General features: G+C 44.3%; 1 protein-coding gene across 2 annotated transcripts; it reads right to left on the minus strand.

Annotated features, from left to right (window-relative positions):
• Positions 1 to 10439: 10439 nt before the first annotated feature.
• Positions 10440 to 56019, minus strand: zgc:77486 (uncharacterized protein LOC405808 homolog). 2 transcript variants are annotated; one of them, XM_038776706.1, is made up of 6 exons: positions 55885 to 56019; positions 27760 to 27934; positions 23088 to 23196; positions 21026 to 21126; positions 19405 to 19521; positions 10440 to 17853 (listed from the first exon to the last, which is right to left on the minus strand). In XM_038776706.1, exons 2-6 carry the CDS (start codon positions 27908 to 27910, stop codon positions 17705 to 17707), a joined length of 627 nt encoding a protein of 208 aa, XP_038632634.1. In that variant the 5' UTR covers positions 27911 to 27934; positions 55885 to 56019; the 3' UTR covers positions 10440 to 17704. The 2 variants fall into 2 exon arrangements, with proteins under 2 accessions (XP_038632634.1, XP_038632635.1); XM_038776707.1 differs by lacking the exon at positions 55885 to 56019 and having other exon boundaries at positions 27684 to 27878.
• Positions 56020 to 72089: the final 16070 nt, after the last annotated feature.

Consider the following 72089-nt stretch of genomic DNA (forward strand, 5'->3'; position numbering starts at 1 on the left):
GCACTTAATGGCCCAAAATTCTTTGGACTCTGGAATGGTTCCTACAGATTGGAAGGTAGTTAATATAACCCCCACTATTCAAAAAGGGAGTTCAAGAGAAAACACGGAACTATAGACTAGGTGAGCCTAAAGTCGGTGTGGGAAGTTGCTCATCAGGAATTTCATATTTTATGGACACCTGGTCAGCTCTAAATAGTGGCTAAGAGATTGGACCAGGACCATAACTTTTTAAAGTTTTAAGACAGTGCGGAAAGATCGATTTGTTCCAGGAATGATAATACAAGAAATAGGGCTTGGTTATTTCCTAAACAAACTTTATTCAAACAAAAGAAAAGAATATTTAAAATTCAACCCTAACGATAGCAGATTACATGCTGTTTCTTAACTTTAACACACGGGTTCCCATTCAACAACACTTTAAAGAACATGCAGCTCTCACTCCAACAACACAAAGACAAAGGCAATACTGCATTTACAAAACCATTTTTCTTCTGTTGGGGACATTCATTCATAACACTTTTCCAAAGCCTGCCTTGGTGGCAACTTTCATGACCTCTCTCAGTTTATTTCCAAAGCCTTCTACTGTCCCTGTTCACAACAGGATTTTTTTTCTCTCTTTCTCTCTCTCTCAAGTTCCACACAGCCCCTCAAACAAAGGTTCTCTGGGCTTTCCAGACATTAACCTAACATTGTTATTTTCGCTGTTTGATGGCCTCCTCCTGTTTACACAGAAGAACAGAACCATGCTATTGGTATGCAACTAACTTCCCATTGACGGACAAAGAGGCCATCAGACTCTGTAATGGCTATTGGCTGGTCAGACAGGAGTGTCCCAAAGAACAATGGATCTGGGGGCATCCTGTGTTCCCACTGATGCATTTATGTCTGACTGGGACATTGTAACTTGGCCAGGTGTGGACATATCCTTCTGACTCTGCTTGCAGTATTTCCTCTGTCTGTTTAACCCCTAAATTGCCTGCTACATCTTCAGTATCATTTCTGGACTCAATTTCCCAATATCTCCCTCGCGTAATACATAGCACAGTATTTGGAAAGCAGTAGTATAATCAGACAAAGTCAGCGTAGATTTATAAAAGGGAAATCATGTTTGACAAATCTACAAGAATTCTTTGAAGATGGAACTAGTGGTGTTGACCAGGGAGGTGGATGTGGGTTACTTAGATTTTCAGAAGGCTTTCAACAAGGTCTCACGTAGCAAATGTTATGTGAGCGTCCCTTCACGAAATGTTTGGTCTTACCACATGACTTGTAGCACGGCTTCAGTGATGTAATTTATGGGTGGAGCTGGGCTGTGGCTGTCAGGTGAGAGGGGTTTGGAGTTTGGGTCTCAGTTTCGGTTTGTTGCTTTGGATTGCCGAAGGGAAGCAGCCTTTCCCTGTTTTCATTTTAAAAGCTGGTCCAGGGAATTGAAAGCACATTGGGTGTGACAAACTGCCAGGGATCCTGGCAAGAGACCCGCGTTGCCTCTGGCAAACTGCTAGGGGTCCTGGCTAGAGACCCCTGTTGCCTCTTTTAATAAAAACATGCCATTATTAAGTTCTACCTAGGCAGACTCCCCAGGGGCAATGTCCAGCCTTCCAAGACCTGTTGACCAGAGGCTGGTAGTTCCATTGAACAGTGGTGCCACTGGGGAAGCAGTGGCGGCTGTTGGTACTACACTCTTCCAAGGCCTCACATCATCTCTGGATCCCAGGACTTGGGTGAGTGATGGCGGGAGAGGGTGTCATGTGGTGGGGGCAGGGGTGACTCTTAGTTGGCCCTGCCATACCAATGTCAGGTTCCTCAAAAAATGGGCTTTTAAGTGACGTACTCTCCCCCCAGGAGCCTGCAAGCAACCCCAATTGGGTTGACCACGCTCTGGGTGACGAGCCCTGCAGCGCTGCTGTGGAAGTGGGACAGGGGGTGGGGGTCTCCTACTTGATTAAATGCTCCCAGTGCCAAATTTGCCGTGGGGAAGGCTATTAAATTCTGGTCATCATGTTACTGCTGCTACCACTGGCTCGGTGAAAAATCATCATTCTCTAGACATCCTCACTCCCTACACAAGCCCCAAATCCCATTCCCCACTCACTGGGGTAAAGTTTCTATTCCTGCCTGCTGTGGGTGGGATGGGTATCATGTTCGCTGCAGAATTCAGTTTGAAATAAGGCAACCGAAATTAATACAACCAGTATTTTACTTCAAAGTGGAATTAAACCACTTCAGCTAAAGGTCGTCCAGAAGTCACCATTTGAAGGGAGAAACTCCTAGCTGACTTTAAGGATCATTAGGATATTGCAAACAAATACAGGATAAGGAAATCCTTGCATTGACACACCGTAAGTTCTCTAGATCACTCCCCTACACCTATAATTATTCAAACCACAAGGACATTCTTCAGATAAACAATAAACAAATCTTTCCTTAACTATATAACTCTTGACACTTAGAATAACACCCTCAAAGAAGTGTCTGTTTGACAATCTATATATCTTTATGAAACATGGCAACACTGAAAAGAGACAGATCTCTATACGAGTCCCTCTTTGCCAATATATCTTAAGACACCTGACATTCACGCAGGGACTAAGATCATTAAAACATATATTAATGATAATACATCAGATTAGCCATTTGGCTATAGGCAATTAACCAACAATAAGTGATAAGATAACAGAAGGTGTCCTTGACCCAATAGAAGATTTTATGTATAAAAAGGAGGGGCATTTTGGCAGAGAGGTACCTTCTCACTCCCATGCAGGAGTGTGGGTCAAAGCTCTGTTCTTCAAGCTTGCCTCGTCAAACAAAGACCATCATGGTTTTGTAAGTAAGTTTCTGTGAAACTTCTTAGAACTGTTTTAGAAATTGATAGGAGATACCTTTGGATTTTCCATGTTTTAGATATCTCATTCTCGTAAGAGAAGTTAGTGTGTTAGCAGATAGCAAAGGACTGTTACCAGTTTTATATTATTAACAGATAACTAAAGACTGTTAATCAATTTATATTTTTAACTCTGCAATTCTGTATGTATCAATTGAGTATTTTACAGTAAAAATACTTTTATTAAAATTATACTGTGTAGACTTACTCAGTTTAAAATCCTAGACACTCATTTAGGAAGTCTTAAATGACTAGGACCCACAGATTTTTCCCCATAAAAAGTAACTGAGATCCTGTTTAGCTGTCTGAGACCCGGAAAAGCATCCTCCCTTCGTGAGATCGATCGAGTCTTAGCAGAGAAACGGATTTCCCTCTTTTGGTGGGTTAACCTGGAGCATAGGTTAGTAATAAAGTATCAGGCCCAGAATAACCCAAATCCTTCACATAGGATTGTCGCGGACGGGTTGAACGATCTGACGGACCATTTAAAGGTCCGTTGACCTCAGGTGGGAATTTCCAGTCTTGTGGTGGGCTTGAGTAGAGAATCACACCCGCTGACTACACTCCAACGTCAGAGTTCCTGGCAAACTTGCCAACCCCTCTCTGAATCCTCAACCATCACAACGCCAATTGTCTTCCATACGCGGAAGGACAAGGACAGCGACAAGCGTAGAGAAAGGTTTCTGCTGACGGCGAGTTCCAAACTCGGGGCCAGAAATGTGGGAGACGGGAATAAATTCAATGATCTTTTACCCAGGGTTAGAACGTAAAACTTGCTACCATCAAGTAGTGGGATAAATGGCATAAATGCCTTTTAAGGTCAAACTAGATAATACATGAAGGCGAAAGGAACAGACATACATCTAGATTGGTTGGGGATTGGTCTGTGTGCGTGACGTAGCTGACTGGTCCTTTTCTGTGCTGTAATATCAATGTTATTTATATGCAATATAACTGGATTACCTTCGACTGCACCAGACACAGTCACAGGACCTTGGCTTACACATTGTAATTGGATCATAAGTTACAGTTTTGTCACAAGTTAGCAGTTAGGCATATTTGCAGCTTTTAGCCTTCACAGAACATTATTGGCATGTTGGAAAAGTTAGATAACAGCACAGAAAGGAATCAGTTTATAGATAAATTGTGAATCCTTTGGAGATTGTTTCTGAAAGTAAAGATTTAGGATATTGTGCTGATGAAACATGCCAATATTGTTACAAAGCCTCAGATCACCAAGTAACTGTAAAAAAATGTAAATGAGGCAATCTTTAATTTATATATTTTAAGCATTTTGCTGATCTAAATGTGAGCTGTCGGTTTGAAGGAATGATACACATCCAACCCGTTGTCAGCATTCACAACACTCCCAGATTAGAAAGGGCACTGAAAAACTCATAAGGGTGCTGGAACAGAATCAATTATCTAAAAAGTAAATTGAATGGGCATTTGAGGGAAGTAAACTTGTAGAGCTAAGGAGATAAGAGCAGGGACGTCTGGATTGACTGAATTGCTCCACCAGGAGCTGGCATGGACTTGATAGCTAAACGTTCCCATGTGCCAAAAATACCTTTGTCTAATATATGAATCGTCCATGTGGAGTTGCACATTCCCTCCAACCCAAAGTGCAGGCTGTGTGGCGTGGCGATGCTAATTTGCCCCTTAATTGGGGAAAATAAATAATTGGGTACTCAAATTTATAGAGAAAAAACTCATTGGAACCATCCTGTGGTTGTTTTCAGCAAGATTAGCAATTTGTTGCAAGTTCTTGCTCTCACAAATATAATATTTATCGTCACAAGTAGGCTTGCATTAACACTGCAATGAGGGGCTGCACGTGACACAGTGGTTAGCTCTGCTGCCTATGGCACGGAGGTCCCCGGTTCAAATCCCGGCCCTGGGTCACTGTCCGAGGAGTTTGCACATTCTCCCCGTGTCTGCATGGGTTTCACCCCCACAACCTAAAGATGTGCAGGGTAGGTGGATTGGCCATGCTAAATTTCCCCTTAATTGGAAAAAAAAATTGGGTACTCTAAATTTATTTTTTAAAAAGAAAAACAACAATGCAATGAAGCTACTGTGAAAAGCCCCTTATATTCCGGCACCTGTTCGGGTACACAACAGCAAGTGTTTCGGTACTTGTGGGAGGAAAAAGTGAGAGGAAACTGGAGCACCCGGAGGAAACCCACGCAGACAGGGGAAGAACGTGTAGACTTCGCACAGACCGTGAGCCAAGTGGGAATCGAACCTGGGACCCTGGAGCTGTGAAGCAATTGTGCTACCACTATGCTACCATGCCACCCAAATGGGTCGTGATTGCACATATTACCTGTATGTAGAGCCCATACAGTTATAAAATGAAGAATGTGTTTGGCAGGATTCAAAGACAGGTCACAAAACAGAAAAGACAATATTCAAATCCATTTTTTGTTTGTGGTATATTCAAACTTTGCTATTTTGCTAATTTTGGAATTTGCTAACAACGCACAGGTTTGGCAAACAGTTTTGATACAGAGGAAGCTTTTGATCGGGTGGATAGGAATCACTTATTTTAAGGGGACTTAAGTTAATGCTAGTGATTTATAAAAGCCATGACACATTATGTTCTGGATCCAGCGTGAATATACTAGAGACTGTGCAGACTTAGGAAAAAAGACTTCACAAAGAATATTGAGGCGAATTAGGGCAGTATATGGCAAAATATGAAATGTAATAGATGAAAGGAGATTCAGTTTAAAATATTACACCATCTGTAGATCATGCCAGGCTTAACACACAGGTTTGACCCTACCATATCCTCACTGCACCAAAAGTGCAAAGTAGTCCAGGGAGATGACTGTTTGGTCCTCTATCAAAATTAAATTCTACTGGTCTGATGTGCTCAGAAGAGCTTGAGAAAATATTTGATAGGGCCTTAGAATTATATCCTTACTTCAATTCTGGGGCTCCCAGATAGAAAGATAAATGATGTTAATGAATAAGGTTGTATAATAGCCTAACATTTGCAGCATGGAAGAATATCCTCTGCTGCTAGATTAACAAAAATTCAATTCAGAATTGATATAAAATCATGGAATGTATCCCAATGGAATTCCCAGCCTGTATACGCTGATCCAAATCGGGTGCATTTTGGAGAGTATGTGGCCTCACTCCCTGTCCAATGTATAGGTTCTATAACGTTTGACTAGCTCCTACAAGGTTTTCTATGTAATGCTGCCATTAACATGCTGCACCATTTGGCCATGTTTTCATGCCATTAGTTCCCCACCCCCTTCCTCCTACTTGTCCCGTCAATGTTTCTTTTTGTATGAATGGAGGCACTCACTGGGCAGTTTATAAAAATGGAAAAACTCAAAAATATATTTAAAAGCATCATGTTCTTCTAATGCTGACAAACATTAAGACCTCTCGCATTCCTAATAATACCAACTCATCATAAGCAACCACACACGGGATGTAATTAAAAATGCTACATCAGCATGTGCAGCTGTCAGATTTCACACTTTTATTACAGATGCAGAACAATCTTAAAATGCTACGAGCTTCTGTCAGAGCCCAAGACTGATAAACATATTTGAATTTGCAAACTTAACATGAAACTGAAATTCCTTATTGAACAATTAGTCCTTTGTGGCCTTCATTTAAGGGGATACTGATCCGGCAATTAGCAGAGATACATGCTGCATTACGTGGCACAATGATTCTAGTCAGTGCAACTTACTAGGAATACCTCACTGGGAGATTAGCAAAACAGCTTGAAAATCCCTTATCTGAAATGCTTGGGAACGAGTGCATATCGGATTTGGGAATTTTTCAAATATACCGCACATGTGTAGCGTGCGATGGGAACTGCGCATGAGCGGTGCATGTTGGGAAATGGACAGTGCCCAGAGAGAACTGCGAATTTCCAAGGAGCTTCCTGGAATTTCCCACTGGCGACGTCACGTCAGCGCTCAAACAAAGTGCGGATTCCAGATAAGAGATGCTCAACCTGTGTAATAAAAATAAATTTACATTCCTGTTAGTTATGTAGGGCTGTCACAGCCAATTCTGGGGATATTTCTCAATGATCTTTTACAAAGAAAGAAATGTGGTCTTGTTGCCATTTGGCATGTTCTTCAGCTGAAAGCAATATTTATAAAATCATAAACCCATAAAACATGACCAAAGTTTATGCCACACAGCCATTTGGATGTTGCAAAACCTGGGGAACATTTTTTCAGAGGTTTACCCTTTTGAGACCAGCATGGGCGACATGGTGGCACAGTGGTTAGCAATGCTGCCTCACAGTACCAGGAGTCGGGTTAGATTCCGGCTTTGGGTGACTGTCATTGTGGAGTTTGCATGTTCTCCTGGTGTCTGAGTTTTGTCCATAAATAATGTCCAGATGATCAGTTAGTAAACCAAACACTTAAGAACTTGATTTTTTTTTAAACAAATCTTTGTGGTGTGAGATGGGTGTTATTCATTGATGGGGAACACACTATGGCACAAATGTATTATATTCACAGTTCTGCTATAACAGGGCATACTTCACCTTGGAAAGAACACTTGAACTGACTCACTACTACCCCCTTGGCTTTGACAGCAAAGCTATCTTTTGTTTCCCTCATCACTCTATCATCTTCCATCAATTCCACTTCCTTCTTCAAGATCCCCAAGTCAGTTACAGGCACTTTCAAACTTCCAACTATCTAGTATTCGGTGTGTTGTCCCCCTAATGCTTTTGGAGTTTTATTTATTCTTTCATGGGACATGGGCATTACAGGCTGGGCCAGAATTTTATTGCCTATCTTCAATTATCCTCAATGGGACAGTTAAGAGTCAACCACATTGCTGTGGATCTGGAGTCACAGCCAGAGCAGATAAGGATCACAGATTTCCTTCACATTACTGAGCCAGGTATCAACAATGGTTCCATTATCCTTTTAATTCCAGGTTTTTATTGAATTCAAATTTCACCGGCTGCCATGGTGGGATTTGACCCCAGGTACCCAGAGCATCACCCTGGGTCTCTGGATTATTGGACCAGTGACAATACCACAACCTCCCCAAATATGGCTCGAAACGTTCCCTCTTTTCTCTTCCTACAGATGCTGCCAGACCTGCTGAGATTTTCTAGCATTTTCTCTTCCCCAAATAGTTACCGATTTATCCATTTCCCACCTACATGATGTCCCACTGTGATATAATTGGAAAAAAAAACATCAGACTACACGTGCTGGTTTAGCTCACTGGGCTAAATCGCTGGCTTTTAAAGCAGGCCAGCAGCACGGTTCGATTCCCGTACCAGCCTCTGCGGACAGGTGCCGGAATGTGGCGACTAGGGCTTTTCACAGTAACTTCATTGAAGCCTACTCGTGACAATAAGCGATTTTCATTTTCATGTGCGCTAATGACGTCCATCTGTACCTCACATCACCCATCAAACCCTCCACTGCACCGGATCCATTCTGATGCTTGTCCAACCAGTTTTTGATGAGCAGGAATTTATCCCCAATATTTACTATGAAAGCTGGAGCCATCAACTTCACCCCCGCATCCCCCCCCCCCCCCCCCCCCCATCTATTTCCACCTTTAATGCCACCAGTATCTGCCCTACCACCTGAAAACATCATCCATACTTATTACCTCCAGACTCAACTATTCCAAACCACTCGTGGTCAGCCTCCCATTTTCCAAATTCTGCAAAGATGAGCTCTCCAAACCTCTGTTGCCCGTACCAAGATGCACTTTTGTTCACCTGTGCCCCTGCATTCATTGGCATAGTCGAAGAATCTTTGATTCTATCATCCTGGTATCCATATCCCTGTAACTTCCTGCAGCCCTACATCCTCAACAGAACAGGTGTTGCTCCAATTCAGGTCTCATGCATTCCCATTTTCCTTAGCTTCATCACTAGTGGCTGCACTTTGCAGATGTACAGCAATAAAGTCTGGAATTCTCACCCTAAACATCTCCTCCTTTAATCCTAACTGAGAAAACGTTTGCTCACCTTTTCCAATCTCTTTATATAGCACCATATCAAATTTTGTTTAATACTCCTGTGAAGTTTTACTTTTTATTGAATGTACCCAATTATTTTTGTTTTCCAATTAAGGGGCAATTTTGGTTGGCAATCCATCTACCCTTCACATCTTTGGGTTGTGGGGGTAAAACACAGTCACTGCGAGAATGTGCAAACTTCACACAGAGTGACGCAGGGCCGGGATCGAACCTGAACCTCAGCGCCATGAAGCAGCAGTGCTAACCACTGAGCTGCCCACAAGTTTTATTATGTTAAAGGCACATTACAAATACCAGTTGGTATGGAGAATTCACATTAACTCCCAGGTTTAATGCTAAACCATGCACGGATTTTGTGGGCTATTAACCAACAGGGAACCAGGTACAAAATGCTCATACACAATTTCTGTAGATCTCAGAAAGAGCATCTTTTAGCTAGACCTAGTCTTGAAAGAACTGGATGTGACATTACAGCAGGAATAATCAAGGATATTCAACAGCAAATAGGTGGCAAAGTCGTTTAGCACTGCTGCCTCTCACCGTCAGGGACCAGGGTTCAATTCCAACCTTGGGTGACTGTGTGGAGTTTGCATGGTCTCCCAGTGTCTGTGTAGGTTTCCCCCTATAGCCCAGATGTCTAGATTAGGTGGGGTTACAGAGATTGGGAGGGGGGCCGAGGTAGGGTGCTCTTTTAGAGGGTCAGTACAGACTCAATAGTCTCCTTCTGCCCTGTAGGGATTCTAATCTGTGAAGTAGATAGAATTCTGGAGCTCTGTTATGCATATTTTACATAAACGAAACATTAAAATTTTGAATTCAACCCAGTGTGCAAGGTTCTCTGATATTATGGACATTTGTTTGCTCTGGCTACTGCTGCACGTCAAGCTGCATTTACATGGGTGTCGAGCTGCATTTAACACGGGTGTCGAGCTGCATTTAACACGGGTATTCTGCCAACAGCCACAACCTATTCTGGGAATATACTGATCGGCTAAAATGATGGCCGTAGTTAAATCAAGTTTGCTTTCGGAGTCCTGAAGTTAAATTCATACGAATTTTGTAACTAAAAATCATGTGGGACCAAAACAACTATGATGTGTGCAAGTACTTGTATGGATCGATAACTGAATTAATATTTAAAATCACCAATTTGGTTTATAGTAGCACCCATCAAATAGTTCTGCCACCAAGTCACCTGGGTATTGCAATGTTTGTTGCACTGGTTTCCATTTATACTCAGTAAACAGTGTGTTACCAGGATCACAGGCTCCTATCCAATCACCATCTTTAGTTTCCGTTGCATTCACATGATTGTAAACGTTGTTCGTTTGGTATATAAATAATTAACAAACTGGAACAATTCACTCTCCTTCCCTTGGGAACTAAGGTTATTTTGGGAAGGAGTTGATAATTGCATATGGTAAATTGGATCCTTCGATCTGCATCATGCTACAGTCTATTTTAGGATTTCAAATATATTATTACCACAGTCAAGTGAGATCTAACCAATTACAACAGGTCTCAGAGATAAAAAAGGAACATTACATAGTGCTCACATCTGTACAACTGTTTATTTACACACATTTTCCAAACACAAGCTAAAACATCTGTAATTATTGAATATAATAAATTGTGTTCTGTACAAATTCAAAATCTGAGTCTTAGTGACAATGTACAATAAACGCAATCAACATACTGTAAAATATAACTAAAGTAAATGAAGTGCATGCAGCTATTAAAACCAAAAGCCTGTATTGTGCTGGGTAACAAACTGCACGTTAAAAATAGTATTTTAATAAAGAGGGTACTCGTGAAACAAGTTGTTTTAAAATCAATCATTCAACTATCCATGTTGCTTAGTTTTGTGGCAGCAAACAAAATATGGAGTACAGTAAGAAGCCTTACAACACCAGGTTAAATTCCAACAGGAAGGAGCAGTGCTCCGAAAGCTCGTGTTTGAAACAAACCTGTTGGACTTTAACCTGGTGTTGTAAGACTTCTTACTGTGCTCACCCCAGTCCAACGCCAGCATCTCCACATCAAAATATGGAGTGATATTTCCCCACAAGCAGTGGCATCACCAGCCAGCTTTAGCAGAAGCAGTACCACATTTTCACCAATAAATACACAGATCCATTTCTATCTTAATGATGGCCAAGGAAGCTTTGTTCCATTTAAATCATTTATTCATAATGCATCCTGTGCGCACTTCTGGAATACATATAACTCATCACAAAAATACACCAATCATTCCACAAATTGCCTAGATATTTTTAATTAAGGATCTAATTAGCCATAATTCAGTTTTGTACAATTATAGTATTGTCAGCACCCTTTCTGTCAATTAGAGTGAAGAGCTCAACTCCGCATACTTTCCAGCCTCAAGCCCTTTTGAATATAGAGGGATGCAAGTCAGGCAAGTTCTTAAAAGCATTAAGTCGCCACAATTATTTCAGTGACTAAATTTACCACATTTTAATCACAATAAAAAGAGAAAGAAAGAAAGGAATGGGGTAGATTTAAAAAAAAAGCAGCTAGTGAACTTCAGTGCTGCCTCCAAGCGAAGCAAAATCAAAATGCTAGCGCATGTATAATCTTGACTTCACTATCGATCATCTTGAACTGGTCAATAACTATAGAAAGCAACATATCTGAAAAAAGGTTCTGGGACTATGCCTTAAACTTCAGCCTTTGAAGATGCTTGGGAACACAGCATCTCTTCTTGCACACCAGTTTATACCACTGATCCGGTTTTCGACTGTTCGGCTGCTAGAATTAAGTTTCACTCCAAAACTATGCCAAGAGGGGCTATGGATTCACCCTTTTTAGAAAGTAAGAAATACTAAGCGGTTGAAATAAAGATCTACGCAGGTGGGAGTTTATAAAATGCTGAATCTCCAAATATACATGAAAATTATCAATTTTAACACTTGCCTCAGATTATGTACTAAGCAATATGGATAGCACTTTTATAGGCAAAATTAGCCACACCATACATTAATGCAGCATATACATGAATCAGAGATTTCAGGAAAAACGTTTCAAGAAGTCATACAACCTCAATTTTATGAGTGTTTTGGTGGCTATGCCAAACACAATTTTCAACTTATACAAATTAAATTTAACACTCAATTCACTGGAGTCCAACAGACAAGTGTGTATTAATATACCCCTCACTCAAAACATTAAGGAGAATGTGTGAGCTTTAAAAAAAGAATTCAGACAAACTCAACCATGGTACAAGTTCAACGCGCATTGAATTTCTTTTTTAAAGCATCTTAGCTACTGCATCTCGAGTAAGCACTTGCACTTATACTTGGCAAAATCGCAACTCTCTGAATTTCAAAGTCGACAATCAGGTAACCAAATATTTCCAGTTTCAACTTCTAGCTATTATTATATTGCATGAATCGGCAGAATGGGAGCTTAGTAAACTGGGGTAAGATCTCACTATGATGCCATTGATTAATAAATCAGTCAATCAAATGGCAGATTACTTTACTGGAAATTGAAACTTAATCCAAGTTCAGCAACCGGATTATCTTTACATTGGTCAAACTCCATCTTTATTTGTGCCAAGCAGCAAAGACAGTTGGCCCATTATACTTTGCAGGGGCTGGTTTAGCACACTGGGCTAAATCACTGGCTTTTAAAGCAGACCAAGGCAGGCGAGCAGCACGGTTCAATTCCCGTACCAGCCTCCCCGAACAGGCGCTGGAATGTGGCGACTAGGGGCTTTTCACAGTAACTTCATTGAAGCCTACTCGTGACAATAAGCGATTTTCATTTTCATTTCATTTAAATGTAAAATACTAATCAAAGCCGCATACTTCACTTTTTCTAAACAACTTCAAAAAGAATTTCTACAATGTAGCTTAAAATACGTTGCCCAGAACTTCTAATTACATGCATAGAGACATGTCTCATCTTCAAATTAATATTCTGACTTTAATCAGCACCAGTAAACAAGTTGAACACAAATCTATGAAAAGTTGAGCAACTTCTGCAATTTCAAAAAAGATTAAGTTAAAAATGGGATTCTTTGCACAAAATAATTGCATTTTTCATATCACTAAGAATGCATTGCAGAGGGGTGGCACAGTGGGTAGCACTGCTGCATCACAGCGCTGAGGACCTGGGTTCAATCCTGCCCCGGGGCACTGTCTGTGTGGAGTTTACGCATTTTCCCCATGTCTGCATGGGTCTCACCCCCACAACCCAAAAGATGTGCAGACTAGGTGGATTGCCACGCTAAATTGCACCCTAATTCTAGAAGTCTGTTTGTGTACGGCAAGACAGATAGCCATAAAAAGAGGTTCTTTAAATTAAATATGCATCATTACATAATGAGGTCATAAAGTCCATTATTCTGAAGGGAAGAGAATCACTGGCTCCAAACAAACTGAAAGCCCGACCATTTTCATACACTTCACAGCAGCCAGCTGAACAGTGGCCCAGATTTTACTCTGAGAAAGTGTCCTGCCTGCAGGAGGTCCATAGCCAGAAAAAGGGCGTTGGTGGTGTGTGGAGAGGGCGCCTTAAAGACGAGAGAAACAAACAAAAACTGGAGGCCGACAAGAGAATAAACATGGTAAGTCACTTAACCACAAGGGGCTTGAGGGGTTTTCCAACAGCAGAGAGAAGAACAATGTCAACACCGAAGGGGACGTTTTTGTCCAGGCGAATGTGGATTGAGAGTGTAGGTGCCGATATGACAGCTTGAAAATAAGCATTAGGTCAAAAAAGTTGAACTATATAGCTTGTGACAAGAAAGAAACAATCAGGACCATATATTGGAAAACTTCTAATTCTCTGTATTTTGGAAGTACATGCCACAGATTATTGCAATTTAAAAAACATCCAACAGATGAAGGCTACACAGCACGGAGTTTTCAGCTGGACTAACTAGATGTGCATCAATTATGTTTTTGGGAGAGTGGAGACACGAACAAAAGACAAGGTTGATTATAAAACGTTTTAGCAATTTCATGATATAGTCTAGCTTGCTGAACTTCTATACATTATCATGTTATATTTAACTAGTGATAACGCTAACTTAACAAGAATAAAGTCAGGAAGATTGGCCAATTCAAACAAGAAATTTCTTGGAGGTGGTCAACAATTGAGATAACAGAAAAAAAAATAATTAGTTCCAAACCTATTGCAGGTCTTGATTTGGGCCAACACTCCAATGCAGTGAGGGAATGTTGCAATTCATGGAAAGGTTGTCTATTGAAGAGATTCTGAGCAGCAAACATGCCCGTTAGTCTCCAGTTCAGGTGGATGTTTAAGAATCCCACACATTTACTTGAAGACGATCAGAAAGCACCTGCCATGTCCTGCCCAAAAATTCTCAGTGACTCCACCCCTCCCTCGAAAAAAATGGTTATACACCCAGCCGCTGCATGTGGGCATCTTGTGTGAAAACTTGCTGGCATGCAGGACAATCGCCTCAAAATATTTTATTATACATAAAGCACCTTGGGGTGTTTGAGAGCCACAGGTTCCTATATCCTCGGACTCTTAATTCAACTTGTTAGTTCAAGCTGTAATTGCGCTAATCAAAAGCTTCTCTGTGGTTTCATTAAAATGCTTTGTTCCTGGAAAATTCCATTTTAAGTAGAAAAAACAGGAGCAGACTGGAATTGGAAATTTTTTATCAACAGTGCCCCAATTAAATTAGTAAGTGTTGTGAATTAACTGGTACTTTCAAGGGCAACATCTTCCCAGAGGACATAAAAGAGCCAAATTACTTAATAACAGCAAGGGCAATTAAGAATATTGGGAGTGGAAATGGGAATTCGGAAAAGAACATAGGGAAAAGTAGAATACTTCAGTGGATATTAATTACTTCCATCCACAATCACAATGCACACTGAAACACCCCAAAAAAGGCGGAGCTCGAATTTATGAAGTTATACAGTACAAAGTAAACTTGTTTAATCTGCTCTTTTAAAACTTGCATAAAGACTGCTTCAAGACAGATAACCGCTCTTATCATACAAAAAAAAAAATCACTGATTTTAAAGAACAAGGTTCTTATAATAAAACATGGTAGTTGGGTTGCATTCTTTAATTTTCTGTAGAGTTGGACTGGTTTGATATTCTGCCACCATCCCAAAAATTAATATTCTTTCAGCAATATTCCATCTTCATAATTCTTTTACAAACGTTGTCAGATGTAATTTTTTTCAAAACTTGAGATACAACATATTTTTACTTAATTTTCAACACAAATATAACTGGAACTCCATTGCAAGATGCACTATTAGGTAGTCGTCAACAGTGGTGTACTATGGTTGCAAACACACCTACCCTCACTAAAACATGCGCCATTAAACTCTGGACGCAAAGCTCCGGAGTAATTTGGGGTTAGTGGAGATGAAAGAAACTGGACCACAATAAAGGGTGACAAAAACTGCGTCCAAGGTGATCCCCCCCCAAGTTTGTACATCATAAAAAAACTAGGAGGAGGACGCAAGAGGTGACACTTCACAGCAATTCCATGGAGATGGAAAAGTTGCAGTTTGGATTGGAAGAGGTGAGGTGCAATACTGATCTGATTTAATGCAAACCTACAATACTGTAAATACATTTAACATTAACAAACTTTGTAAGAAGCTGCTTTTTATTGGTTGCATTTGGCAGTTTAAAATAAAAGTCATTTTGATTGGAGTACATATTTCAATTGCATAGGAGTTACTGTTTGTTTTCAAAAATTAAGTGTTTCACCTACTTAATATTGCTGGTGTCCATTAGAATACAGCAGATTTCGATTTGCATTCTTCTCAAGCAATGAGAATTCACCACAGCAAGGCCAACAAAATGGAAAGTCATTTTATGCATTTGATTCAATAAAATTCAAGTTAGTTAAGATTTGTGAAGGAGAGAATCTGACCAACCACAAAAGCCCGGAGGGAAGATTTAAAATAAAATTGCCGTAGCATGGACTTTGTGAAGCTTAAAGCGGAAGTATATTCTACTCAATTGCCTCATAATCCTAATTGGAGGAAGAATTATCTGCACACTTATCAATGTGTCCGTCTTCTTTTGCTGTGAGTTTCTGCCACCCAAATAAAATCTGGGTTCCTTCCCCTTTATGATGCACTGCTATCTATCATGATACACTGCACTATAGTAATGATTATGGCCATTTCATGAGAATGTACTTCCCCAATAAGCACACGTTGAATTTGACAAGCCATGTTCTCAAGGGTTTCTACAAGTCCAAACCTCGAAGCATCACGTTGGTGGTTGGGTCAGCATTCAATTCATTCCTCCATAATGTGTGGGGACCGAGAAGAGCGGGCAACAGCAGATAATGCTAACAGTCTCAGTTTGGTGCAATGCACAATGAAAGGCTACAGTTGGAGCATGTGCACAACATCTAATCAGAACTTCAGAAATCCAGAGCTAAACTAACATAACTAAAAACACACAATCCAAGCAAACTACAATATATTATCATTTTTATATCATACTTTCATTAAAGGAGAAAAATAATGAAGGGAAAGAAAAGCACACAACTAGCACCCAAAGCACTCAATCAATATATGTCTTCCACCCACATCCCTTACCAATTTACAATTTTAAACTGTACATTGTTACAAAGTGAATAACTATTAAAGCTGAAATAGCCATTATAAAGGAGAAAAGAAAACTGATAAAAGACTGCAACACTGCAATTTGTTTGCATGTAGCACAGCTTGAAGTGTGCAGTGAACCGGACCACACCCGAACCAGTGTCACATCTCATTAGAGACACAATCACTTTCTTGCTCTGATTTTGGCTCAATTTAAATTAAACCTGGCTCTGTTATTCATTCAAAATTCAATGAAGGCCATTTCAATAATACTGCACAAAAGTCATATGTCAGGCCTGGATTTTTTGTCTTTTAAAGCCATGGCGTGGAGATTTCCACAAATATGTTCACGTTAAAAAGGTAGGTTGTGTTGTGTTGATATAATCCATCACAGTAAATCCAGGACACAGAAAACTAACCAAAAAGAGATACTGTCCCTCTGACCTGTCTGGGTAATGACCCCTTTGGCTAACCTCCTGCTTGCCCTAAAGACCCATAAAAAAATACCTTTTTAGAAATTGTGTTATGAATAGCATATCTATACTTGCCTGTGTGAATGCACCTTTGTTTGAACTCAAAGCAGCCATGATACACAGGATAGTGTACTACAGTTGCCATTTTTAGCTTTGCAAATTAACATTCAGAGTTAAGGAGTCAGTTTAATAGATCAATTTCAACATCTTCTCTTCTCTTGTGTACCATGGTAGCTTCTAAGTCCATCATTCAGTCTCAAGAGTATTGCACAACTCCAAATGCCTGCAATACATCAGTAATTACCTGAGGGGAAAAGAGGCACATATCACCCAGATCAAACATACACAACAAGTTCACAGCTCATTAAAAAAGGAGCATGCCAACGAGGTCATTACTCAGCTTTCAGTAAAGGGGCTTAGGTACCTACAGGCACATAATGGGTACACTGGCCTGGTTCCCTGCAGACTTGATCTCAGTAGATTATTAAGACAGAAGGCACAGTCAAAAGGCCACTGCTGAAAAAGGACTGCTCGTGGTACAGTGCACCTTGTTCCTTAGCTGGTTAAGTGTCTATACTTTGATAATATAGTTTCTTCATTGTACCACAAGGCAAATTTCCATCAGCAGCAAGCCATTGACTAAACCATCTGCCAATCTCATGCCTATTTGTTTGCACAAAAACAGGTTTTGTCTTAAGCCGAGCTCTTCAAGATACCATGTTGGATTTTCCCACATGAAAGTCTTGCTACAATATAGCGGTTCATAATTTCTGAATTTTCTCAGCCACCACAATGGGATTCTCTTTCCTGATCTTCTCTGCTGCTTCAGCCTTGTAATCGTACGGACAGTTATGCTGATCAGAGTAGCGATGGAGTCCACAAAAAAGGTTTCCACAACGACAATCAAATCCTGTAGAGACAAAAGTAGAAGAAAAACATTAAGAAAAAGCAGCTTCGTCTTCAATTCAACACTGGAAAAAGTATGATTAGGAATATACTGGTGCTGGGATTCAACAATGGACTGATGGTCAAATTGAAGTTGGAAAGCAACTTACTGGATATCTAAACTGACAATTAGAGCGGCTGAGGTTACTGGTCAGGGAATGGTGGGGACAAATGGAAGGAGTGGAAGAAAAGCAAAAAGGGAAAGCGCAAAATCTCCTCAAAATTATAAATGTCTCGTGCAGACGCAGATCACTGGCACAAATAAAATGTTCTAACTTCAAAGCAGTGCAATCAATGCTTCGATGATTATCTTGTGATATTTTAGATGTCCCTAGACACTACGTTAGCCAATACATGAGAAAACTGTTATAACCATGATAAGTACACATTCAAGTCAAATATGAGCTCTCATTAATACAGGTCAAAGTCAACCATTTATCTATACAATTTTTAAAATATCCATATTTCCAGAGGATAGCACATTGTTCTTTGAAATTGCTTCAAAACAGTAAGTAGCTGGACAAAAGATTTTGGCAAAAAGGTAATCTTCCAAAGTGGCATTTGGCTTCATTTTAAAGTGGACCTGAACAGTCACTAACCCAAGTGTTATTTGCAGATTGTTTTCAATTTGCTTTAGAAGCTCAGTTTCAACAGAACGTATCTTGAGCTTGCAGGATCCATGAAAAAATCCACAGACAGGCACCAATTTCATGAATTTCAGCACATTCTTCATTATACTCAGATCAATAGTGATCATTGTGCTTCGTTAGTTGCCCATTCGAGTCAGACATGCTGGTGAAAACACCTCTGGCTGAAAAGGCTCAAAAAGGTACCTTAAAGTATTTGTATTCTGAATTAGTGTTTGTAATGGCCTCTGATGTGAATGTTACTGCGATGCAAAATGAGATATATAGAAATAGATATATGCAATTGCTTATTTTAGAATTGAACAATTAAACAACATTTCTGTGGTAGGAGAATGAGTAAAAGCCATTTACTCAGGGGAAAAAAAAAAGGTGTAAATGCTTCTCCTCTACTTGTGGGTTGGAATTTTCACTATAATGGAGGGATGATGAGTGGAAACCCCAGATTGTGCAGTACATTTGTTTGACTAGCTAGGTTGGTCCTGGGGCACCTCAGGCGCTCCTTGAAATTGTTAAAAGTGAGCGTAAAGATGTGTTTAAAAAGTACATAAACTCATTGGAATTGTCAGAATACCCATCACGGAATTCGGGCAGAAAGGGTTGGTGTGAAATTGTCACCACCAAACGGAGCTATCAAGCTCAAGAGGTGACATGCACGCATTCCAGAGAGCAGTCTCAACCCCAAATGCCAACTTCTAGGCTACATTTTCCTGGGTTGCACTCGCGGAGATGGGAAATGTCTCGACTAAAGTCCCAGCGCAGTAGCACAAATACAGGCCATTGTTCATCCTTATAACACCACCTCAAATTCAATCTACACTACCTTGTTACACCAAGATTCCATGGAATCTGCAAGGTTATAGTATCCTTACCAGTCAATCCAACCTTCTTTCTGCAGTTGAAGCATCTATTCTTTTTGGGTTTTGACTTTTCTGGAACCTTCTCCTCTCCTTCTGTGGAACCTTCTGCAGTTTCCACATTCACAGTTACTGGAAATATATCAAGAGCACAAGTTTGTTCTGATGACAAATGTTTGCAGCAGAATTACATAGAGATTCACAGGAAGAAGGTGGACAGATTTGACGACTAGAATTTTTATTTGAACCTGGCATAAAAATTTAACAAAAGTATACACCATGGGATTAAAAATTTTGAAATACTGGTTTGCCTGGATGCAGCAAGTTCAGATTACCTCCATAACCCTTCAGTGACCTTGTAAACAAAGGTCAAATGGTATAAAACACAAGCTCTCGGAATCGGATATACAAATAAAAGTTTCTTTCGCTGCTGAAAGATTAAATATAAGCTTACTAAAAGATCAGGTCTGAAAAGGGTTAAATTAGGAGGTCAAGTTGCATCGGCCAGACCTCAATTCCCTCGGATATAGAAGGTTACGATATGGTGACACTGAGGTGTTTAACATCATCAACTGAGTCTATTGCCTCTGATGGGGGATGCGTCCAAAACACTGGTGTGTGTGGGGGGGGGGGGGGGGGGGGGGGGGGGGGGAGAAGCGAGAGAAAAAGCAAGAGAGAGAGCGAGAGCGGGAGCGGGGGGAGAGGGAGAGGGAGAGAGGGAGAGGGGGAGAGGGAGCGAGAGAGAGAGAGAGCGCGAGAGAGAGAGAGAGCGCCTGAGAGAGAGAGAGAGCGCGCGGAGAGAGAGAGAGAGCGCGAGAGAGAGAGAGAGAGCGCGAGAGAGAGCGCGAGAGAGAGAGAGCGCGAGAGAGAGAGAGAGAGCGCAAGAGAGAGAGAGAGCGCAAGAGAGAGAGAGAGCGCGAGAGAGAGAGAGAGCGCGAGAGAGAGAGAGAGCGCGAGAGAGAGAGAGAGCGCGAGAGAGAGAGAGAGCGCGAGAGAGAGAGAGCGCGAGAGCGAGAGCTAACCTTAGAGCTGCGTCATTTTGCAATCCACACAAAGGGTAGCTAAAATCTGGAACATTCTCCTCTTAAAACCCAACTGAAAATTTCAAAACTGAAACAGGCAAGGTTTCTGATAGCCAAGACTAGCAAGTGTTATGGAATCAAGATGAGTAGATAAGAGTTAAAATATACATTAGCCAAGATAAAACAGAAATGCCTACTCCAGATCCTATGTACTGATTTCAGTACACAATAACACTAGACCAGTATTAAATTATGCTAGTTTGAACACCAACCAGGTTAAAACTTAATATTTCTTCAATAAACTTTCTTCACAATTACCAATTGACTTGAAAAAAAAAACATTCACCGATACTTATTTTCCTTTCTCAGTGAGTCTTTGTACTCAAAACACTGAACAATTTTACTTTGATGTGGAGATGCCGGCGTTGGACTGGGGTGAGCACAGTAAGAAGTCTTACAACACCAGGTTAAAGTCCAACAGGTTTGTTTCAAACAGTGGCTTTCGGAGCACTTCCCGAGGAAGGAGCTGCGCTCCGAAAGCTAGTGTTTGAAACAAACCTGTTGGACTATAACCCGGTGTTGTTAGAATTTTACTTCAGAAGACAAAGACCAACCTGATGCTGTGACAACTTCAACTTTTAGGACTCCCTCGGTGTCCGTGCTCGGTTCATCTTGAGAGATGCTCATTGCAGTCATCTGTTGCGTTACTGGAGTGCTAGAAACAGAATTTGAATTGTTAGCAAGTGCAGATTAATTATATGCCAAAATATCACAAGTAGTGGTTTGCTAGGTAGTTTCAAAGGGCTGTCACGAGTCATAGAATAATAGAATTTACAGTGCAGGAGGCCATTCGGCCCGTCGAGTCTGCACTGGCTCCTGGAAAGAGCACCCTACCCAAGGCCACACCTCCACCCTATCCCCTTAACCCAGTAACCCCACCCAACATTAAGGGCAATTTTGGACACTAAGGGCAATTTATCATGGCCAATCCACCTAACCTGCCCATCTTTGGACTGTGGGAGGAAACCGGAGCACCCGGAGGAAACCCACGCAGACATGGGGAGAACGTGCAAACTCCACACAGACAGTGACCCAAGCCGGGAATCGAACCTGGGACCCAGGAGCTGTAAGCAATTGTGCTATCCACAATGCTACCGTGCTGAGGATCTGGAGTAACATGCAGGCCAGACCAGGTCAGAATGGCCGATTTCCTGTCCCAAAGGAAATTAACAAACCAGATAGGATTTTAAGAAAATCAATGATGATAATAATAATGAGAACAATACTAATAATCGCTTATTATCACAAGTAGGCTTCAATGAAGTTACTGTGAAAAGACCCTCATCACCACATTCTGGCGCCTGATCGGGGAGTCCCGTACGGGAATTGAACCCGTGCTGCTAGCATTGTTCTGCATTACAAGCCAGCTGTTTAGCCCACTGGTCCCTATTGGTGTGGATAAGCTTTCAATTCCAGATTTTATTAATGAAATGAAAATTGCTTATTGTCACGAGTAGGCTTCAATGAAGTTACTGTGAAAAGCCCCTAGTCGCCACATTCCGGCACCTGTCCGGGGAGGCTGGTATGGGAATCGAACCGTGCTGCTGGCCTGCTTTAAAAGCCAGTGATTTAGCCCAGTGAGCTAAACCAGCCCCTTTTGCATTCCAGATGCAAAGGAAAGCTCCAAACTCAATCCACTCCTACGTCAACTCCATCAGTCTGAATTTGAACCAGCATGTAACTGAGCCACACAAACCAGAAGAGTGCTGTGTGGAGATAGTTGGCAGCAAAGTTCTAAAATAAGCTCCCATGTTTCATACTTGGGGACAAGAAATCCAGGCTACACACTATGTGCGAGACACTGCAGAGAGGCTGAGATTTATAATCCAGCAAGTCACAGGAAGGATGTAATTATTGTGGAGAGAGTGCAGAGATGATTTACTAGAATGTTACCAGGGCTGGAGAATTGTAGCTGTGTGGAGAGGTTGGGGTTGTTTGGTTTGGAGCAGAGAAGGCCGAGGGGTGACATGATTGAGGTGTACAAGATTGTGAGGGGTGGAGATAGAGTAGACAGGAGGAACCGGTTTCCCAGGCCAGAGTTCAAAAACTACACATCATGGATTCAAGCTAGTTATAGTCTGCTGTGCAATACAAAAGTGGCAGAAGGATTAGAGGGGACACGAGGAAAAACCTATTTACGCAGAGGGCGGTGCGTGTCTAGAATTCACTGCCTGAGTTGGTGCTGGAGGCAGAGCCCCAAAACTTTTAAAAAGTACCTGGATCTGCCCCTTAAGTGCTTTAAATTGTAGGGCTATGGGCAGTGTGCAGGAAAATGGGATTAGAAAGGGCATCTGGTTTGCGTGGGTTCCACCCCCACAACCCAAAGATGTACAGGGTAGGTGGACTGGCCACACTAAATTGTCCCTTAATTGGAAAAAATGAATTGGGTACTCTAAATTTGTTTTTAAAAAAGGGCACCTGGGGCGTCTTTGGGCCAACATGGACAAGACGGGATGAATGGCCCCTTCTGTGCTGTATCATTTCCATGGTTCAGTACTTTCAAATCGGGGATAGAGAGAAAACTGAAGGAGTGATTTTAAAAAAGCGACTCTTAAAATTGTTGCATTAATGTATCACAATCCTACTAGGTCAACTCAATTTCACAAATAGGCATACCTAGTTTTGACAGATGCGGCATCTGCAGACATTTCAGGGTTTCCTTCTGTGCACTGAACAGGGATGGACTCTGTGCTTGAACTGCTGTTACTACTGACCAAACTAGCTGCTGTTGGGCAAATAAAGTATTAATACCAACTCGTTGAACTTAACCACAACACAGAATATACATCAACTTTTAAAATAAACCCAGTCACTGCAGTGGATACAGGCTTTTTTTCCAATTTATCTTCTTCAATGCAACTTTAACAGAACGTGAACCAAAATGTACAAGAAACATGTCAAAATGGGCTAAAAGCATCACATATACATCTTACCCGTGCTCAGGCAGGGAGTATAAGCAACTCTACAAACTGAAGGAAAACAAATAAGTACTGAATTTCTACACTGCAACCAGTCAATTTGACCCCGCATAGACCCACCCCATCCCTCCCAAATAGTCAATTTGACAAGGGTAAAAATGACTACATATTTTTACATATCTGTTAATTGTTCATGTTAAATATTTAAAAGCTAGTGCAGCACAGTGGCGCAGTGATTAGCACTGCTGCCTCACGGCGCCGAGGTCCCAGGTTCGATCCCGGCTCTGGGTCACTGTCCGTGTGGAGTTTGCACATTCTCCCTGTGTCTGCGTGGGTCTCACCCCCACAACCCAAAGATGTGCAGGGTAGGTGGATTGGCCAGGCTAAATTGCCCTTTAATTGGAAGAAATTAATTGGCTACTCTAAATGTAAAAAAAAATGTAAAAGCTATATCCATTGATATACTTTCAATTAAATTCAGTGAAGGCGATGCAGACTCTAAGGGCCAAGTGGCCTACTTTTGCTCCCATATCTTATGGTCTAAATGAACTGAGTTGCTTAGCTGAACAGACAAGTGAGATCCCAGGTCTGACACATGATGCATGTTGAGTTAGCTGAAATAGCAGGAGTCCCATAATCATTAACCCTGGATTACAGGAGGAAAAATGAGCCAAGATTCCTGATCAATTAACACCAATCTCTGCTAAAAAGGCACACATCAATATTGGGGTGAAGACAGGGTTAGGCATGGTTGTGATACACCTACATCTTTCTTCCCCATTTATTTATTCAAATAGCCTGTTAAATGCACATAGTCTAATCTTACTCAGTCACTGCTTTCAGGAAGAAATTAGAAAATTAGCAGCTAGAAAAATTAATTGACAGAAACTAGTGTCTGGCTAAGTAGATTTCATCAATTAGTTCAGACCTTGAGAAAAAATGTAATACTGAAATCCACTATGACCAGGAAAGGGGAAAAAAACCAAAATGTAATTAACGGTGAGGGAAAGATATCAAGCTCTACAATAAGACTATTTGCTTTTCAGTCTGTAGATTAGGCAGATATCCAGGGTGCAGTTTATGGGCCTAATTTGACCCATAAATTATTTCATTTGCAGCCTGCGAAGCTGGTCTCAGTTCCTTTCTATTGTGTCTGCAAATGCACTGCAACTTCAGTTCTTTAACCTCAGCCTAGAGGACAGGGAAGGCTGCTCAGTTCTTGACTGAGGATAAGTTTTAAGAGGCAAAGCTTCCAGGTTTACAAGCTTTGGAGGTGTGGCAGGGATTGAAGCAGATCTCTGTGTAATCAGGTACAGTACAGACAAGAATTTAAACTTTCAAGAGAACCAGTGACATCCCATTTCAATTTCACACAGGAACAAAAAAAATCTTGTTGCAGTAATTCAATGCAAGGAACACATTATTTCATGAACCTTTACATCATAACTATTCAGCTCCAATAAATAGTATGCTTATATAACAAGCTTTGTTGACATGTTTTTTTTTGGGTTATGCTGGAAGATAAAAGCCTTTCAAAATAACATTCTCTATTTCTTAAAGAACTATTTTCAGGGATCAACATATAAATAATAAATATTTATGAATTTACTCCACTTCTCAGAAAAGCCCCAACCTTCAAAAATATTTCTGGATTTTGAACACAACTTTCTCTCTCCTCTGTCCCAAAACATGTTTCATGTGCTACAAAGCTCGGAAATTGTAAACTTGTCCACTCAGTGGAAAGGTATATTTCCCATTTTCAGTTTCATTCACTTTTCTATTAAATGCAAGACCGCTAATTGAATACTATTATGCACCACACTGGAAACGCTTTGGAAGGTTGACTCCAGCTCCGAGCCTTCCTGGTAGAGGAAGTTAAAGAGCTACAGCTGGATTCAACCACAGCTTCACAGTTATATGCTAAGTGTAGCCCAGTAACTTCATCCAGAACCGGGCAAGTAGGAGCCAAATAGAGCAGCTTCCAGCCACAACATCAAAAGTACAGTGCTGACATTTAAACCGTAGTTCTGGCACTTTAACAAAATAAAAACATAATTGAAAAGGGTGGAAAAAGTCTTGAGTGGATTTTTGTGATTGTATCTGTGCTTCACACAAAAACCATGGTAAATATTTCCCATATTATAAACAAGTATACAAAACAAAATATTTAAGGCCAAATTGGAGTATAGTCACTTTTCATGCTACAAAACAGGGCTCGTTATAGCTATTGTTTTAAACGGAATGTATTTATGCAAATCGCAACATTTTAATCTCTGGTTCAGATTGTGAAAATCAGTTTCAAACAAAACTGGTTCACTAGTTCATTTCTACAATGTCCCTTCAAAGAAGTCAGCAGAGTTAGATTTCGTCATGAAAGTGCAACGAGTCCATAGTTCACTGTGACAGGGCAACAAACTGCACTCACTGTTAGACTCACTTATTTCAGATTAGCTTTTCATAAGCAAGATGCTGAGAGCTAGATGACAATGTTGGCGATGTAAACAGGGTAAGTAATTGTCTACCTCCTTTATCAATCAGACCGAAAGATTGTGAAATTAACAGGACAATGACAGAACTGTTAAAATGGGTGAATTCAATGTGAAATCAGATAGAGAGATAAATAAAAAGTAAAATAAAGATTGGATTGAGAGGACAGACAAAGGAAAAAGAAACAAAAATGTAATTTCAAACTTCAGATTTTTCAAATCTCCAGTGGCTAGGATAATGGACAAAAACACCAATATTTAATTTTAATTTTGTAAGACTGCGAGGGAAGGATACCTCACTCTAGGACTGATTCACACAGAAATAGGATAGGGTATATTAGAACAAACATTATTACTAACAGTATTAAAATATCTTCATCAGACCTGAAAATAACTTACAATCACTCCTTAAATAATGCTACTTAATACAGTGAATACAATACCCTTAACTGCTATCTTTATTCCCACTTAAAGAATAAAAATTCATCTCCACTCTCAATCCACTATTAAGCCAATGGCACTCAGGAATACTTGCTTTACAAAGATGTTCTTTGAGAAAGAAAGATCTTTTGACACTGCTTTAAAGACAAGATCTGACTCATGTCAGAACCATGCATAACCTCTAGTTGTAGGTCTTGAAAAGCTGTTTTAACTCCACTTGTTCTCAGACAAGTCTGCGCTGCTTTAAAGACTGAATCTCTTTTAACTGAACTGCAACGAGGGCAAACTGCTTCACTACTGGACACAGCTTCATTCAGCTCACAATTGAACTGCCTCCTGCAAAATGCCTGAGCTCCACACAGCAACACATCATCTTTCCAAGTTGAAATTTAATTAACTCCACAGGGAATCCCCTTAATCCAAACAACATTCCATTAGCAAAAGCATTTTTAAAAAACAATGCTTTAATTGTACCCTTGGGCTCCCAAAATATACTTGCCTATCAAACTAGAATGTCTTTTAAAACATGATTGCAGCAGTCACAGACACATACTAACCCAGATTTTCAACCTTTACTGCACCAAATATTTCTAATCATAGATATCATAGAATTTACAGTGCAGAAGGAGGCCATTCGGCCCATCGAGTCTGCACCGGCTCTTGGAAAGAGCACCCTACCCAAGGTCAACACCTCCCCCTATCCCAATAACCCAGTAACTCCACCCAACACTAAGGGCAATTTTGGACACTAAGGGCAATTTATCATGGCCAATCCACCTAACCTGCACATCTTTGGACTGTGGGAAGAAACCGGAGCACCCGGAGGAAACCCACGCACACACGGGGAGGTTGTGCAGACTCCGCACAGACAGTGACCCAAGCCGGAATCGAACCTGGGACCCTGAAGCTGTGAAGCCATTGTGCTATCCACAATGCTACCATGCTGCCCTACATCTAATACAATACATCTACAATTCCTACATTCATCACACCAGCAGCAATTAAAACCTAAAGGAAGGCGGCTCTGCACATCTAAAAATTACTTTAAATTGCCAGCAATTAACACTCCTTACTCTGTTAAAAGGGTTCTTTGACTGACATGGGCAAGGTTTAACTTTATGTGGCGGATTTACTTTGTATCCATTGCGCAAATACAACAACTTTACACTGTGCTATTTCCACAGAGCTAATGGCACAGTGCCACATCTCGGAAAACAATTTTTGAGTTCTCACATTTAGCCTCCACTGCCCTTGTCAGAGTGTCTGTAGCCTTTGCAAGTGCTACAGCCTCACCAATATTTTGGCAGAAAATGATGCGACAATAATCTCTTTCCTTGGTTTACCACAAATGTGTAAAGGATAATTACCCGAAAAGCAGAATGTTTCCCCATCCCATTTGGAGAAGTTTCTCATGGTGTTCCATGCTGAAGCTTCCTGACTCACCTGGTGGGCTTATCCTGCCACTATTCTGCTGTCTCTGTAGATACTCTTTGTAGCAAACTGAACACATTCCATTGGTTCGTGGGTTGCCATAGAAGCCACAGCCCGTGGTACACAGCATGGGCACCTGAGTCTGATTTGTCTCCTGGGCCATCCTGTTTTACACCCACTGTACAATCTGCAATTAGACAAAACACAGATCAAACAGACTGCAACAACAGCAGAATTGAACCGCTTCATTATTACCACCTAATTTCAGACTCATTCGCAACTCAGTTGGGATAGGAGAAATCTAGAGAAATATTCTACTGAAGAAAGTTTGTGAAATCTTTTTCCACGAGTGGTTTCAATAATGTAGAAAAGAGAAATGGAAAATCTCAACTTTTCTCCTCTCAAACAGCTAAGTGCCAGTTGTGTAATTAGGAGAGTAGATTTAGGCTACTTGGCTCACAGTACAATGTTGAAATTTGTGAGGATGGGTTTAAGCGATCATGTCGTTTCTTTACCATTCAGGTGAACTTAAGGACACAACTCCAGGTTTCTCCTAATTAATATGTCCTCACTTCTTAAATATTTTCCAGTAACATAATACACAGGGAGGATTAATGAATAATTCCTTTTAAAAAGTTCCAGTTAAATATATTGCTAATCAAACCTGCTGAACAAAGCACCTTCAACAACAGATCAAGTCTCAATTTCTGAAAATCACTGCCTCAGTTCCATAATTCTTACAAGTTCCATTCAAAATCAAATTCAAATGTTTCACGTCCAAAGCTATAATTAGTACCCGAGGAAATCCACAATACAGTACAGGACTGAGCAATAGAGATGAAGAAATTTCCAGGTTTAAACGGCAGCCTGTACCGAATTAGCTGAGGTGACGAGTGTACAGTTTCGGCTCACATTTGCTGTGTGGTGGTTCCTTCGTAGAATATAAAAAGATGGTTCCCAGCCGAATAGTACCAATACAAATTAACACTGCTTGGCAAAGAGGTGCTGGCAGTCAGGAAATATTATCCAAAAATGAATTATCGTCTTTAATGGGGTGAACCCAGGAGAAAGTGCAAGAGGGATAAAGGACATGATAAAGTCTCTGAAAGGCCACGTGGGTAATAATGCTGTGCAAAAAAAAAAAAATTCATAAAAAGGCTTTAGAACTGAGCCATCTATCTGTACAGCAGCAAAGCAGAGCAATACGTGATCCACTCTCAATCACAATGCACAAAATATCTTCAGGTAATCACTGCCGACTGACTGACTACATGGTCCAGTCACACAGCACTCACTGCTAAACTCACCAATTCCAGTAAAACATCGGCCTTAATCGCTTTGTTGTGTGGGTGCGATCTAGACAGGGGTTTCGAGGATCACCTATTTTCCCCCAAGTATGCAGCCTGCATGTGTAGTTTTGCAAAACCTTACAAAAGGTGGGAGCTTCTCCTCCCTCTCTTTCTTAATTCATGTGATCCAATCTCATTGTTACAGTAGGCTTTTATGTTAAGCTTTTTACATTTGCCCCCAAGCCTTTACCCATCATATTTACTTCATCCCCCCACAAAGCGTCAGACTTCACAGGGCGAGTCTCTGAAGTGCTTAATTTGATCTCGTCTGATCTCCTTCGGAGATTGACTTCCTTGTCAGTGTGTGATGGGATATGATCTTCTCCTGGGTGGCTCTAGAGCCTGTAGTAAGTCTTTGTTCTTCTTTGTCAAGATCTGAGTATTAACCCCAGGTTTCTGTTTGTTTTCTCCCAAGGTGCTGTGGGCTCTCCTTATGCTACCTGGTATGTATCAACCCTATGCAATCTGGGCTGTGTCGATATTTTCCCAATTCTTTCAGTTTGTCTCAGACCTAGACTCCCCCTGGACTTCAGCACCAGTAAGTCACATACTCTATCCCTCTAGTTCCGAGCCTGGTTTCCTCGTGCTGCTTTACATTCATCCTCATGCGTGGCGATACTGGGTTCAGGTTTTTATGTGCGAGCATTCTCAATCTACTATCCATCAGTAACTAACTGCTGGTGAGAAACCATTTTGTAGTGATGAGGTTTGCTAACTCAGTGGAGCTACATTAAGGTCTTCACTTTTCTTCAATAAATCTTTAATGGACCACAGGCTTCTCTCAGCTTCTCCACTCACTTGAGGAATGAGAGGTGAACTTGTTGAACTGGTTACATGAATGAAGGCCTATTAATTTGTGGAATTGTGTACATGTTCATTGGCAAATTGTGGTCCATTGTTGGCACAACAATGTCCGGGATCACAGAAACTACAGAAGAGGCACTTCGGCCCATTGAGTCTGCACAGACAGGTGAAAAACACCTGCCTTGCCTAATCCCATTTGCCAGCACTAGGCCTTGAATATTATGACGCGCCAAGAGCTCATTCAGGTACTTTTTACCCTCATCTACCATCGTCTCAGACAGTGCATTCCAGACCGTCACCACCCTCTGGGTAAAAATGTTTTTCCCCACATCCCTCCTCAACCTCCTGCCCCTCACTTTGAGCTTATGTGCCCTCGCGACTGACCCTTCAACTAAGGGCAACAGCTGCTCTCTATCCTCCCAGTTCATGCCCCTCATAATCTTGCACACCTTGATCAGGTTGCCCCTCAAGTCTTCTCTGCTCCAGCAAAAACTCAAGCCTATCCAACCTCTCTTCTTAACCAAATCCTTTTATCCCAGGCAACATTCTGGTGAATTTCCTCTGCACCCTCTCCAGTGCAATCACATTCTTCCTGTAATGTGGCGACCAGAATTGCACACAGTACTGCAGCTGTGGTCTCACCAAAGTTTTATACAACTCTTAACATGACCTCCCTGCTTTTGCAATCTATGCCTCGATTGATAAAGGCGAGCGACCCATATGTCTTTTCTATCACCCTAATAACCTCCCACCTTCAGAATCTATGGACAAACACGCTAAGGTCCCTTTGTTCCTTGTAACTTCAGTGTCAGGATGTTCATTGAATTTCTCCTACCAAAGTGTATCATCTCACTTTTCAGGGTTAAGTTCCATCTGCCACTTATCTTCCCATTTGAGCTTCCCACCTATATCTTCCTGTAACCCAAGACACTCAACCTCACTGTTAACCACCAAACTAATCTTTGTCTCATCCCCAAACTTACTGATCCTACTCTCCACATAGTTATCTATGTAATTTATATAAATCACAAACAATAGAGGACCCAGCACAGATCCCTGTGGTACACCACTGGACACTGGCTTCCAGTCAGTAAAACAGCAATCTGTCATCACCCTATGTCTCCTACAATTAAGCCGATATTGAATCTTTAAATTACCCTGTATCCCATGTGCATTTGCCTTCTTTATAAGTCTCCCATGTAGGATCTTGTCAAAGGCTTTGCTGAAATCCATATAAATGACATCAACTGCACTACTCTCATCTACACACCTGGTCACCGCCTCAAAAAATTCAATCAAATTTGTTAGGCATGACCTCCCTCTGACAAAGCCATGCTGACGATTCCTGATCAGACCTTGCCTCTCCAAGTGGAGATAGATTCTCTCCTTCAGAATTTTCTCCAATAGTTTCCCTCCCACTGATGTGAGTTTCACTGGTCTGTGATTCCTGGACTTATCCCTACAACCTTTCTTAAATAGTGGGACCACATTAGCTTCCTCCAGTCCAGAGAGGAATTGAAAATTTGGGTCCATGCCCCTGAAAATCTCTTCTCTCGCCTCCCAGAGCAGTTTGGGACACAAGTCAGCCAGACCTGGAGATTTGTCCATTTTTTAAAAATAGATTGATTTTGTTCAAACAAGATTTTCATTATAACAAATAAAATACAGCAAATCCTAACATTGTTCTATACCAAAAATGCACCCACTCAATCCAACTGTCCCCTCATCCCCCATATAGAAAACAGAACCTCAATAAAAATAGGGACAAAGCAATCCCCCCCCCCCAAAAACACTGACAGTCATCAATTCCCAGAAATAGGAGATGAAAAGGTGCCACCTCGAGTAGAACCCTTCCACTGACCCCCTCACGGTGACTTGACCACCTTAAGGTGCAAATATTCCTTCAGGTCCCCCAACCAAGCCAAGGCCTGAGGCAGCACCCGGGTCCTCCACACAAGCAGAACTCGCCTCCGGGCTATTAGCGAGGCGAAGGCTGGGACATCTGTCTTCATCCCTATACGGAACACCGGTGAGTCTGAAACTCCAAAAATGGGCACGGCTCCAGCTGAATGCCCAAAATCCCTGACATTGGAAACAGAAGAAATCTCAGAAGCCAACAAGCTGAAGGCAAGACCAAAACATGTGTGTGATTCGCCGGTCCCCGAAAGCACCAATCACACCCACCCTTCACACCCAGGAAGAACCCACTCACAAGCCCCCTAGTCAGGTACGCCTTGTGCAACCACCTTGAATTGGACAGGGCTTACCTTGAACATGAGGAGGTGAAGTTGACCCTGGGAAGAGCCTCACTTCCCCCCCCCCCCCCTCAAAGACCAAGCACAGCTCACCCTCCCATTTCCTCTTGACTTCCTCCAACAATGCCTGCTCCGTCACCAACATCCGCCCATGGATCTCCAAAATCTTACCCTCCCCAAACTCAGCCAAGGAAAGGACCCTGTCCATAAGCAAAGATGTCAGTACCAGGGGAAATGAAGGAAGCTCCATGCGTTAAAAATTGTGCATCTGAAAGTAGCTGAACACATTCACTCTCGGGAGCTGGAACTTCTCTAGTAACTCGTCTAGATCGGCAAACTTATCCTCCAGAAACATCTCTCTAAACCTTTCCGACTCGTTCCTCTCCTCTGCCCTAAATGAGAAATCTAAGCCAGAAATTCCAAACTATGGTTCCTGCAAATCGAAGCCAGCAGTGACATGGAGCCCAGTTTAAAAAGAGTTGCCTAAATGGCGACCCCAGGCCATCATCGCCAAGCTGCACCAGTACCGAGACGGAGAAATTCTTGAGCGGGGCAAGGTACACACGGTCCTGTAAGTGGGAGGGACATGCGATCTGTTTGTACCAGGACACTGGGGCAGAACAGACCAAGTGCCAGACTGAATTCAACACAGGCAATGCAGCTCTATACAAGATGTACCCGGCCAAGTTCCGGCTAACCTTCCAGGGGAAGGAGCATTACTTCACCTCGCTGGCTGAAGCGGATGAATTCGTGCACAGGCACGGCCTGGAAGGCAGCAGCAACAGTACGGAATACAAACTTAAAAAAAAAAAGTCAATTGCACAGGATAGAACTGCCCAGGAAAGAGGGGGTGAAAGTGGCGTGTCGGGGGTGGACAACCTGTAAAAAGTGAAAGTTATCTTGGTGTAGACCCTGTGTACCTGGTAGAGGGCTGATGTTGCCTTCCTCCTAGCGAAATACCCGCGGGAGAAGGCCAGACTGCGGGTAAGGAGGAGTTGTTTGGGACACACTTACCAATCATGCTACGGGACAAGGGCTAGAGGAGGTGGTCATACTGCTCAACAAGAGGACAGCCTTCACATCGACAAAGGAGGTCATGATCCCAGGGGGACGGTATGGTCATGGTTAGCAGTGTCCCAGAAGTGGCACCGGTGGTCCTTGTTAACGTGTACACTACCAACTGGGATGATGTGGAATTTATAAAGAAAACAATGGCAGAAATCCCTGACATAGACTCGCACTGACTCATTACGAGGGGGCGAGGGGTCTTTAACTGCATACAGGACCTACCGATGGACAGATCCAGCCCCAAATCAGGGAAACATAGTGAGAAAGTGGAACAACTTAATGAAGCAGATGGGGGTTGTGGACCGCTGGACGTTCACACACAGGAAGGAGTCCTCCTTCTCCCAGGTCTACACCAAGATAACTTTCACTTTTTACAGGTTGTCCACTTTTCAGCAACAGTTTGAAGCGGCCTATTGCTCCACAATTGTGCAACTGTGCCCGTGCGACTGGATATTCTTCTCGCTTGTACAGTTTGTTCCCACCACACCAAGAAAAATTTCAAAATGGCAGTTGGCTTAGGCACACTGTCTCTATGGTTATGCTTAGGCACACTGTCTCTATGGTCTGTGGCTATGCTTAGGCACACTGCCTCTATGGTCTATGGTTATGCTTAGGCACACTGTCTCTATGGTCTGTGGCTATGCTTAGGCACACTGCCTCTATGGTCTATGGTTATGCTTAGGCACACTGTCTCTATGGTTATGCTTAGGCACACTGTCTCTATGGTTATGCTTAGGCACACTGTCTCTATGGTGTACAAACTAAATGGTCTTATTCTGTCTTCACCATAGGACCTTTCCTTCACTGCGAACAAATGGCAGATTCGGATTCTGTTTGCCCTGCAATCTGCACTCGTGTTAAATCCACACATCAGACGTCTGATAAGGTTGCATCACTAACCCAGTGTATGATTCTGTTACAAGCTCACCTTTTCCAATTCCATAATTGCAGTTCCTTGCTAGCCCAGAGATCAATGATGAACAAATCCAGGTTTTTGCCTGGTCTTCACTTTCCTTCATTACATTTAGCCCTCTTTATTATTAAATTCTGACAATCACAGAAATATAAGTTAAAGATTGCAGGACTTCTTCACAGTGATAAATTCTGGTCTTGTGTGTGTAATCCAAGTAGTTCTGTACCTTGTGAATCCTTTTCTCCAGTTTTCCCAATTCTGGGCATGCTGTGAACATTCTGTGCTCTGAAGTGGTGCTGGGAGTTGTAGCATGGATTCTATGTTGCTCCTGAGCCTGGACATTGTTCCTGCTTCAGGCCTGTGCACATTACATTCCAGTCTCTGGGTCTGTGTCTCAACTTGTATCTGCTGCTCTCACAATGTTTCAATGTCAAGGCGAGTCTTAATTTTCTTTCTCCTTTTGTCCATCCTTTACAGATCTCTTCCTGCCAGCCTTTACCTTCTTTCAAGTCTGCTGCATCTTTTACTTGCTGCCTCCACGTTTCATTGTGTGGTCAGGGTTTAGAACAGGGTGTTGGGAGAACCGCGGAGCAATCGGTCACGCTGTTCGTGATCATGGGAGAGGCTCCCAACAACTGCTACCGGCTTTTACAGAGAGAATGGGGCAACTGTCACCTTTTAAATATTAGCCTGCGTGGAGTCTTCTGACCAGAAGCGGCAGCGGGGAACAGGTCACATGCCCTGCATGCACACGACATCACGCACCCTCCAGGTCTGTGCTTTTGATGCCATATCAAAGCAGACTTGCTTCCATTTCCCAGCTGCTGGCAAGCGAATTATGATGATGAAAAGAGACAGCCAGAAACTCAAATAGTCAGTTTATCTATTGGACAGGATTTCACAACAGAATCTGGAGAGAGTTGATTGAGGTTAACAGCTTACAAAGAAGAAACTTAGGAACATAGCAATATGAAGATTATTTCTCAAGGTATGGTTTTGTCAATTGTGCCTGTGCAAGTAAGGATGCATAGCCCATGTGTATTATATGCAGGGAACTACTGACAAATTAGAGCAGAAGGTTCAGACTTTAAAAGAGTGGTGGGTGAAAAATTATTTTTGGAGTGGAGACCCTAGAGTAAGAAAGTAACTTAGAGCTGACTCCAGGACAGCACGTGGTGCAGTGGTTAGCACTGCTGCCTCACGACACCAAGGTTCCAGGTTCAATCCCGGCTCTGGGTCACCGTCCGTGTAGAGTTTGCACATTCTCCCCATGTTTGCGTGGGTTTCGCCTCCACAACCCAAAGATGTGCAGAGTAGGTGGATTGGCCATGCTAAATTGCCCCTTAATTGGACAAAGTTAATTGGGTACTCTAAATGTATTTATTTTTCAAAAATTAGAGCTGACTCCCAAGTTAAAAGACTCCACTGCTGTAGCTGTCCTGTGATACCACATTAAAAACATGGCAAAAGCCCATGAGGCTGCCAGCATTCTGGAGTAGCATCTCCCAGGAGTACTCAGTGTTGAGTAAAACGTGCATTTTGTTGTTACTGTCCTTCACGACGATGTACATGTGCGAGGTTGGATTTTCCCTTTTCATGAAGATGAAGATGGCACAAAGGAACTGGCTGAAGTCTGCACCGGATAGGGAGCATTCTCCCTCCGAGCCTGATTGGAGATATGTAGATATAGAACATACAGTGCAGAAGGAGGCCATTCGGCCCATCGAGTCTGCACCGACCCACTTAAGGCCACAATTCTACCCTATCCCCATAACTCAATAACCCCTCCTAACCTTTTTTGACACCAAGGGCAATTTAGCATGGCCAATCCACCTAACCTGCACATTTTGGACTGTGGGAGGAAACCGGAACACCCGGAGGAAACCCACACAGACACGGAGGGAACGTGTGACCCAGCGGGGAATCGAACCTGGGACCCTGGCGCTGTGAAGCCACAGTGCTGGCCACTTGTGCCACCCTGCTTCCCACAAATTTGCGGTATCCAAGCCCCGAAGCGAGAATCTTACCCGTCGACCAACGAGCCAAGCAGGCTCCCCTTCCCCATTAAAGGTAAGCAAATGTGGCGTGGGCTGTGATGGCCGGCCAGCTGGCAAAAGTGGATCACAGGAAAAAGTTTGAAAGACACTGGTGTGGAGGGAGATTTGGGGGATTCATTTCTCAAAGTCATTACTCTTTACTCACACCAAGTATTTACATATTTGGACCTCTGCATGAGATTGGAGTTTCTCCTCCTTCCAGATCTCCCTTACTTCAGTCATTGATCTGACCTCATTATTACACCAGCATACTTCTGATGTCAACCCTTTAGTCTACTTTCATAGATCAAGAGATTCCTCAAAAATATTCTCAAGAACTATTTTACTCTTGCTAAATTCCACAAATCTGGGAAGAACCATTCAAAATTGTTTTTTTTCTGTGTGACATTTTGCTTTGCACTGCGCACAAAGTGCTAAGTAGTTCTCTGGGTCACAGGGAAAAAAGTTGGAAAACAAACTTACTCTCCATAGTTACAGCAACTCTCCATAGTTACAGCATTTGCTAAAGGTTCAATATTTCCTCCTCTCTAAGCTACACACCTTTTCCTCAAATAGCCAAGTTGCTCTGTGTTTTGACAATTTAACTTCACGTCTCCAGGATACGCAGTAGGGAGTGCCGATGGTGTTCACCATTAACTTTCCTTTACAGAGGAAAGAATCTGGTCTGCAACCAATCAGCACCCGAAACTGACTCTTCATCCAGGAACCTGAAAACTCTCTGGCAAGGTAATCTAAATTAGTTTACGCGTCTGTTGCTAAACTTATTCTTATCCCCAGGACAGCATGGTGGCTCAGTGGTTAGTATTGCTGCCTCACGGAGCCGAGACCCCGGGTTCGATCCCAGCCCTGGGTCACTGTCTGTGTGGAGTTTGCACATTCTCCCTGTGTTTGCGTGGATCTCACTCCCACAACACAAAGATGTGCAGGGTAGGTGATTTGGCCACACTAAATTGCACCTCAATTTGGAAACAAAAGCCTCAATTTAAAAAAGAAATCATTTTTCTCCATGCTACTTGCAAAGTACGTGTGCACAAACTGTCAGAGATATTTGTTTTCATTACCTGTGACAATACTTTAAAAGGACTTCATTGGCTGTGATGTGCTTCATGTTGGAAACACGTGAAATGCAGCACCAGGAATTCTTTTCGCAATTAAAATATATTATTTATTAGGGCATATTGAAATCATGCAGAAACACCCTCCTGCGTTATTTCGTTAAAATTACTTAATTTGAGGCACTGTCTTTGTTCTGGGCAATGTCTTTGGCAATGTTTTGGACAATGTGTTTGTTTTGGGCAAAATTCTGTTTTGAATTAACAGTAGACTAATATGGTGTGTTGCACAGGCTCAAGAGTTTAAAAAACTGTTGTTTTTTAAAAAATAGCAACTAGAGATGGCCAGCAATGCCCAGATCCCCAAAATAAAGCAGTTCTAAACTAGTCAGCAACATCAATGGCAAAAGGAAAATAAAAGGAACCCAGCAGGGCAGCATTGTGACAGTGGTTAGCACTGATGCCTCACAGTGCTAGGGACCCAGGTTCAATTCCCACTTTGGGAATAACTGAGAAACAGCGCAAATAAGTGTAAGCCAGGTCATTATAATAAAGTAAACAAAGTGCAAGGGAAGTGAAGTTAGCAGAAGGGAGGCAAGTACATAGTATTCTTATTTTTCTCCTGCACCATGTGGCAATTCATGGAAGCTTCAGTTCTCTCTGGTGACCACTTGTGCAGGAACTGAGCCCAACTGCAGCTACTGGCGACTGAATGGCAACAGAGCATACTGAAGGGGAAGGGCAAATAGACAGATATCATGGTACAAATTGGTACCAACGTTTCAGAGGTGGAGCTCAGAGTGGATCCACTGGAGCATTCGTGATGCAACGTAGTTTGGGGATAACACGCTCAGTAAGGTGGTCACACCACAGGTGAGGATTCAACAGCCATAAAGGGCATGGGTGACCACCAGGCAGAGTAGATGAAGGCAGGTAGTGCAGAAGCCCCGTGACCATCCCCCTTTCTAACTGATAGACCATTTTGGCTACAGTTGGGGGAGATGACTGTGCCGGGGAAAGCAGTGGCAGCCAACTTCATGGCACCATGGGTGGGTTTGCTGCACAAGAGGAAGAAGAATATCAGGGGCCTAGTGATATGGTATTCAATTGCAATTGAAGACAGGCGTTTCGGTGGCCAGAAAAGAAATTTGGTGTGTTGCCTCCCTGGTGCCGGGGAGGTCACTGAATGGCGACAGAGCATACTGAAGGGCAAATAGACAGATATCATGGTACAAACTGGTACCAACGATATAGGCAGAAAAAGGGATGAGGTCCTGAAAGAATAAGTTAAGGAGCTCGAAAGTAGATTAAAAAACAGGACCCGGAAGGTAGTAATCTCTGGATTACTTCTGGTGCCATGTGTCTGTGAGTATAGAAATAGGAGGTTAGTCAAGGCGAATGCCTGGCTGGAGAAATGATGCAGGAGGGAGGGCTTTCGATTTCTGGGCATTGGGACCATTTTTGGGGACTTGTACAAGGAGGACGGTTTGTACCTGAACCAAAATGGAACCAGTGTCGTTGCAGGGAAGTTTCCTGTATTGTTGGGGGAGGGTTTAAACTAACTTGGCAGGGGGCTGGGATACTGAGAGAAGGTACAGGAGGAATAGATGCACAGCCAAAATGAGAGGAGACATCAAGTGAGTCAGGAAGGCATAGAATGTCTAGACCAGTTAAGTCACAAGAGAGTTTGGCAAGATTGGATGGTATTTCTTTTAATGCAAGGAGCCTGACGAACAAGGCAGATGAATTGGGGGCACAAATTAAAACCTGGAGTTATGATGTCATTGCTGTCACTGAGGCATGGTTGAGAGGGCAGGCGTGGCAGCTGAATATTCCAGGAATCAGGATCTTCAGGCACAATAGGGAAGTGTGTAAAGAGAGGAGGTCCTGTCGCAATTTTGGTCAGGGAATCAACTACAGCAGCAGGGAGGGATGACATCTTAGAAGGCTCTTCAACTGAATATGGGTAAAACTTCAAAACAAAAAAAGAACAATCACATAGCTGGGAGTGTTCCACAGGCCCCCTAATAGTCTGAGAAAAATAGGACAGCAGATATGTTGGCACATTTCAGAGCAGCATAAAAGTAATAGGGTAGTGATAGTGGAGGGTTTCAACTTCCCCAATATTAACTGGGGTAGCCATAATGTGAAAGAACAAAGAAAGGTACAGCACAGGAACAGGCCCTTCGGCCCTCCAGGCCTGCACCGACCATGCTGCCCGTCTAAACTAAAATCTTCTACACTTCCAGGGTCTGCATCCCCCTATTCCCATCCTATTCATGTATTTGTCAAGATGCCCCTTAAACGTCACTACCGTCCCTGCTTCCACCACCTCCTCCGTCAGCGAGTTCGAGGCACCCACTACCCTCTGTGTAAAAAAACACTTGCCTCGTACATCTCCTCTAAACCGTGCCCCTCCAAATTATTTATATATACTACGAACAGCAAAGGTCCCAGCACTGATCCCTGCAGAACACCACTAGTCACAGCCCTCCAATCAGAAAAGCACCCTTCCATTGCTACTCTCTGCCTTCTATGTCCTAGCCAGTTCTATATCCATCTTGCCACTCTGATCTCGTGTGACTTCACCTTTTGTACCAGTCTGCCATGAGGGACCTTGTCAAAGGCCTTACTGAAGTCCATATAGACAACATCCACTGCCCTACCTGCATCAATCATCTTTGTGACCTCCTCGAAAAACTCTATCAAGCTAGTGAGACATGACCTCCCCATCACAAACCGTGCTGCCTCTCGCTAATATGACCACTGGCTTCCAAATGGCAGTTGATCCTGTCTCGAAGAATTCTCTCCAGTAATTTCCCTACCACTGATGTAAGGTTCACCGGCCTGTAGTATCCTGGATTATCCTTGCTACCCTTCTTAAACAAAGGAACTTTGGCTATTCTCCAGTCCTCTGGGACATCACCTGAAGACAGTGAGGATCCAAAGATTTCTGTCAAGGCCTCAGCAATTTCCTCTCTTGCCTCCTTCAGTATTCTGAGGTAGATCCCATCAGGCCCTGGGGACTTATTCACCGTAATATTTTTCAAGACGTCCAACACCTCGTCTTTTTGGATCTCAACGTGACCCAGGCTGCTACACACCCTTCTCCAGATTCAACATCCACCAATTCCTTCTCTTCGGTGAATACTAATAATGCAAAGTATTCCTTTTATACCATGCCCATTTCCTCTGGCTCCACACATAGATTCTCTCCCCTGTCCTTCAGTGGTCAACCCTTTCCCTGGCCACCCTCTTGCTTTTTATGTACCTGCAAAAAGACTTGGGATTTTCCGTAACCCTATTTGCCAGTGATTTTTCGTGACCCCCTTTAACCCTCCTGACTCCTTGCTTAAGTTCCTCCCTACTTTCCTTATATTCCACATAGGCTTTGTCTGTTCCCAGCCTTCTAGCCCTGACAAATGCTTCCTTTTTCTTTTTGACGAGGCCTACAATATCTCTCGTTATCCAAGGTTCCCGAAATTTGCCATACTTATCCTTCTTCCTCACAGGAACATGCTGGTCCTGAATTCCTTTCAACTGACATTTGAAAGCCTCCTACATGTCAGATGTTGATTTACCCTCAAACATCCACCCCCAATCTAGGTTCTTCAGTTCATGCCCAATATTGTTATAATTAGCCTTCCCCCAATTAAGCACATTCACCCGAGGACCACTCTTATCCTTGTCCACAAGCACTTCAAAACTTACTGAATTGTGGTCACTGTTCCCGAAATGCTCGTCAATTAAACTTCTACCACCTGGCCGGGCTCATTCCCCAATACCAGGTCCAGTACAGCCCCTTCCCTCGTTGGACTATCTACATATTGTTTTAAGAAGCCTTCCTGGATGCTGCTTACAAACTCTGCCCCATCCAATCCCCTAGCACTAAGTGAGTCCCGGTCAACATTGGGGAAGTTAGAGTCTCCAGTCACAACAACCCTGTTACTTTTACTCCTTTCCAAAATCTGTCTCCCTAGCTGCTCCACTATCTTCTGCTGGCTGTTGGGAGGCCTGTAGTAAACCACCAACATTGTGACTGCACCTTTCTTATTCCTGATCTCTACCCAGAGAGCCTCGCTGCCCTCTGAGGAGTCCTCCTGCAATACAGCTGTGATATTCTCCCTAACAAGTAGCGCAACTCTTCCACCCCTTTTACATCCCCCTCTATCCCGCCTGAAACATCTAAATCCTGGAATGTTTAGCTGCCAATCCTGTCCTATTTAGAGGGAGCGGAATTCTTAAAATGCATCCAGAATTGTTTAAGGCAGTACGTAGAAGGACTCACAAGAGACCTGGACTTCAGTAAAGAAGCTGGGCAAGTGGTTGAAATATCAGTGGGGGAGCATTTTGCAGGCAGTGATCAAAACTACATTAGATTCTAGATTGTTATGGAAAAGGACAAGGATGAGCTCAGAGATCAAAGTTCAAAACTGGAGATGACCAGGTGCGTTGATTAGGGAAATACATTTGATGTAGTGTACTTGAGACTTCAGCACGGCTTTTGATAAGGTCTCACATGGGAAACTGATAATCACAAGACCATAAAACATTAGCAGCAGAATTAGGCCACTCGGCCCATCGAGTCTGCTCGACCGTTCAATCATGGCTGATTTGTTTCTCATCCCCATTCTCCTGCCTTCTCCCCATAACCCCTGATCCCCTTATTAAATCAAGAACCTATCTCTGTCTTAAAGACACAGTGATTTGGCCTCCACAGCCTTCTGCGGCAATGAGTTGCACAGATTCAGCACCTTCTGGCTGAAGAAATTCCTCCTCATCTCAAAAGATTGTCCCTTCAGTCCGAGGCTGTGCCTCTGGTTCTAGTTTTTCCTACGAGTGGAAACATCCTTTCCACGTCCATTCTATCCAGGCCTCTCGGTAGCCTGTAAGTTTCAATAAGATTTCCCCCTCATCCTTCAAACTCCAATGAGTACAGACCCAGAGTCCTCAACCGCTCCTCATAGACAAGTTCTTTATTCCCGGGATCATTCTAGTGAACCACCTCTGGACCCTTTCTGTGTGGAGTCTGTACGTTCTCCCAGTGTCTGCGTGGGTATCTTCCGGGTGTTCCGGTTTCCTCCCACAGTCCAAAGACGTGCAGGTTAGGTGTATTGTCCATTCTAAATTGCCCCTTAATGTCCAAAATGGCACGGTGGGGTTACTGGGTATGGGAATAGGGTGGAAGCGTAGGCTTAGGTAGCGTGCTCTTTCCAAGGGCCGGTACAGACACGATGTGCCGAATGGCCTCCTTCTGCACTGTAAGTTCCATGATTCTATGATTCTTCCTTCGATACGGGGCCCAAAACTGCTCTCACTACTCCAAATGGGGGCTAACCAGAGCCTTATACAGCCTCAGAAGTACATCCCTGTTCTTATATTCTAGCCCTCTCGATGTGAACATTAACATTGCTTTTGTTTTCCTCACTGCCGGCTGGGCCTGCACGTACTGTATCATCCGTGGCACAATAGCACAGTGGTTAGCCTTTGCTTCACAGCTCCGGGGTCCCGGGTTTGATTCCCGCTGATGATACTATAATCGGTGGAGTGGTAAATAGTGCGGAGGATAGCCTTCGTATACAAGAGGATATAGATGGGCTGGTCAGTGGCAAGTGGAATTCAATAAGGAGAAGTGTGAGATGATGCACTTGGGCAGGACAAAGAAGGCAAGGGAATACATGATAAATGGCAGGACCCCGGGAAGCACCGAGGATCAGAAGGAACTTGGTGTGCATGTACACCGGCCCCTATTGGTAGCAGAGTAGGTGGATACTGTGGTTAAGGCAGCATATGGTATACTTGCCTTTATTAGCCAAAGCAGAGAATTTAAATGCAGGGAGGTTATGCTGGAACTGTATAAAACGTTGGCCACAGCTAGTGTATTGTGTGCAGTTCTAGAATCAACATTATAGGTGGGATGTGATAGCACTGGAAAGGGTGCAGAGGAGATTCACCAGGAAGTTGTCTGGGCTGGAGAGTTTTGGTTATGAAGAGATATTGGATAGATGCGGATTGTGTTCCTTGGAGCAGAGGAGGGGGGATATAATTGAATGTATCAAATTATGAGGGGGATAGTTAGACAGGAAGAAATGATTCCCCTTGTTGGAGGGGCCAATGACCAGGGACATACATTTACGGTAAGGGGGTAGAAGGTTTAGGGGGCAGCACAGTGGTTAGCGCTGCTGCATCACAGCGCCAGGGACCCGTGTTCAATTTCGACCTAGGGTAACTGTCTGTGCAGTTTGCACTTTCTCCCTGTGTCTGCGTGGGGTTCCTCCAGGTTCCTTCCACAGTACAATGATGTACAGGTTAGGAGGATTGGTCATGCTAAATTGCCCCTTGGGGTGGGGTTGCAAGAATAGGGCAGGGAAATGAGCCTAGGTAGGGTGGTCTTTCGAAGGGTCGGTGCAGACTCGATAGGCCAAATGGTCTGCTTCTGCACTGTAGGGATTCTATGTGAGGAGAAGCATTTTGACAGGCTGGTGGGAGTCTGGAACTCACTGCCTGAAAGGGTGGCGGAGGCAGAAACTTTCATAACATTTAAGCAGTATTTAGAGGTGCAGTTGCCATCCCATGTCATACATAGCTACAAACAAAGTGCTGGAAAATGGGATTAGAATGGTTAGGTGGTTGTTTTTGACCAACGTAGATGTGATAGGCCTTTTCTGTGCTGCATGATTCTATGATTGTGTAGAGTTTTCACTTCCTCCACAAGTCTACTTGGGTTTCCTCCGGTTTCAACGCACAGTCTAAAGTTGTGCAGGTGACGTTGATTGGTCACGCTTAGTGTCCAAAGAATATGGGATAGTGCAAGTGGGGTGCTCCTTGGGAAGGTTGGTGCAGACTTGATGGGCTGAATGGTCTCCTTTCGCACCGCAAGGATTCTATACTCGGGTACAAACATCACAATTAACCTTGAGAATTAGCTCATCCAGAATTAAGTTCAACTCGTTAACCTACACATCCTGGAGAGCAGTGAAGTGATGGCTCTTGCCCTTGACCTCAAAGAGGACTATCTTTCTCAATGTCAGTTTGAATCTAGCACCAGGTTAAGGGGAGCCCCAAGCAACCAGCAAGGTTGTTATTAGGAAGGGTATGTAGTCAATTAGTGAACTATTCACACAGACAGTAACCAGGACATTGATTGTCCTTTATTTCTAGTTACATTTTAAATGTTTGACACACGTGAAGGCGCGGAAATACCAAACTTTAAAAAACGTGGAAACATAATGGAGAAATATATCATATATAAAATTAGTTTTCCAGTACTGGAAATGTTTTTCACCTGCAATTTTGCCATTAAAGACTCAGCTACTTCTCAGTCAATAAGAGATTTTTGTCAGGATTAATAAAGCAGAAGAACAAGTTCTCATTAATCAGTGATTTCTATTTGATTACAGTCGTTGGTTGGATGGGGGCAACTTCAACCATGAACTCAAGCATAGAACCACTGGCAGCAACTTCTGCATTTTCACATTTAAACCACCCATGCAAGGACTGCAGGCATCGTCAGTCTGAGGTGGTATGTATGACAAGCACCGGGTTTCCTCATTATCACTGCAAAATGTGGCTCAATATTTCAACAGAGGCAGAATTTTATTTTAACGTTCTAAAGTTACAACTAAGCAGCTTTTAAGGACCTTACTTGGCAGATTTAGTCACATTAACTTTTTTAAATATAAATTTAGAGTACCCAATTAACTTTTTCAAATTAAGGGGCAATTTAGCGTGTTCAATCCACCTACCTTGCACATCTTTGGGTTGTGGGGGCGAATCCCACGCAAACACAGGGAGAATGTACAAATTCCACATGGACAGTGACCCACAGCTGGGATCGAACCTGGGGCCTCAGCGCCGTGAGACTGCAATGCGACCACTGAGCCACCATGCTGTCCCTAGTCACATTAATTTACTGTACTATTAATCGATTGTAAGTGGCTAACAATTCCAGTCTAAAGGATATCAACTGCATGCAATCAAAGAATTTGCCCAGGGGTAAATATAAAACTTTGAGTTCAAGGTGTGAATTGGGCACTAAAGTCTAGAAAATAATATTTTGACATTTCTTGTGCAATTCACAGCTGTTCATAAATGGATTGTGAAGCACTATGACAATTGGTTGCCTTTCAAGGTTAGATTGTCGGAAGCAAAGCTTATAATGGGAGGAGCAAGTGGGAAAACATGTGCGTTCAAAAGACAATAGTTCGTGTCAAGCTTTACTACAAGTTGGAGCCTGCAAGAATTTCAGCAGTCAAAATGAAAGCTGAAAGAACAGTTTATGCTAACTTGGAATAATAGTGCCATGTGTACTGTCAGGTTGAAATCTCATCCTAGTTCCAGTTCTCTCCAGCGTCGATGAAGACTCAAAATGTCAGCTCCGTTCTCTCTGCACAGATGCGGCCAGACCTGCTGAGATTGTCCAGCAATTTCTGTTTTTGCACAATAGCACTTTACGGCCAACAAATATTTTTGAACTGTAGGCAAACATGGCAGCCAATTTGCACACAGTAACATTCTTCAAATAATCATAGAATCATAAAAATTACAGTGCAGGAGGCCATTCAGCCCATCGAGTCTGCACTGGCCCTTGGAAAGAGCACCCTACTCAAGCCCCACGCCTCCACCCTATCCCTTTTACCCCTAACCCAGTAACCCCACCTAACCATTTTGGACACTAAAGGGAATTTAGAATGGCCAACACCTCCTCCACAATAGTCCTCAATACCGGTGCCCCGCAAGGCTGCGTACTTAGCCCCTTACTCTACACCCTGTACACACACAACTGCGTGGCAAAACTTGGTTCCAACTCCATCTACAGGTTTGCTGACGATACAACCATAGTGGGCCGGATCTCGAATAACGACGAGGCAGAATACAGGGTGGAGTGGTGTAACGACAACAATCTCTCCCTCAATGCCAGCAAAACTAAAGAGCTGGTCATTGACTTCAGGAAGCAAAGTACTGTACACACCCCTGTCAGCATCAACAGGGCCAAGGAGGAGATGGTTAGCAGTTTCAAATTCCTAGGGGTGCACATCACCAAAAATCTGTCCTGGTCCACTCACTTCGACGCTATCACCAAGAAAGCACAACAGCGCCTATACTTTCTCAGGAAACTAAGGTAATTCGGCATGTCCACATTAACCCTTACCAACTTTTACAGAGGCACCCCAGAAAGCATCCTATCGGGCTGCATCACAGCCTGGTATGGCAACTGCTCGGCCCAGGACCTCAAGAAACTTCAGAGAGTCGTGAATATCGCCCAGTCCATCACACGAACCTGCCTCCCATCCACTGACACCATCTACACCTCCCTCTGCCGGGGGAAAGCGGGCAGCATAATCAAGGATCCCTCCCACCCGGCTTACTCACTTTTCCAACTTCTTCCATCGGGCAGGAGATACAGAAGTCTGAGAACACGCACGAACAGACTCAAAAACAGCTTCTTCCCCACTGTCACCAGACTCCTAAATGACCCTTTTATTGACTGACCTCACACTACACCCGTATGCTTCATCTGATGCCAATGCTTATCTAGTTACATTGTATATCTTGTGATGCCCTATTATGTATTTTCTTGAATTTTGTTTAATTCCCTTTTCTTCCCATGTACTGAATGATCTGTTGAGCTGCTCGCAGAAAAATACTTTTCACTGTACCTCGGTACATGTGACAATAAACAAATCCAATCCAATCATGCTGCAACCATCTGATATGGTTCTCTCTGTATCGGCAATCTTCCGTACCTTTCTCACCAGGCTGACAATCCAGATGCCCAACCTGATATTCTGGGAACGCGGCTTCAGATTCCACCACGGCAGACGGTGAAATTTTAATTTAATAAAAATCTGGAATTAAAAGTCTAATGGCCATGAAATCTTTGTCGATTTTTGTCAAAAAAGCATCTGGTTCGTTAATGTCCTTCAGGGAGGGAAATCGGCCATGCTTACCTGGTCTGGTTTACATGTGACTCCAGATCCACAGCAATGCGGTTGACTTGTAAATATCTTGAAGAATAGCCTAGCAAGCCAGTCAAGGGCAATCAGGGATGGGCAACAAATGTCAGCCCATCCAGCAATGCTCACTGAATGATGTGCTCAGGCTCCAATCTGGCAAGTGAATCCCTGTCAACCTCGGGGCAAAAGGTGTTATCGCTGAACGAAATTACTGAAACAGTAGAGTTTACACTTTTCCTACTAGTGCAACATCTGAACACAGCCCCCGTGTTCTGGCCAATTCTCATCATTAGCCCCCGGTGTTCTGGACAATTCCCATCATTGGACTGGGCCAAGAGTTAGTCTTTAAAAACAACCTCACCACAGGGAAAAGCATCTAATTGCTCATTTATTATCTCTTCAGAGAACATAATATTATAGAAGTCGAGAGAGTCAATATATTTAACCATAATGATAGTGAGTGAATGCTGTGACTGAGGGACCCAATACAATGTGCAAGTAATACAGTTAATTATTGTCTCTACTTAAGTTAAATATGGAGGCTACTTAGGCCAATCACAGATAATTTACTAAAAAAAAAACACTCAGTTAAAGTTGTTTTAAGATCATTATTTTCTGAAGCAAAAAGCCCTTCTGGCGATAGGTCTTCAACCTGAAATGTGAGAGGTCTTCCTCTAGAAGTAGAAGTAGAACAGTACAGCACAGAACAGGCCCTTCGGCCCTCAATGTTGTGCCGAACAATGATCACCCTACTCAAACCCACGTATCCACCCTATACCCGTAACCCAACAACCCCCCCCAACCTTTTACATTTTAGGACACTACGGGCAATTTAGCATAGCCAATCCACCTAACCCGCACATCTTTGGACTGTGGGAGGAAACCGGAGCACCCGGAGGAAACCCACGCACACACGGGGAGGACGTGCAGACTCCGCACAGACAGTGACCCAGCCGGGAATCGAACCTGGGACCCTGGAGCTGTGAAGCATTTATGCTAACCACCATGCTACCGTGTTGCCCCTCTCTTCCTCAGATGCTGCCTGACCTACTGAAAGTTTGCCCATCTTGCATTAGAAAGACAAATTAGATCAGAAAATAACAGTAAATTTGCTTTCTTTGCCCAGTTTGGTACTTGCTAAATGGGACAGATTAGATAATAATAGTATGATGGTAAGAATCACCTGACCTGACCCTCTTATTGACTAACCTCATTAACATTACACCCTGTATGCTTCATCCGATGCCAATGCTTATGTAGTTACATTGTATATCTTGTGTTGCCCTATTATGTATTCTCATGTAGTTTCTTGAATTTTTAAAAATTCCCTTTTCTTCCATGTACTGAATGATCTGTTGAGCTGCTTGCAGAAAAAAAACTTTTCACTGTACCTCGGTACACGTGACAATAAGCAAATCCAGTCCAATCCAATTTCATGTAAAGCTGATACATGACAATGATACCAGACAAATCTGGAACTTTTCAGGATGTGGAGATGCCGGCGGACTGGGGTGGGTACAGTAAGAGGTTAAAGTGCAATAGGTTTGTTTCAAATCATTAGCTTTCGGAGCGCAGCTCCTTCCTCAGGTGAATTCCCGAGAAAGGAGCCGCACTCCGAAAGCTAGTGTTGGACTTTAACCTGGTGTTAAGACTTCTGACTAACTTTTCAAGTAGCGAATTTAAATTCATTCATTCTAATTTAATAGCATTTTTCATCCACATAAAAAACAGCCCTATTATTTGCATTTTAATTACTCAGCTGCCATAAAACAAAATAAGCGTGCCATATATATCAGACACACAATAGATCCATTAAGGTTATATGTTAATTTAGACAAAATGCTGGTTTTAGGGTTGCAATTGGCACGGTGGTTAGCACTGCTGCCTCGCAACAGCAGTGACTAGAGTTTAATTCCGGCCTTGGGTGACTGCCTATATGGAGTTTTCATGTTCTCCCAGTGTCTCCATGGGTTTCCTCTGGGTACTCCAGTTTCCTCCTACAGTCCAAAGAGGTGCAGGTTAGGTTACTGGGCGAGGACGGGAAGTGGGCCTAGGTGGAGTGCTCTTTCGGAGGGTCGGTCAAGATTCAATGGGCCGAATGGCCTCTTTCAGCACTGTAAGGATTCAATGATATTTCATCAAGTTTATATTAAAACATTTACGAAATCTCATTATTGAGACTGAACAAGAATGTAAAACAGAGATTGCTCCTCTGCCAATAACGGAAATGTTTTATGAAAAGGACTTTGTGTTCCCAATTGTGGGAGCATTGTTTGGTACTGGAACAGGACTGTATGGTCCATGAGTATATCACACTCCTCCTAGTCCATTGATAATTGTTGGTTGGTGCTAGTCATCAGGCAATATCTGATAAAAAGGGAGTTTAACAAATAAAAACTTTGAACAAAAATCAGAACTAGAATTAAGTTCCCAGAATCAACTATCAGGTTTTGAAAATAATATTTAGAAGAAATAAAGCGAACAAGTTTTGGAGGGCAGAGGTAAACAATGCTGGATTGCAATACACTGAGTGGATCCTCTCACAATTAGTTCTAAAAGTGCTACAGGAAGTGAGTTTTGGAAGCTTTAAATTCTAGCTGACATAGGTGGGCATCACAAAACTTCACAATTCAGCAACTGCCTCAAAACCAATTTAAAAAGGAAATCGGCTGGTGGAAGTGCAAAATTAACTTGCAATAAAACATTTTTCTTCACAGGATATAAATAAAAGTCTTACTCTACAACAGTTGCAGCCCTCATTAAATTTGACTTGATCCATAAACCATCAAGATTTGCCCTGCTGACGTTAATAAAAATTGGGAGAGGAACTACCATTTAGTTATAGCATCAAAAGTGAAACACTGCCATTAGTTTATTCACTCATGAGTATTCCCCCACAGATTAACTAACTGGATGTTCTATTTTTCTTTCCCAGTGTTTCAATTTCTTTCAGTCCATTCCATTCCTATCAATAGATACACATTTTTGCCATGCGAGGACTGTGCTTAGACAGTTTCATTGTGAACTCGGTCATATCTGACATAATTCCCTACAGTCAAATCTGCTACATATGCAAGGGCTGAGGAATGCAATTGTTTCAATAAATTAGTTACAGTTAAATTGCAAGATTAAGATGAAAATATAGAAATTATACCATTTGTGTTAGTTGGGATGGAGTGCTGATGTCTATGATGTTCAATATCTCACTTATTTACAGGATTACCCAATGGCAAGATTTAATGGGGTGACCATGGAAAGTTGTCACATGTGGAAAACAAATTGCAGCAATGCACTGGTTGGATCCAATATCTTGAGCTTGCCTGCAGCAGGTTCATTGTACAATTCAACCACACAGGCAACCTCTGCTGTGGATAAGCACAATTGCTTTAAAAGTTATATTTATGCAGTTGCAGAGTTAAGTTGTGCCTAATCTATAAAATAAATAGGGCAGACTAAACAGGAGACTCAGCTTTTATAATAGAAGTTATGATTTAAGAAAATAAACAGAATAGAGGCTAAGACATGCACACATGAGGGCAAGGGCTCCCTTTTTGGTCTATATAAAACAGCAAGATGCATAATTATGTTCCATTTGCCTCTGACATGAATGACCCCAGCAGCAATTCTGAAATTGCTGTAGGGCAGCACGATAGCACTGTTGCTTCACAGCGCCAGGGTCCCAGGTTCCATTCCCGGCTTGGGTCACTGTCTGTGCGGAGTCTGCACGTTCTCCGTGTCTGAATGGGTTTCCTCTCAAAAGTCCTGAAAGACGTGCTGCTAGGTAATTTGGACATACTGAATTCTCCCTCGGTGTACCCGAAAAGGTGCCGGAATGTGGGGACTAGGGGATTTTCACAATAACTTCATTGCAGAATTAATGTAAGCCTACTCGTGACAATAAAGATTATAATAAAAGTAAATCAGGTACAAGGCCCAAAGGGAAGACATTCCCTTGCAGAAATGGCGTTAATCAATACACTTACTTGTGTCGTAATAGGCTTTCAACAGACTGAAAATGCCACCCTTACCCTCCAGATCATTGAACAATACAATCTCCCCAGCTTACTGGATGGCAACCAACTACCAAGGTTGAACAATTTTGCAAATGGGATCAACTTTATGATAAAGGAGAACAAATTTCACAACCCCAACAATAATGTAGAAGTAATATATAATTAAGGGAATAATGACAATTCAATGATTGGAGTAGCACTTCTGTTGAACCAGATGATCAGAGGTTGCTTTCCTCGAGCTGACTGGTGGTGATTTAACCCAAGGGTCACCACACCTCAGGCGAGGGGCAAGGTTGAGAAGGCAATGTAGAAATACTTCATGAATCATCTCAGCCGGAACGGGAATTGAACCCACGCTGCTGGCCTCGCTCTGCATCACAAACCAGCTGTCTAGCCAAGCAAGCTAAACTGGTCCCAGAGAAAACTTCATACTTGAATTGAGGGACAGCCAACAAGTGAAAAATACCCATCAAAATTTACCAAAAGTAAACAGTTTTTAAGAATAAAAGTGCAAAAGTAAAATTTCCAACAAGTTTCTGAATATAGAACACTCCCAGTTCGGAAAAATAAATTGGTCTAACTGGAAATTGTTCGAGTGGAAAATCCCTGATCCCCAGAAACCAACCAGTAATGATTCTAAAGAATATTTCTGACACCGAAATAAAAATATTACAGTGCTAGTAAATATTTAGTACCTGGACATTGAGGGTGCCTAAGTTTTCAATATTATCAATAACCAGAAACCGTTCTGAGCAACAGTCACCAGCAAGTAACTTTGTAATTTGGAGTTTCCCAGTCAGTAATTTGGAGTTTCCCAGTCAGAACGCTCTGCCTCGATGGATCAACATTGCATGATATTATCAATAGCGAGACCAAGTCCTTGGTTTGATTGTAGTCTATGCAAAGATATGACAAACCACTTCAATGTCTTTCAAAATAATCACCCAGGATTGATTTGGCTGCCAGTTAATCCTGTTGGAAAGCGTACATGCAGGCAATATTTGGCTTGGCCTCAGGTGTGGCTGCCATGGTACAAGAGTGCTGATAGCAACTACAGAACTGCACTCTATTTGATCAGATACCACAGTATGAGGAAAGGAGAAGAAAACAGGGCAACTTTCTTCAGGGGTCTCACTCCACCAAACGCAGCACAGAAACCATAAAGCAGAAGGGAAGTTGTATGCTGAACTTATATTTGAATTGAATTTGCTCAGCAAAGAAACCCATGTCTGAATATTGAGGGCTCACTGTCAATTACACATTTGCTCAGAATCAACGCTTTCTTCAAGAACAAGTTATAATTTTGAAATGGAAGTTTCTGGTGCAAATAGAAATTTAAATATTTTCAAACTGTGGCTGTCAAAAGCCTAATTAGGCTAAAATATATCAAAGCTACAGCTGCCAGTAACAAGAGCTTTGCCTATAGTTTGAATTAGTATTTCAATTAGATGTGTGCGCATGGTACCATATTAAATTGGATCTATTAGAAGTTGAATGTTTTACATTAGGTTCCAAGCCAAAGATGTATTTTCACTGTACAATCCTAGCACAAAGAAAATACTCCAATTTACGAATATGTTAAAGTATTATTTTAAGGGCAGCACGGTGGCCTAGTGGTTAGCACAACCGCCTCACGGCGCTGAGGTCCCAGGTTCGATCCCGGCTCTGGGTCACTGTCCGTGTGGAGTTTGCACGTTCTCCCCGTGTCTGCGTGGGTTTCGCCCCCACAACCCAAAAATGTGCAGAGTAGGTGGATTGGCCACGCTAAATTGCCCCTTAATTGGAAAAAATAATTGGCTAATCTAAATTTAAAAAAAAAGTATTATTTTAAAGTCACTATGCAGAAGGACCAAAATACACATTGCAAACAGCTTCTTCTGAAAATTAGCAATTATCTTGCTTGACTGTCATATTTATGTGGTTGTAAAACAAACTGATGAGGAATTTGCAAATAAAGCAGCAAGACATCATTTTCAGTTCCAATTTAAATGAATTTTTACAAATCAACTCCATGCCTAAAAAAACTAACATGAAAGCAATGCCATTATGCCTGTCACCAACTAGGCTAAGATTCCCCCAACATTTCAAAGGCAGCGTGAAAGGGGCTTTTCACAGTAACTTAATTGCAACAATAAAGATTATTATAGTATAATCATGAGAGCTTCAGCAAAGAACAATAGCTGGCATATAAAGTATTCATATAAACTGGAGTATAGGGTAAAAAGCTGTCATTGGTACTTTGTTACACAATATTGTCATCCTCATTTCCAAATTCCTCCATCTCCTTCATCCGGCTACACAGCTCTCAGGTATCTGTTCTCCAAACATCTGGTAGAGTCCCCCAGATTTTAACCACTCCACTTTCAGGGCTGTATCTTCAGCTGCCTCGGCTCTGTTTCAAACTCCCTTCCTAAACTTTGCTGCCTTCCCAACTCACTTTGCTAACTCAAGATGCTCCTTAAAATCTATCTCTTTTGCCAAGCTTTCAGCCATTTGCCCTAATAACTCATTATGCTGCCATATATCATATACTGTCAGCAACAGGACCTTGCGATGTTTTAAGTTAAAGATGCTACACAAATACAAGTTGTTGTTCTATCAAATTATGTTCATTCAACTGTGGATTGGCTCAGGGAGCACTTTCAGCTGAGGCACTGGTAGCAATTTAAAATGATGACTTCAAACTATCAAAAGTTTGATTGTTTACTGACTTAGATCAAACTTTTCAAAAGCATATATTGGTAGAAACCATAAATTTACCGCACAGGAGGCTTTTTCTTCTCCCCGTCTTATGTCAGGTGAACATTATCCAGCCTAGTCCCATTTTCCAGCTCTTGGTCCTAAGGCCGGCTGGTTACAGGATATCAAGTGCTAATCCAAGTATTTGTTTTTAAAAACGCAATGTTTTCTGCCATACAACCCATTCTGGGAATGAATAATCTTCTGGATTAAATAATTTCTCAATTTCCCTCTAATTATACAAATTACTTTAAATCTATGTTCCCTGGTTATTGAAGGAAATAGGTCCTTCTACTCAACACCCTTAATTTTATATACCTCAAGTATCTTCTGTGCCAAAGAAAACCATTCTAACCCATCCAACAGTGCAGTTTCATCTTTGCTAATAACTGAAACAATTTAAAAAATATATAAATATAGAGTACCCAATTATTTTTTCCAATTAAGGGGCAATTTAGTGTGACCAATCCACCTACCCTGCACATCTTTGGGTTGTGGGGGCGAAACTCACGCAAACATGGGTAGAATGTGCAAATTCCACACAAACAATGACCCAGGGCCAAGATCGAATCTGGGACCTCAGCACCGTGAGCCAGTAGTGCTAACCACTGCACTGCCCCAGCTGAAACAATTCTGATGATCGCAGCAGTATTGGGTCTTCCATGAACTCCAAACTGTGTACTTGAGTGTGGTCTCACCAATTTCTCAGTGTAATGACTAAATTATCTGTTACAGGACAAGAGAACCACCTGTTCTTTGGGAGGATTTGTAAAGGCTATGATAGTAATTATAGTCAGAAACTAATACTTTGCATACTAAATAATATATACATTCTGGTGCATATTAGAACAGGACTTTATATTCAAACAAGACATTCAGATTTATAAACTTATTCCAGAACTACTCAATGATGCAAATATCAGGACTGATATTTATGAGTACGGGAGCTGTATTTATTTTTCATGGGCAAGGAAAAAGGGCAACCAGATACTTAAGTATTTACAGTTTACATTGGCAATGTAAGAGAAAATAATTTCAAAACCTACCAAAATCCTCAATCTTAGATCTGGAAACCAGTAACTAACCACAGATAATTTAATGAAACCAATACTGGACAGCCACTTTCGGTGCAAAGGAAAGGCAGCTCAATTCAAATGCCATTCATAGCAATATACCATTATTTAGATAGGGCGGTCAGTAAGAAGCCACCAGTGATGTTTTAAACTCTTGTGTGCACCTCCAGCCAATGCAATTCTGCCACAAAGTAATGTGCAAAGTTTCTTTCATCCCTGCTCATAACCAATTGTCTTCACAATTAATACAAATGATGGAGGAAAAGGGCAACAGTAATGTGTGCAGCTGCTTTCCTGGACACTGAACAAAGCTGTGCACCCTGGGCATTGCCAGGCCGGGGGGAATGGGAAGAGGGTGAGTGCTGGCACAGTATCCGGCCGTGCCGCTGGGCCGGGCAGAGTGCAGCCGCCCAGCCGGGTGCAGAGCCAGGCCCGGGAACAAAGGCCAGGTAGCTCCGGCCGGAAGCGGCGGCGCTGACTGACAGCCCGCTCGGCCAATCTGACGCCACGCCGCCGCCGGTCACGTCACCCCTCCAGCCAATCAGCGGCCGACTGGGCGGGACTTCCGGTCCAGCCAGCGCCAACCGGCTGGTCCCCCGCGGCCCGCCTCGCCGCCTACTCCACCCCCAGGCTTCCAGGCCTAAGACCGGAGGGCAGGCGGACCGCGTCCCGGCTCCCTTCGCGGGTTTGGGGGTTCCCTCCCAGCCGGCTCCCGGACTGTGTGAGGAGGCGCCGAGCCGCCATGGCGACAGCCGGGCCCGGGGCTGCCCAGCCGCACCTTCCCCTCGGCGGACAGCACAGCTGACTCTCGCCTCAGCTTTCCGCGGAATAGGCTGGGGCGGGGAAGCTGCCGCTTACCGGACTCGGAGACCCGGGTGCGCCGCGCTCCCGCTCGTTCGCTCTGATTGTTCTGAGAGTCCGGCCTCCTTCCCTCCCCCACAAAGGACGCCGCCGCCACGGAGCGCGTCATCGCCGTGACGTCAGCCGCACGGCGCATTGGCCGTGACGTCAGCAGCACGCAACATGGCCGTGACGTCAGCAGCAATGCGTCATGGCCGTGAGGTCAGGCGCAGTGACGATGACATCATTATCTAAGTAAGAAGTCTTACAACACCAGGTTAAAGTCCAACAGGTTTGTTTCAAACACGAGCTTTCGGAGCACGGCTCCTTCTTCAGGTGAAGAAGGAGCAGTGCTCCGAAAGCTCGTGTTTGAAACAAACCTGTTGGACTTTAACCTGGTGTTGTAAGACTTCTTACTGTGCTCACCCCAGTCCAACGCCGGCATCTCCACATCATGGCTATCATTATCTAACACCTCCCCATAAATGCTCTGCGAACCCTGTTGGGCTTTAGCCTGGTGTTGCCAGACATCTTACTGTGCTCACCCCAGTCCAACGCCGGCATCTCCACATCACTTTAAGATAATGGTAGCTCAATGGTTAGCACAGTTGCATCACAACTCCAGGGTCCCAGGTTCAATTCCCGCTGGGTCGTTGTCTGTGCCGAGTCTGCACGTTCTCCCCGTGTCTGCGTGGGTTTCCTCCGGGTGCTCCGGTTTCCTCCCACAGTCCAAAGATGTGCGGGTTAGGTGGATTGGCCACTTTTTTAAGGTCCACCAATAAATGCAAGAAAGGAACTGAGGGACAAGACAAAAAAGGGCCGCTCCTATTAGAGGTGTGGTAGTATGCATCACTGTAAATACACAAGGGGTTAAAAAATGTAAATACACTATGAATAAGTAAACACTAGAGGGAGCACCAAAGACGTCATGACATGCAGACATACAGCTAATGAAGTACAGTAAGAAGTCTTACAACAACAGGTTAAAGTCCAACAGGTTTGTTTCAAACACTAGCTTTCGGAGTCCTGAGGAAGGAGCAGTGCTCCCCCGAAAGCTAGTGTTTGAAACAAACCTGTTGGACTTTAACCTGGTGCTGTCAGACTTCTTACTGTGCTCACCCCAGTCCAACGCCGGCATCTCCACATCACAGCTAATGAACACATAGAATAAGACATGACCAATGGGCAGTCAAGACACACCAAGTGGTAGACGTCACTCTACCACAAGGGGGCAATACACAATCCATATATCAGGACAGGAAACACGTATGAGGCGCGATTCTCCGCGAATGCGGAGAATCGGAAAGGCTGCCGTGGGACAGGCCGCGACCCACGGCCTTCACGGCCACTTCCGGGGCCAATTCTCCCCCCCGGGTGGGGCTAGGAGTGCGGCCCCATGCGTCACGGCGGCGCGGCCTTGACGACGGTCGTCAAGGCCGCACGTCAAGCATCATGGCAGCTGACGCGGCCGATGACGTCAGCCGCGCATGCGCAGGTTGAACAACGCCAACCCGCGAATGCGCAGTTGGCGTCTTTCTCCTCAACCACCCGGCAAGACGTGGCGGCTTGATCTTGCCGGGCGGCAGAGGGGAAAGAGTGCGTCTGTTTTGGATGCTGGCCCGACGATCGGTGGGCAGTGATCGCGGGCCTGTCCCCTCCCGAGCACAGTCGTGGTGCTCCCGTGCCAATTGGGCCTCTAGATGCCCCAAACGGGCATCTGGCGCCCGTTTCACGACGGCAGCGAGCCGGTGTGTTTGCTGCCGTGTTGAAATGGGTGTGAAGGCCCAGCCCATCGGCCTCGGAGAATCGCCGCTCGCTGTAAAAAACGGCGAGCGGCAATTCATGCCGTGGGTCGGGTGTGGGGGGGGGGGGGGGGAGAATAGCGGGAGGGCGTGAAAAATGTCGGGAGGCCCTCCCGCTATTCTCCCACCCGGCGTGTGGGGCGGAGAATTGCGCCCATGTTCTTTCTCATTCCACAGGCGACAGTTAGAGAGTAGGACAGGGGCAGATCAGAAGCATCACACCCATCACGTGGCTTAGAGCAGACTGGTTAGTTAGACTGAGTTACTATAGCAAGATTAGCAGGAGAGTCAAACTCATAGAGAACTGTGCTAATGGTTCAATAAATCACATTGAACTTACTTCAATGTTTGGAGTATATTTTGGTGTTGATATTGTCATTCCCTTGTGAATGCCATCAGTGTCCTGGTGTTTACGTAACCAAGAAGTCATCAGGAGGTGTTCAAATGGTCCACAGGTTGGTCAGAAAACTAAAAAGGGAGTACAGCCTTGGAAAATGCTTGATATTAAATTATATCCAATTCTCTATGATTCTTTTATCCTTGTCTTCGTAACAACCAATTATAGCCCTTACAAATTATAAACCAACAAAAAGTATTTTCAAACTATAATTGATGAAAGTTGGAAAGACTTACCAACCTTCCCCAGTACTTACCAATCAGCTTTATCCCCTTGTAGCCTCAGCTGAAGACTTAAAAGTTACAAAGCATGGGGAAAAAGCAAAAAGCCCCTCTTCCCGCTCTGCACCAAATTATCACTCTGTTTCAAATTCCCAATTTCAAATGCACTCTGGCTGTATCTCACTCCAGATTTGGGGCTGGATTCTCTGCACCCCAACGCCGAAATTGCGTCCAGTGCCAGGGCAGAGAATCCATTTCAACGCATGGAATTGGGACCGACGCTGGTTCCTTGATTCTCCGGCCCCCGAAGGGTGGCATACCCGGGAAGTACGCGTATCCCCCACCTGCGGCCTTGCTGAAGGCCACCCCACTATTCCCCACCCCCGACCGGCCGAAGTCCCGACAGCGTATTTCTAGCATGGTTCCAGCCATTTGGGAAACTCGCGAGGCAATTGCGGACTCAGTCCGCGGCTGCCATGGTTGGGGGCAGGCCGATCAGAGGTCAGGGGAGACTGTGCCTTCATTGTGCGGGTGGTCCTGGTCGGGTGCGCGGCCAATCGGGGGCACTATTTCCGCAGTCCACCTCCACGGCCTGAGTCCGCCATGGAGCACGGCGCAACCACCGGAGGTCGCTGCCGTGCGGATGCGCGGCCTCTGACCAGGACGTGCGGGAGGGCCGTATCTGCAGCTGGGAGCTTCACGCTGGCTGCCTGCTAGCCCCCTGAAGGGCTGTGAATTTGTGGCCTTTTGACACCAGTGTTTCTGGCGTAAAACGCCACAGTTTTCACAACAGCGTGGGGACATAGTCGCTGAAACGGAGAATCCAGTCTGTGGTCTCTCCCACTGCTTGAGCACAAAGCTGACCTGTTCACTAAGCTGGGTACATGTGCACGCTCGTAAATGGGGCTGGTTTAGCACAGGGCTAAATCATTGGCTTTGAAAGCAGGCCAGCAGCACGGTTCGGTTCCCATAGCAGCCTCCCCGAACAGGTGCCGGAATGTGGCGACTAGGGGCTTTTCACAGTAACTTCATTGAACCCTACTCGTGACAATAAGCGATTTTCATTTCATTTCATGTTCAGTAATCCCACCTTGTCCTCATTTGTCCTGTTGATTCTGTAATGTTGTGCAAAGGCTAATTAGATAACAATGCACTATTATCCATCAGGTGGAACAACTTAATCTATTTCATATATATTCCACTCAGAATAGCAACAATTTATATTTACATAGTGCTTTTAACGCAAAACAACATCCCAAGGTCTAGCAGACCTGCTTGCTTGCTGGTACTTTTCGTTCCAGGACCATTTTTCTGGAGGCAGGATTGGGGCTGGAAAGGATACATACCCACCTGCCAGGGCGTGGATTAACCAATTATTGGCATGGGCAGGATAATTAACAAAACCTGAAATAAAAGTGGAAACTTTAATCACGTGGCTTCCTTCAGGAGCCTGTGTGTTTGAGCCAGACTGCTGCTCCCAGTACTGTCTGGATGCAACCTCCTCATGGGGAAACTGGGGCTCCCTGCCTGATTATGGAGGCAGGCTGCCTCATGGAGGGGCTTCTCTCCAGAATGGTAAACCAACATCTGTGACCATTTTCAAATTGAAATGTGTTAAATTTGAAAAGAGGGCGGTCAAAATTGAGTGATCATGTACCTGAACTGCAGATTGGATTTTGGATTCGGATTTGATTTATTGTCACGTGTATCAGGGTACAGTGAAAAGTATTGTCTGTGTATAGTCCAGACAAATCGATCCATACATGAAAAAACTGGGACATACATGAATACACAATGTAAATACATAGACACAGGCATCGGGTGAAGCACACGGAGTGCAGTACTACTCAGTAGAGAAGATGTGTGGCAAGATCAGGTCAGTCCATAATAGGATCATTCAGGAGTCTGGTAACAACGGGGCAGCAGCTGCTTTTGAATCTGCTGGCGCGTGTTTTCAGAATTTTGTATCTTCTGCGCAATCAAAACGGTTGGAAGAGAGAATAACCCGGGTGGGAGGGGTCTTTGATTATGCTACCCGCTTTCCCAAGGCAGCGGGAGGTGTTGACCGAGTTAATGGATGGGGTGCGGGTTCGCATGATGGACTGGAATGTGTCCACGACTCTCTGAAGTTTCTTACGGTCTTGGGCCGAGCAGTTGCCATACCAGGATGTGATGCAGCCAGATAGGATGCTTTCTCTAGTACATCTGTAAAAATGGGTAAGAGAGTCAAAATGGACATGTTGAATTTCCTTTGTTTCCTGACGAAGTATAGGTGCTGTTGGGCTTTCTTGGTCGTAGTATCGATGCGGGTGGACCAGGAGAGATTGTTGGTGATGTGCACCCCAAAGAATTCAAAGGTGTCGACCATCTCCACCTCAGCACATTGATGCAGACAGGGGTGCGTACGATACTTTGTTTCCTGAAGCCAATGACCAGCTCCTTAGTTTTGCTGATGTTGAGGGAGTTTTGTTGTGCACCATGCAACTAGGTTCTCTATTTCCCTCCTGTACTCTGACTCATCGTTGTTCGAGATCCGACCCACTAGGGTCGTGTCATTAGCAAACTTGTAGCTGGAGTTGGAGCCAAATTTTACCACACTGCCGCGTGTGTACAGGGAGTATAGTAGGGGGCTAAGTACGCAAATTTGCGGGGTCCTGGTATTGAGGAGTATTGGGGTGGTGTTGTTGTTTATCCTTACTGATTGTGGTCTATGAGTCAGGAAGTCGAGGATCCTGCTCTTTACGAGCTGCGTGGCCTCGTATTGGTCTTCCAGCTTTGAGAGCCTGTCCACTGCCCTTCATTGGATGGTAAGCCCCCCATCTGACCAATAATGGGCCAATTTGAGAAAAAATCATTGCCGGTGACTGCAGCCCTCAGAGTGAGAGGTTAGGACCTCCATTTGTCCCCAATGATGTGGGCACGACCCAAAATGTCTGCCCTCGTTCTTTTGATGATGGTGGAGAGAAACACTGAATTACGAGGAAATATTGGACTTTAAATTAGACCTGTGGATATTTAAAAATGGACATAAAAACCAAAGATGCCTGAGGATGTAAATTCAGTCACTGACTGGATCGCTGCTGGTGGGTGATACTGAGAGAAACATAATAGAATCACACTCTGTCCCCAGACAAAGATACATCAAAAACACAACCAGAAACTAAGTATCATCTCCTATGGAGATAATGAAAGAAGAGTGTCATCTCAGCGGGAATGAGCACTGTATTACAGTCCCAGACCAGACCCCAACAGTGGCTAGGATACTGGACCGAAACTCCAATATTTTAGTTTATTTGTAACATTGTGCAGGAAGAATGATTCGCTCCAGGAGAGATTGCAAGAAGAAATAGGACCTTGGTGACAAAATTTTATTATGAATACAATATAGAACAAACAAAGAACAAAGAAAAGCACAGCACAGGAACAGGCCCTTTGGCCCTCCAAGCCCATGCCAACCCTGCTGCCCGACTAAACTACAATCTTCCACACTTCCTGGGTCCGTATCCCTCTATTCCCATCCTATTCATGTATTTGTCAAGATGCCCCTTAAATGTCACTATCGTCCCTGCTTCCACCACCTCCTCCGGCAGCGAGTTCCAGGCACCCACTACCCTCTGTGTAAAAAACTTACCTCGTACATCTCGTCTAAACCTTGCCCCTCGCACCTTAAACCTATGCCCCCTAGTAATTGACCCCTCGAGCCTGGGGAAAAGCCTCTGACTATCCACTCTGTCTACGCCCCTCATAATTTTGTAGACCTCTATCAGGTCGCCCCTCAAACCCCGTCATTCCAGTGAGAACAAACCGAGTTTATTCAACCGCTCCTCATAGCTTTAATATTAAACTCTTTGGGCTGGATTATCCGACCCCCCGCCGGGCCGGAGAATTGGCAGGATGCGGCGTGAATCCCGTCCTGTCGCCCCGTCGCCGGCTCCCGAATTCTCCGGCGCCGGTTTTTCGACGGGGACGGGAATCACGTCATGCCAGTCGGGGGCCGTTGGCAGTGGCCCCTTCCACGATCCTCCACTTCGCGATGGGCTGAGTGGCCGCCTGTTTTTGGCCAGTCCCCCCGGCATAAATCCAACAAGGTCCTTACCGGCAGGACCTGGCTCTGCGGGCAGCCTGCGGAGTCCTCGGGGGGGGGGGGGGGGGGGGGGGGATCTGGCCCCACGGGATGCCCCCACGGAGCTTGGCCTGCGATCAGGGACCACCGATCCGCGGGCAGGCCTGTGCCGTGGGGGCACTCTTTCCCTCCGCGCCGGCCGCTGTAAATGTCCGCCACAGCCGGCGAGGAGAAGAACCCCCCTGCGCATGAGCTGGGATCACGCCAGCACACGTAGTGCTCCCGCGCATGCGCCAAATTGTGCCGGCCGACGGAGGCCCTTCGGCGCCAGTTGACGTGGCGCTAAGCCCTTCGCCACTGGTTGGTGCAGTGCCGACCCCGCCTACCTAGCCCTTGAAGGTGTGGAGGATTTTGCACCTTTCGGGCGGCACGACGCGGCGGTGGTTCACACCACTCCTTGGCGCCAGTATGGCCCACCCCACCGGTTAGGGGAGAACCCCGGCCTCTATCTCCACACCCAAAAGAACAGCTTACAATGACCCCTTAAACACTACTATTCAATTTCCCGTCAAATAACAGGAAAAGAAACATACAGCTTTCAATCTATCTTAAAATCAGCTTGGCATATTATAATACTTGTTTTACAAAATAGATTTGGTTCCTGTTAAAACCCCTTCAGAATCTGGCTGAATATCTTCAAAAAGCTGGTTCATCTGCATGTTTCAGCTTCTTCCTTATCCCCAGCCAAGCCTGCTCTGCTTTAAATATTCTTTCTCTTTTATAACCAGCCTATTGTGAGAGAATTGTGGACTCAGTGTCAGACAGATTAGACTTCACCTCTTCCCTCTTCAAGGCCTTTTCCAAAACTAACTCTCTGCATTCATTGGCTCCACCCAGCAATGACACCATCTTCGCAAGCAGGAAAACAAGTTAACTTTGCAAGGTGAAAGCACATTAACTCCCCAGGGACTTCCCCAGTCAAAGCACAGTGCATTAGCTCAGACTGAAAACCACATTCCTCTGGTCAATTTCACCTTCTGACTCCTGGAAGCTCCTGGACCTTTAGTCACACACACTGTAACCCCAGGCTTTTAACCCTTCAATTGTCCCAATATTTAGAAGCTCTCTCTCTGACTGCTGAAGCAAGCTAAGTTAGCCAAGCCACAGCTGAACACTGAAACAGGGCAAATTCTCAGCCAAACTGCAGAACATTGGAATTGCAAACCGACTGTTCATTTGCTGAAGTCAGCACTGTTCGAATCACAAATGCAACGGCCATAAGGTTTCATCACCTACTCCTCACAGACAAGTCAAGGACTGTTGTGTTTCCATATTTTTTAACCTTCTCACTGTCACGACATCCTGGGCCTGCGGGCGGTCAATTACGGCCCCACTTGCCCAGGAGTCGCAGTACATGTGAAATAGGATTTTATTTAAAATCCCTGAGGTCCTTGGTTGAGTCCAATACACTATAGTCGTGAGGTTTAACTCATGTAACCTTTTATTATGTACAATATTATAATGAAATGGAGAGAAAATGTTCAGCAACTTTCCTCGCTCGGGATCAGAGTGGCCTGGCTCAGACAGCCATTGCTGCAGTTTGGCTATTTAACACTCACTCTGCTGATTGCTCAGTGTCCTGTAAATGATCATAGAGCCTCTGGTGAGGTGGTAGCCCAACCAGGCCCCTCTGGAAACCCTCATACCTGCTGTATCATCAAGGGCCAAACTCAATCACTGGCCCATTAGGTGCTGGCACGCCCCAGAAGCACAGCCCCACAGCAGAGGAAGCAGGGGAACAGCAGAACTCACCCTAACCAGAGGACCCCTGCACCGTAGCCTAGGGAACCCTCCCTGACACACTGCCCCTCTCAGGGCAGAGGCCTCACCAGTGACCCCCATCCCTCAGGATCAGCAGCTTCTCCTCCTGGTGTTGCTGGCAGTGCTGACTGCCTCTGCTACCTCCTCCCAGGCGCTGGTCAGGAGGGCAGGCTGGAGTATGCGGCCCTCCCTGGGGAAGAGGGTGTCCCTCCTCTCCTCATTGGCATCAAGCAGTGGGTCCACTTCAGACTCCCGCAATCTCAGGCAGATTTTCTCTGAGTCGTCTTTTTGGCTGGAGTGAGAGAGTGTGTGGTGAGTGGCGGAGCCCTTAGAACCACCCCCAGCTGTCAGGCTCCTGAGCGTGAATTCCGGCCCCAGCAGTTACTTCGCCCGCTGGGCCGGGAAATGCTGCCAATTCCTGTCAGTAAGGTCCTGGCCTGAATAACAGAACGAATAGCGGTCCCAATGGGAATGCAGATCGTACGTTATTCGGTCCCAGAGGGAACATTTAGTCTCGCACGGAGCCTGGGTTCTCCCTCTGCCAAACACAACTAGGAACACAGTCCCGGTAAGCAGTCTGTTCAACTTTGAGCCTTCTGCTTAAAGGCACATGCTGATTATGGGTCCACAGTCCAAAATAATAAAATAACAGGAAAGAAATGGGAACAAATGAAATAAACAGGAAGGACTCGAATCTGAATAATAATGATTATTATTATTCTGAATTTTTAAGCACGTGTTTTACTATTTTTTGCATTTATTAGTTAATAAACTCACTTTCAACTCAGGAATGCCTGGCTAAATTGGCTGCTTTTAAACCATAAACACTGGGCAGGAAAAGGGATCCGCAAAGGGGAAGGGATTTTTCAAACATAATCTTGTTGCCAGCAGGCGAGGGGATTGAATAAAGTCGGGGGAATCAGTTCATCCCTCCTCACCCGGGGCATCCCCCCCTTACCCGGGGCATCCCTCCCTTACCCAGGGACATCCCTCCTCACCCAGGGGCATCCCTCCCTCACCCAGGGGCATCCCTCCTCACCCAGGGGCATCCCTCCCTCACCCAGAGACATCCCTCCCTTACCCAGAGACATCCCTCCTTCACCCAGGGGCATCCCTCCCTCACCCGGGGACATCCCTCCCTCACCCAGGGGCATCCCTCCCTCACCCAGGGGCATCCCTCCCTCCCCCAGAGACATCCCTCCTCACCCAGGGGCATCCCTACTCACCCAGGGGCATCCCTCCCTCACCCAGGGGCATCCCTACTCACCCAGGGGCATCCCTCCCTCACCCAGGGGCATCCCTCCCTCACCCAGGGGCATCCCTACTCACCCAGGGGCATCCCTCCCTCACCCAGGGGCATCCCTCCCTCACCCAGGGGCATCCCTCCCTCACCCAGGGACCTCCCTCCTCACCCAGGGGCATCCCTCCCTCACCCAGGGACATCCCTCCCTCACCCAGGGGCATCCCTCCCTCACCCAGGGGCATCCCTCCCTCACCCAGGGACCTCCCTCCTCACCCAGGGGCATCCCTCCCTCAACCAGGGGCATCCCTCCCTCACCCAGGGACATCCCTCCCTCACCCAGGGACATCCCTCCCTCACCCAAGGGCATCCCTCCCTCACCCACGGGCATCCCTCCCTCACGCAGGGACATCATTATCAATTTGGGGGTACAGCATCTTGTCTGGGATTGTTTACAGATTGGGGTTTGTGCCAGGGAAGTTCTCACGGAGGGTAACAAACTGGCAGCACGGTAGCATTGTGGATAGCACAATCGCTTCACAGCTCCAGGGTCCCAGGTTCGATTCCGGCTTGGGTCACTGTCTGTGCGGAGTCTGCACATCCTCTCCGTGTGTGCGTGGGTTTCCTCCGGGTGCTCCGGTTTCCTCCCACAGTCCAAAGATGTGCAGGTTAGGTGGATTGGCCATGCTAAATTGCCCTTAGTGTCTAAAATTGCCCTTAGTGTTGGGTGGGGTTACTAGGTTATGGGGATAGGGTGGAGGTGTTGCCCTTGGGTAGGATGCTCTTTCCAAGAGCCAGTGCAGACTCGATGGGCCAAATGGCCTCCTTCTGCATTGTAAATTCTATGTAATCCTATGTATCTTGCTCAGGTTAACCAATTTGGCGAAACTCACCTGGGGACCAGTCATAACGCTCCCCACATACAAGCAACAAGCAAGGTTGAACTGAGAGGTGGTACACTGAAGGTTCACTTAGTTTGTCGGTGGGATCATCATCGAATTTCCAGGGCAGAAGGAGGCCATTTCGGGAGAATCCAGCCCTGTAGATTCTGAAAGGGTTCAGTAGCTTAGATAGAACATAGAACATAGAACAGTACAGCACAGAACAGGCCCTTCGGCCCTCAATGTTGTGCCGAGCCATGATCACCCTACTCAAACCCACGTATCCACCCTATACCCGTAACCCAACAACCCCCCTTAACCTTACTTTTATTAGGACACTATGGGCAATTTAGCATGGCCAATCCACCTAACCCGCACATCTTTGGACTGTGGGAGGAAACCGGAGCACCCGGAGGAAACCCACGCACACAGGGGGAGGACGTGCAGACTCCGCACAGACAGTGACCCAGCCGGGAATCGAACCTGGGACCCTGGAGCTGTGAAGCATTTATGCTAACCACCATGCTACCCTACTGAGCAGTTGTTTCCCCCTGGCTGGGGAAGGGTCCGGGTCGCAGAGGGTGGGGGGCTTTGGGTGCAATCTCAGGGTCAGGGTTGATCATCTAGGATTGAGATGATGAGAAATGTCTTCACTCGAGGGTTGTGAATCTTTGGAATTTTCTACCCAAGGGGATGCGAATGCTCCGATGTTGATTTTGTTCAATGGTGGGGGTGATCTCAGGGAAGCCAGGATGTGGGAAACAGCCGAGCAAACGGAGAGGAGACAGAAGATTATCCATCATCCTGTGGAGTGGTGGAGCTGCCAATTGATTGCTTAGTTATCAGCAGCAGTTAGAACCATTTGTGGTTAGTTGACAGTTTTCCTTTCCAGATATTTTAAAAGTTTTATAGGACCTCACTGAGCCTTCAGCATGAACTCCACCCAATGGAGCCTTCACCTGCTGTTTGTTTTACCAGTCATTAGTTTCACAATTCTGACTGATCTTTCAACTTCTTTCTGGCAATCTGATTTGTTCATGTTAGTTAATAGGCCAGTTAGATTGCAGGTACCAGCTCAACGCAATAAACTTCTGGTCGCCTCATTATAGGAAGGACGTGGAAGCTTTGGAACGGGTGCAGAGGAGATTTACCAGGATGTTGCCTGGTATGGAGGGAAAATCTTATGAGGAAAGGCTGATGGACTTGAGGTTGTTTTCGTTAGAGAGAAGAAGGTTAAGAGGTGACTTAATAGAGGCATACAAAATGATCAGAGGGTTAGATAGGGTGGACAGTGAGAGCCTTCTCCCGTGGATGGGGGTGGCTAGCACGAGGGGACATAGCCTTAAATTGAGGGGTAATAGATATAGGACAGAGGTCAGAGGTGGGTTTTTTACGCAAAGAGTGGTGAGGCTGTGGAATGCCCTACCTGCAACAGTAGTGAACTCGCCAACATTGAGGGCATTTAAAAGTTTATTGGATAAGCATATGGATGATAAGGGCATAGTGTAGGTTAGATGGCCTTTAGTTTTTTTTCCATGTCGGTGCAACATCGAGGGCCGAAGGGCCTGTACTGCGCTGTATCATTCTATGTTCTATGTTTTATACCAGTGAAGTTCACATGATTTGCATTCAATGCGTAATTAGAGTTGGTTAGACACACACACACACAGACAGACACAGACAGACACATACACACAGACACAGACATTAAAGTAACCAGTAGAGGGCACTCGCTCCACATAATTCACAAAAGGAATCCTACAAAGTACTGGGAGAATTTTCTCGAGACATGTTTAAGTTCCTGATTTTGTCCACAGGATTGCTGTGGTTTTGTCTGTCATTTTAATGTTTTGGCTTACTCATTTATTCCATTGATCCTTTTAGTTGCAGAGATCCCAGCCTAGAATAGATGCCCAAACAACCCTGGAGTTGGATCCCGGAAGTGCGGAACATTTTAGTTTAGACGGGCAGCATGGTCAGCACAGGCTTGGAAGGCCGAAGGGCCTGTTCCTGTGCTGTACTTTTCTTTGTTTTTGTTCACTACCCCCACAGACCCCCCACAAAAGAGACCCCTGAATGAAGCTAGAGAGCAGCCCAGACAGGGGTAGTGAAAACAACTACTGTTGTAACACTCACTGGGCACACACCCACTGGCTCAGAGACAGAAAGCACCATGTGTCCATCCTGGAAAGAGAAAATCAGTGACCTGTGTTTAATCCCCTCAGATCCTTTCACTGCAAACCATTTCTCTTAGTGGGCTGTGATTGGCAGCTTCCACACACACAGCTGTCAGTCGTGCTTATTTCATGGATGAGTAACTCTAAGTGCTGTAACCACAATGTTTATAAACATCAACCACATCAAAGAGAGTTAAGTGCATTCCAATCACACCCCTTCACACAAGTGATTTGAAGTGCTGAACTGGAAATTGAGAGTACTTAACTCTGCGTTTGTGGAAGCTGTCAATCAAGTTCCAATTGAACTCTGACGGGAGAATTTAGGGCGGGATTCTCTAAGAGTGTCCCCACGCCACCGTAAATGCCGTCGCGTTTTACGACAGCGTGAATGGGCCGACCCGACAACTAATTCTGGCCTGCAAAAAGGGCCAGTATGGCACTGGAGCGGTTCATGCTGCTCCAGCTGCTGATCCCGGCACGTATTGGGCACCGTGGGATCTGCGCATGCGCAGTGGCACCGGCGCCAACGCGTGCATGCACAGTGCCTTCCTTCAACACGCTGGCCCTGATGCAACATGGCACAGGACTACAGGGGCTGGTGCGGATGAAAGGAGGCCCCCAGCCAGAGAGGCCGGCCCACCGATTGGTGGTCAGGCCATATTGGAGGCCCCCCTGGGGTTGGACCCTCCTCCTCCCCCCACAGGCCGCCCCCCGACCCTTCCACACCGAGTTCCCATCGGCAGAGAGCAGGTGTGGACGGCGCCAGCAGGACTCGGCGTTTTCACGAATCGGCTGGCTGGCCGCGTAGAGCGGCCCTGATAGATCTTCCATGCGGTTTCAGTAGCACTTTGCGATTACTGGAACTCAGTAGAAATTTAAGTTAAAACTTCTCAGGTGCAAATAAGAATTGTTTATTTGTCTTCTATTGATTACAATTGAAAGTCATTTAAAAGGCAATTTGTAGACAATTTGAAGCTTTCAAAGAATCACAGAAATGATCTTCTTGCTTAGGCAAACAGCTCGCAATAAATTTAGAAGTCAAAGTCTCAAAATGAAATATGAAGACAGCAAATAGTTCAGTCAAAGTATAGATTGATTCCCCAAAGAGAGAGAGAAAGAAATCCAGCTAATGATCCAGTTCCAGCTCCAGCTAAAAATGGCCGATCGAAACTTCACAGCTATACTGTTTCATATCTGTGTTTAGCCATCTAATTACACCCCAATATAATCCTAATTGGTTTGGGTTAGACACAAACACATCTGATTTGACGGCAAACCACCCATCTTTAATATGCAACATTAGTTCTAATTGTTTCATGTCTACATACTTGTGTATGTTAAGAAATGTGATATTGTGCTGTTATCAAGACCAGCTTGAACTGGTCTTTTGCTGACTTAGCTGTTATAACAATAGAGCCTTCATGTTACTGTATCGTTGCTATGCTGTTGCTATAGAGCCTGCCCTGTCCTTGGACACTGTCTTGAAAAATGTATTCATTAGTTTAGTTAAAGTGTTTGTTTTAATCTCTACTGCTTTTGCATGTATCAGGTTCTTTTTGTGTTTTTGTTGTTTTTATGTTGTACTGTTTTGCTAGAATAAAGTGAATTATGGTGCGTTATGCTGTTTTGTCAGCTGTATGTTTTGAGATGACCTGAGGTTATGAGAATGTTGAAATCCTTCATTTAAAATGGGTAAAACTGGGGCTTAATATTTATCCTAAATGGCTATCGTTTATCTATCAGGTGTGTTAGGAAATAGTTGGCTTCTACAGGCCCCCGACTCGCACCACGGCAACCAGGACGGCACCAATGGCGCCGATTCTCGGAGAATCGCATGCCGACGTTGGGGCGGTGTGACGCGATTCGCACCGGTCGCAGAGATCTCTCCGGCCCAGCCCCCGGCTGAGAGAATCCCGCCCAGAGTCTCCCTAATGGAGAATTATAGCCATTATCTCCAAATGTGTAGATGATTGTGTGGGAGGGAGAGCTGTGAGGTGGGTGCAAAAATGGTTCAGTGTGATTTGGACAGGCTGTGAGTGGGTACATGCACGGCAGATGCAGTATAATGTGGATAAATGTGAGGTTATCCACGCGGTAGCAAAAACAGGAAGCAGATTATTATTTGAATGGCTGTAAATTGAAGTGGAGACTCAGCGAGACCTTGGGATCTGGGTGCATCAGTCGCTGACAGCGCACAGGTACAGCAGGCAGTAAAGAAGGGAAATGGTATGGTATGGTGAGAGGATTTAAATACAGGAATAGAGATGTTTTACTGCAATTGTATAGGGAATTGGTGAGGCCACACCTGGAGCACTGTGGGCAGTTTTGGTGTCCTTATCTGAGGAAGGATGTTCTTGCTATGGAGGGAGTGCAGTTAAGGTTCACCAGGCTGATTCCTGGGATGGCGGGACTGTCTTTTGAGGGGAGACTAAATCAGTTAGGATTATATTCATCAGAGTTTAGAAGAGTGAGAGGGGATCTTATAGAGACTTAGAAAATTCTAACAGGATTGAACAGGGTAGATACGGAAAGAATGTTCCCGATGGTGGGGGAATCCAAAACGAGTGGTCTTAGTTTGAAGATAAGGGGTAAACCTTTTAGGACTGAGGTGAGGAGAAATTTCTTCACCCAGAGAGCGGGGAATCTGTGGAATTCACTCCCACAGAAAGTAGTTGAGGCCAAAACATTGTTTAATTTCTTTTTTTTTTTAATTTAGGGTATCCAATTCATTATTTCCAATTAATGGGCAATTTAGTGTGGCCAATCCACCTGCCCTGCACATCTTTGGGTTGTGGGGGCGAAACTCACACAGACACGGGGAGAATGTGCAAACTCCACATGGACAGTGACCCAGAGCCGGGATCGAACCTGGGACTTTGGCACCGCGAAGCAGCAATGCTAACCACTGCGCCACCGTGCTGCCCCGCGTTGTGTAATTTCAAGAAGAAATTAGATACAGCTCTTGGGGCTAAGGGCTCAAGAGATATGGGGTGAAGGCGGGGTCAGAGTATTGAACTTGATGATCAGCTATGATCAGAATGAATGGTGGAGCAGGCTCGAAGGGCCAAATGGCCTCCTCCTGCTTCTATTTTATACAGACAAATTCTTTACCGCAGAGAGCTGTAGAGCTTGGGTCGTTATTGGGCCCTTATTAATCAAGAACACCAGATTTGTGCTTGAGGTGATGTTAGCAACAGGGCTACAGACCTGGAAGGTGCAATTAGGCAGAATAGTTTTTTCTTAGAACTAGGAGCAGGAGTCGGCAATTCTGCCTCTCGAGCCTGCTCCACCATTCAATATGATCATTTCTGATCCCATCCTGGCCTCAACACCATCCTGCCCGTTCTCCGTAACCCTTCAACCCATTACTAATCAAAAATCTGTCTAACTCCTCCTTAAAGTGCATCCACCGCACTCTGGGGTAGTGAATTCCACAGATTCACAATCCTTTGGGAGAAGTAGTTTCTTCTCAAATCTGTTTTAAATTTGCTCCCTCTTACCCTGAAACTATGACCTCTCGTTTTAGAATGCCCGACAAGAGGAAGCATCCACTCCATGGCTACTTTGTCCATACCTTTATCATCTGATATGCCTTAATTTGATCTCCCCTCATTCTTCTAA

Source organism: Scyliorhinus canicula, chromosome 18, assembly GCF_902713615.1.
Source record: "Scyliorhinus canicula chromosome 18, sScyCan1.1, whole genome shotgun sequence".
NCBI classification, from domain to species: Eukaryota; Metazoa; Chordata; class Chondrichthyes; order Carcharhiniformes; family Scyliorhinidae; genus Scyliorhinus; species Scyliorhinus canicula.

Bases quoted from the DNA above. Each gene is read 5' to 3' on its own strand.
- zgc:77486 (XM_038776706.1), bottom strand. From the start codon at position 27,910: ATGGCCCAGGAGACAAATCAGACTCAGGTGCCCATGCTGTGTACCACG. The intron at 21,127-23,087 runs GTATGCCTATTT...TTCTGTTTCTAG, and splicing joins GCCGCATCTGTCAAAACTAG to CACTCCAGTAACGCAACAGA. The intron at 19,522-21,025 runs GTTGGTCTTTGT...ATATATTTCCAG, and splicing joins TGAAGTTGTCACAGCATCAG to TAACTGTGAATGTGGAAACT.